The sequence below is a fragment of the Miscanthus floridulus genome, chromosome 6, assembly GCF_019320115.1.
Source record: "Miscanthus floridulus cultivar M001 chromosome 6, ASM1932011v1, whole genome shotgun sequence".
In the NCBI taxonomy this organism is placed as follows: domain Eukaryota; kingdom Viridiplantae; phylum Streptophyta; class Magnoliopsida; order Poales; family Poaceae; genus Miscanthus; species Miscanthus floridulus.
Window position 1 is genome coordinate 15,258,896 of NC_089585.1, and position 70,732 is coordinate 15,329,627.

The 70,732-nt window shown below is 47.1% G+C and overlaps 6 protein-coding genes and 3 pseudogenes across 6 annotated transcripts; 3 read left to right on the top strand and 6 right to left on the bottom strand.

The window, feature by feature from the left end:
- Positions 1–15,173: 15,173 nt before the first annotated feature.
- Positions 15,174–18,108, bottom strand: LOC136461731 (cell number regulator 8-like). The gene is made up of 3 exons (XM_066461037.1): positions 17,689–18,108; positions 15,915–16,117; positions 15,174–15,672 (listed from the first exon to the last, which is right to left on the bottom strand). The coding sequence occupies exons 1-3, from the start codon at positions 17,948–17,950 to the stop codon at positions 15,430–15,432; spliced, it is 708 nt and encodes a 235-aa protein (XP_066317134.1). The 5' UTR covers positions 17,951–18,108; the 3' UTR covers positions 15,174–15,429.
- Positions 18,109–21,658: 3,550 nt separating this feature from the next.
- On the bottom strand, positions 21,659–23,336 carry LOC136461730 (probable glucuronosyltransferase Os01g0157700). Its single transcript, XM_066461036.1, has 3 exons — positions 22,699–23,336; positions 22,222–22,519; positions 21,659–22,114 (listed from the first exon to the last, which is right to left on the bottom strand). The coding sequence occupies exons 1-3, from the start codon at positions 23,256–23,258 to the stop codon at positions 21,884–21,886; spliced, it is 1,089 nt and encodes a 362-aa protein (XP_066317133.1). The 5' UTR covers positions 23,259–23,336; the 3' UTR covers positions 21,659–21,883.
- A 689-nt stretch (positions 23,337–24,025) lies between these two features.
- On the bottom strand, positions 24,026–24,976 carry LOC136457727 (uncharacterized). The gene has a single exon (XM_066457744.1). It carries the CDS (start codon positions 24,968–24,970, stop codon positions 24,146–24,148), a length of 825 nt encoding a protein of 274 aa, XP_066313841.1. The 5' UTR covers positions 24,971–24,976; the 3' UTR covers positions 24,026–24,145.
- Positions 24,977–25,322: 346 nt separating this feature from the next.
- LOC136457728 (uncharacterized) lies at positions 25,323–25,975 on the top strand. The gene has a single exon (XM_066457745.1). It carries the CDS (start codon positions 25,329–25,331, stop codon positions 25,935–25,937), a length of 609 nt encoding a protein of 202 aa, XP_066313842.1. The 5' UTR covers positions 25,323–25,328; the 3' UTR covers positions 25,938–25,975.
- Positions 25,976–27,988: 2,013 nt separating this feature from the next.
- LOC136460257 (protein FAR1-RELATED SEQUENCE 5-like) lies at positions 27,989–32,106 on the bottom strand (annotated as a pseudogene).
- A 2,129-nt stretch (positions 32,107–34,235) lies between these two features.
- On the bottom strand, positions 34,236–35,724 carry LOC136457729 (uncharacterized; annotated as a pseudogene).
- A 20,176-nt stretch (positions 35,725–55,900) lies between these two features.
- On the top strand, positions 55,901–56,830 carry LOC136460258 (uncharacterized). Its single transcript, XM_066460032.1, has one exon. The coding sequence runs from the start codon at positions 55,901–55,903 to the stop codon at positions 56,828–56,830; it is 930 nt and encodes a 309-aa protein (XP_066316129.1).
- Positions 56,831–62,930: 6,100 nt separating this feature from the next.
- On the top strand, positions 62,931–63,965 carry LOC136460259 (uncharacterized). Its single transcript, XM_066460033.1, has one exon. It carries the CDS (start codon positions 62,931–62,933, stop codon positions 63,963–63,965), a length of 1,035 nt encoding a protein of 344 aa, XP_066316130.1.
- A 3,671-nt stretch (positions 63,966–67,636) lies between these two features.
- On the bottom strand, positions 67,637–69,266 carry LOC136460260 (U-box domain-containing protein 40-like; annotated as a pseudogene).
- Between the last annotated feature and the right edge of the window lie 1,466 nt (positions 69,267–70,732).

Below are 70,732 nucleotides of genomic sequence, written 5' to 3' on the forward strand. Positions count from 1 at the left end.
TGTCCTAAGGGAATCCATGCTCCCACAAGACACTTCCTTTGCCTCTAGTTCGGCCACTGTGTTCAATAGTCCCGATGGCGTATGTCAATTCATCATTCTCTCTGTTGGGCCTGAACACACCACTAGCAGTAGCTCTCTGAGCATTAAACAATCTTTCTACTACTTCTTGTAGTCTTGCGCCATAAACGCACTTCCTTGTCTCCTGGTCTAGTATTCCCCCATGAGCGAAAAACCAATTCTTTGCACGCTCTCCCCACTCGAGTGATTCTAGTGTGATACCCTTGGCAAGAAGGTCTGCTTCCATTTTGTTCCACTTCTTAATGGTAGTCGGGTAGCCACCTGATCCTAAGTTATGGTGGTATGTCTTCTGTTGGGCATTACGTTGGTTCTTTATCACCCGACTCACACCCTCTTCGGATGTTTTGTACTGTACAAACTCATCCCAATAGAGCCTTTGCTTTGAGATCAGGCCTGGGATAGTGAAATCTGGTGCTATGTTCTTCTTGACATACGTCATGTATAGGTGTTTCTTCCAAGTCTAAAACTAGGTGGCCATCTTCTTCATTGCCCAATCCCTAACTCGCTCCTTCAATTCATCACCATCTATTATATCATCATAACCATCTGTTTGGAGCGTGAAATGTTCCAAGACATCATTCCAAATTAACATCTTGTCACGATCAGAGACAAAACTGATATGAGGAGCATTGGTCTTCTTCTTCCATTTGCGGGTACTGATCGGGGGCCGGTCCCTTACAAGGTAACCATAGTGGTGCACGAATTTCGTTTTATTTGCCCCCCCCCCTCGGTTCGCCTGTATCCACATTAAACTCCGAGATGATGAAGCGGCCCTCCAATGGCTTTTTGGGACCTCGAACATTTTTACTCTTCGTTGTAGTTGTTGATGTCGATCCAGAGGGCTACAAAACATAAACATTATTTTTAATGTCATGAGCACACATAAGACATATGATAATATATATAGCTAATAATAAAAAATATATACTTGGCCAATATGTTGTTGCTCATTTTGTTCAAGAGCTAAGTACTGACTCCCGTTATCTGCATCCTCTTGCATGTTATTTTTAGCACCATCATCGCCGGCAACTTGAGTGCTAGTGTTGATCAAATTCATCATCAACTCCTCCTCATCTATGTTTCTCGGGTCGGCCATCTAGCTTCAAAAAACAAAACCAATATATAGTACGTTAAATCTTTGCTTACATGCATAAAATCTACGAACAATATGCATTATTAAATCTTGCCCCACGGTCATGGACGTAATTCGCCACACTAGGGTGAACTGCGTCGGTACTAGGGCGAATTAGGGATATACATAAACGATCGAGGGCGAATTGCGTCGGTGACTAGGGCAAACCACGTGGGTGACATCAACAACGCGGTTCGCCCTAGTCACCGACCCAATTCGCCCTAGTGTGATTGTTTAGCGTTAACGATAACGATAATACAAATGTTGATCGACTAGGCCGCGAGAGAGGGCGGTGTGACGAGAGTGGCGGTGCACCGCTCCGCTGTATATATGTTTGTACACATGGGTGAACGAGGGCGGCGGTGCTCCACCATATAAACCCTAAACCCTAGGGCGAACGAGGGCGGCGGTGCTCCACCATATAAACCCTAAACCCTAGGGCGAACAAGGGCGGTGGTGCTCCGCCGTATAAACCCTAAACCCTAGGGCAAACAAGGGCAGCGGTGCTCCGCCATATAAACCCTAAACCCTAGGGCGAACGAGGACGGCGGTGCTCCGCCGTATACATAGAAACGCATGGGCGAACGAGGGCGGCAGTGCTCCGTGACGTATATATACATGCATATGAATACAAATGACGAAAACATGGATCGCGATCGAGGACAAGGATGTATGGCAAGACGAGCGATGTGGTCTCGACGTCGGCGCAGAGTGGGCCAGGGCGGTGGTCGGAAACGGCGCACCACCTATGCCAGTGCCGTATAAACACCCCTTTACTCCCGGTGCCGTAGGTGGTGCGCCGTATAAACACCGGCATAGCGTCCCTTTACGAGGGGTTTGGGCACTGGCATAGGTGGTGCGCCGTATAAACACCCCTTTACGAGGGGTTTGGGCACGGGCATAGGTGGTGCGCTGTATAAACACCCCTTTACTCTCGGTGCCAGCCCCCCACCATCGAGGAAGACCGATGGCGTAGCGTCGGTGGCCGCGTGCGCTAGGCGACTGAGGTGAGGCGGCCAGCTAGCCGGGGTACTAGGCGAGGCGAGGTGGGCTCCGGTGTCGTGAGCTGGTAGGCTCTCCGGTGTTGGGGGCGGCCGGAGAGGCGTCGGAGGCCGCACGAGGTGAGGCGTGGGCTCCGGTGTCACAGTGGCGGGCTGATGCACGGGGGTTGGGCGGGGTGGCGATCGGTGTGCGGCAGCGTCGGTGTTTGAGGTGGGGTGGCAACTGGCGTGCGGCAGCGATAGGCGTGCGACAGCGCCGGCAGGGGAAGACAAATCGGCGGCGGTGCGAGGAAGAAGAGAGAAAGGGCGGCGGTGTTCGACAAGGAAGAAGAGGAGGGGATCGATCTGCGCCAGGCACTGGAGCTTATATACCAGGGAGATTTACTCCCGGTGCCAGCCACCAGCCGAGAGTAAAGGTCCTTTACTCCCGGTGTGTGTTACCAACCGGGAGTACCAGGAGCAAAGTTTTTTTTTGGCGGGCCACAAAACTGTAGCCCACCTTTACTCCCGGGTGGGCTTCCCACCCGGGAGTAAAGGTGGGCTGCAGTTTCGTTTCTCGCATGTTTTGAGCAAATTTTTTTAATAGAAATGCAATAGTCTTGTTAAATACATAGTAAATTAAATAAAAGGCATAAAATTATTTTGTTAAAAATATAAATTTTCTTTTTCTTTATTGCACATAGGAAAAATCTATAACCTAACTTTTTTATTTTTTGTTATAATTATTAAACATAATGTAACTAATATTTATTATTTCGTTAATGCAAAAAATGTAGTGTTTAATTAAAATTATTAAAACTATTAGTTTTGGACAGAAAATTTGTTTTCACATCATTTTAACGTTAATATTTTAATTTTTCATCACTCAATATTCTAATTTAACTTTTCGAGAGAGAAATTCCACCAAATCAAACATTGATTTAATTTGAAACACGACATAATAAACATCTGAATTCACAATTATTACATAATATCTCAAACACACACTACATTAAATCACTATATTATCAAGTGGGCACATCAGTGAACTTCTTCTTTACGTATGTCCCTTGGTTATGATCACATCGTAACCATGGAGTGTCATCATCATTTACCAAGATGCTAGGGTCTTTGTTCATTTTGAAGGGCGGAATTCGGTCATCCTTTTCATAATCTTCTGACATATCTGACTTGTCCTCAATTCCCACAATGACTCTTTTTCCTAAAAGAACTATATGGTGCTTTGGCTCTTTGGTTGAGTCATTATCGTTTTCCCTCTTTTTGGTTTGGTAGACATATCATTGACATAGAACACCTGATTCATATCCTTGGCAAGGACGAATGGTTCGTCTTTGTACCAAATATTACTAAGGTCTACTATTGTCATTCCATACTCGTTGTCTACTGTTACCCCACCTCCGGTCACCTTGATCCATTGGCACTTGAACAATGGGATCTTCAAAGTAGGTGCATATTCTAGTTCCCATATTTCATCTATGCGGTCATAATATGTCTGCTTATTCCCATTCGGGTCTGTGGCATCTATGCGGACACCACTATTTTGGTTGGTACTCTTTTTATCTTGAGCTACTATGTAGAATATGTTCCCATTTATCTCGTACCCTTTGTATGTGACGATATGCCATGATGGTTGCATAGCCAATAAATACAGTTGCTCATGGATGCTCTCATCACCTTGACATTTTTTTTTGCAACCAACCGCCGGAAGTTTCCATGTGCTTACGTGTAATCCAAGCTTCAGTTTTCCCTAGAAACTCGGATCGTAAGAGATCCTTATGTGTCTCAATATACGGATCTACCAAAGAGGAATTCTATAGAACTGTGTAGTGCGCTTTATTGAAATAATCATCCTCTATACCAATATATGTTTTCCTCCCTAGTGTCCCCTTTCCGCTTAGTCTCCCCTCATGTCTCGATTCAGGAACACCAATCGAGTCAAGGTTGGGAATAAAGTCAACACAGAACTCAATGACCTCTTCTCTTCCATAGCCCTTGGCGATGCTTTCTTCTGGGCGAGCACGGTTGTGAACATATTTCTTTAGGACTCTCATGAATCTCTCTAAGGGGAACATGTTGTGTAGGAACATAGGACCGAGAATGAAAATCTCCTTAACTAGGTGAACTAGAAGGTGTGTCATGATATCAAAGAAGAAAGGAGAGAACACCAACTCAAAGCTGACGAGACATTGAACCACATTATTCTGTAGTTTAGCTAGATCAGTTGGATCAATTGCCTTCTGAGAAATTGCATTGAGGAATGCACATAGCTTCACGGTGGCTAGACATACATTTGGAGGTAGAATTCCTCTTAATGCAACTGGAAGTAATTGCGTCATAAGAACGTGACAGTCATAGGACTTTAAGTTACATAATTTCTTCTCTGGCATATTTATAATACCCTTTATATTCGAGGAGAATCCAGATGGTACCTTGATGTTGTTTAAGCATTCAAACATGATTTCCTTCTCCTCTTTGCTTAGAGTGTAGCTGGCAGGACATAAGTAATGGCATTCATCATCTGTCTTCTCTGGATGCAGGTTGTCTCTTTCTCTCAAACAACGTAGGTCTTGTCGTGCTTCAAATGTGTCCTTAGGCTTTTCATACACACCCATGAAGCCTAGCAGGTTCACACAAAGATTCTTCGTCAAGTGCATCACGTCGATCGAGCTGTGGACCTCTAGGACTTGCTAATAGGGTAGCTCCCAAAATATGGACTTCTTCTTCCACATGGGTGCGTGACCGTTAGCGTCGTTCAGAACAGGTTGGCTGCCATGTCCTTTTCCAAAGATGACTTTCACATCATTGACCATATCGAGTACATGCTCACCGGTTCAGTTGCGAGGCTTGGTCAGGTGGTCTGCCTTCCCTTTAAAATACTTGCCTTTCTTTCTTACGGGGTGATTTGCAGGAAGAAATCGACGATGGCTAAGGTACACGCCCTTTCGATATTTTTTTAAGAATACACCTCTAATATCACCGAAGCAGTATGTGCATGCATTAGATCTCTTATTTGACTGTCTTGAAAGATTACTTAGAGCAGGCCAATCATTGATTGTTACGAACAACAATGCTCGTAGATCAAAGTGTTTCTATTTGTACTCATCCCACACGTACACCTTCTTTATTCCATAAAATGAGAAGTTCGTCAATAAGTGGTCTTAGGTACACATCGATGTCATTGCCAGGTTGCTTCGGGCCTTAGATGAGCATAGGCATCATAATAAACTTTCACTTCATGCATAACCAAGGAGGAAGGATTGTAGATACTTAGAGTAACAGGCCAAGTGCTATGACTACTTGTTCTGCTCTCCAAAAGGATTGATACCATCTGTACTTAAAGCAAACCTTAAGTTTCTTGCGTCATTTGCAAACTCCGGGAATTCTCTGTCGATTGCTCTCCACTGGGACCCAACAGCAGGGTGTCTCAACATATTGTCTACCTTACGGTCTTCTTTGTGCCATCGCAATAATTTTGCATGTTCTTTGTTTCTGAACAGACGTTTCAAGCGTGGTATTATAGGAGCATACCACATAACCTTGGCAGGGATTTTCTTCTACGGACGTTCACCCTCAACATCACCAGGGTCATCTCGTCTGATCTTATACCGCGATGCATGGCATTTCGGGCATGCATCCAATTTCTCATACTCTTTGCCACGGTAGAGGATGCAGTCATTAGGACATGCATGTATCTTCTTGATTTCTAGCCCTATAGGACAGACAACTTATTTTGCTTCGTAGGTAGTGGCGGGCAATTCATTGTTCTTCGGAAGCATTTTTTTTGGATTTTTAGTAACTCTCCAAATCCTTTGTCAGATACACTATTTTTTGCCTTCCATTGCAACAATTCTAGTGTGGTTCTCAACTTTTTTTGCCCCGCATCACAAGTTGGGTACAACAGTTTCTTGTGATCTTCTAGCATCCGCTCGAACTTGATCTTCTCCTTTTCACTTTCACATTCTCTTTGTGCGTCACGAATGACCTGACAAAGATCATCAGCAGGCTCATCTTCTATGGCTACCTCTTCTTCATCTTCTTCCATTGCAGTATCATTGAAGCGCGCACCATCGGGAATAATATCATTGTCGTCCCATTGTTCTTCTTCATCTTCTTCCATTACAACACCAGTTTCTCCGTACTTCATCCAACAAATATAGTTTAGCATGAAACCCGACTTGAACAAGTGTGAATGAAGAGTCCTTGAGCAAGGATATTTCACTGTATTCTTATATATGGCACATGGGCAGCACATGAAACCGTCGCGTTTGTTTGCCTCGGCCGCACGTAACAAAGAATGCACGTCGTCAATGAACTCTTGGGAGCGACGATCAGCATTGTACATCCAATGCTGGCTCATCTGCATTACATGACATAAATACTATATTAAAACCTAGATCATAATTAATTATTTATACAACATGCGTGCCACCATAAAAGGTACAAATTTATGAAACCGTCGCTACAGTATAGACAATCTCAACTATCACTAAAAGAACTAAAGCTAAAATACATTTCAGGAGCACAAGAATTTCGCGACCAATCTCAACTAAAACAGACAGATCCCTCGATTGTGCAACATCTTTGGGCTTATTCGGCTGGATCACTGCCTCATTAGCCGTCGTATCTGCCTGTTGTGCAAGATATTTTTGTACGAGTTCAACATACTCTTCCTCCCAGTAGAAGCCTGAACATCGTCCACTGCCATCCCACTAAAATTAAAATAAAAAATTAGAACTTTAATCACAACCATCATGAAAATAGGTATAAACTAACCATAATTATAAAATACGATAAAATAACTTACATTGCGATCCGGACACTTGTAGAAGATACGATCATTGTTGGGACCCTCCTTCTTCACTCGGTACTCCATCACAATCTTCGTCTCATCACGACACTTGTCGCATGGAATGAGAGGGAGGCCCGGCCTAAGTTGCTTTAGAAACCCATGAGAGGCCGATGACCCGGAAGCAGTTGCCATCTACTCTCTATACTCATTTTTTAGTACACTATAAATTTCTCATTTTATAAACAAATAAAATTAAGAAACTATAAAATTATCTATATCTCTAAACAATAAAGTGTGCTATGCATGCTAGAAATAAAAAGTGAATACTAATTTTAAATACCTACTTTAACATTTCTTCATCCAAATATGCAAACTATAAGTTATTTTGAGCTCAAATTATTTACAAATAAAAAAAACACCATAAAAACAATATATATATAGTGAACAATATGAGATAAGCCAATGATAAAAAATGAGAGTATGAGATTGGTAACCTTTACAACTGAAGAATCGAAGAAATCGACGGAGGAATCGAAGAATGGATGGAGGAACAATGGAGGAGATGAAACTAAGAACACTAGTGTAGTGAGCTTCAAAATGTGCTGAGCTCGGGCTCGGGGAGGAAGAAGGAGACGGCCGGGATATAAAGGAGGACCTTTAGTCTCGGTTGGTGGCTCCAACCGGGACTAAAGGTAACTTTTCAACCCCCGGCGCAGCCACGGTCCGGGAGTAGACCTTTACTCCCGGTTGAAGCCACCAACCAGGAGTAAAAGTCTACCTTTAGTCCCGATTGGTGGCTCCAACCGGGACTAAAGGTCCCTACCACCTTTGTCTAGCGCAGTAGCCGTTGGGCAGGGATCTTTAGTTCCGGTTGGATCCACCAACCGGGACTAAAGGTCTCTCTACTCTCGGACACAAAAAATGCCGGGACTAGAGCCTATTTTAGCCGAGGATCAAAGGATCTGTTCTCTACTAGTGCGGACATGAATAATACCACAAACAGTGTATTGAATATTTGTTTCTTCTACAAAACATAATCATTTCTTATGTTAAAACTACATGTCGAAAAAAATTAAACCATGATAAACTTGAATTATTTGTTTTTTACATTGACTTGAAAAGTAGATGTCACGAAAGCACTCGGGCGACTCCCGTATCTCGTTGGAATCCTCCAGGAATCGAAGCGCGGATTGTTCCAGCATTTGTGTCGGCACCGGTTCGGAGCGGGACAATTGAAAAAATGGGACTCGAAACATTGATCGTTTGTAGATTTGATATTGGACCTACATTTATAGATATAGATGGATCCATTTGTCATCCACCTGAGTGTCAACGTGAATCAAAAGAGTCAATGTTTTGGAGTCCCATTTTTGCAATTTTTTCGTTCGGAGCAGAGCACCTCGGATCGGCCGCCGTGCGTTGTCCGAATCCCAACTAGATCCGCACTTCCAAAGCAAGTTCCAAGTGATTTATTGAATCCATCGCACGAAAAAGGCTCCCGTCGTCCTCTACAAAAGGTATTGGAATCATCAGCATTCGTCTATAAAAGGCAGGCATCATCTATGTAGATTGTAGAGAAGGCAGACCCATCTTGCTGAGAACCCGGAAAATAAAACAAGCAGCATCATGCAGGTCTCCAAATTGCTAGTCATTGCTCTCGTGTGCGTGGTCCTCATCTCCGGCGCCGAGATGAGCGCCGGCGCAGCGGCCGTGCCAGCGTCCTCCCGGCGGCTCGGCCACACGGCGGCGGCTGCCGTGGGAGCGGACCGCCGGGACCCTCCCGGATGCTGCCATCCGCTGCCGAACTGCTGCGTCCACGTCGTCGACGACGACGCTGCCCCGGCGGCATCCGACGACTCCCCGTAGTAGCAGCACGGCAACGGCACTACTTGCCAAACCGTCGTGAATCGCTGTAACCACTAGGTACCTTGCTAGCTACTAGAATGCTAGCTAGTGAGCCTATATATTAGTATTAGATCAATGAATAATAACGGGACGTGATGACGTCGCTGCTGGAACGTACGTAGTGCTACTAGGTAGCTATACGTACGTGTTGTCATGCAGACATGCTCACATGCATGCTTGTACGTGTGACGAGTGCGTAGCTGGTTCATGTTCTGTGAGGTACCTGCGTACGTTTTCTTTGGTTGCTTTTGTTACTTTTATTACCTACGTGATCCATATTTCGGGTGAAACTTCTGTCTGATGGTTTATATATATATCCCTTATTCCAAACAGCATTTCTAGTTTTGCTTAATCGCTCTGTTTTTCAGCACTACTTCAGCAGAACTTTTCAGCGAAGGAACACTAATGTTTTTCTTTCGCAACGAATCAGCATCAGCAACAACCAAATTTCAGAAAACGAACGGGTTCAATAATGTTATTATCCGACACAAATACACTGCTAAAATTGAGGTACAGTTGACTAGTCATATCAGTTCCGATTCTAGCTGGAAACCGGAGAGATTCCATTTCTAGTTTCTCCTGTACACCAGTGATCCAATCTAGTTTCTCCTGTACACCGGTGACTATTTTTTCTACTTATCTTTTTAAGTGCAACAAATTAAAATGGATTATATTTAGATTATTCTTCATCCACAAAAAAATTCTTAGGTTTATTTGAAGCATTTTTATTTATATATTTTTTTATGTATTTTTAAAATCAGAATCCCTACCAACCAAATGGTCCTGTAAAAGTGATTTTGATTCATCACCTAAAATGGCTACGAAAGAATCTGAATCTAAAATATTTCTACAAGAATCTGCATCCTTACCAAATGGGAGTTCAAAGTCCACATTTCATGATTAATGAAGCTCCGGTTTCCTAAAAAAAAGTCCACATTTCATGGGTCACACACATAATTCACGGGAGATACTAGCGCCCGGACGTCTAACGCCGGCGCCGCGCTCGCCGCTCAGGAGAGCATTATCGTTGCCCAGCGCGTGCTCACCCGTGTGGCCCACGCGGCGCACTCTCCCCAGCACACCTGCGGACGTGCGGACGAACAACTAGTGAAGTGTACTTCCCTCGCTATCAGCTAGGCCCGCTGGCTGCCAAAATGGATTGGCAGAAAATGGCAATGCTCCAGCGCTGAAAGGTCCTAATGGCTAGAGGGAGGTGAATAGCCTATAAAAATTTTCTACAACAACACTTAGCAAATCGGTTAGACAAATATGAGACGAAGCGAGTGTTGCGCTAGCCTACCAAAAATGTAAGCCACCTACCATAATTTTACTTTATATAGTTTCTATCCACACAATGACTATGTCACTACACTAAATTAGTGTGCTCTCAAAGGCTAACTAAAGAGCCACACTAACCAAACTAACAAACTCTCACAACTAACTATACTAAAGAGCTTGACAACTAGTTTGCGGTAATATAAAGAGAGAGTGAGCAAAATGGTTATACCGCTGAGTCGAGGAATGAACCAATCAATCACAAGAATGAATACCAATGAAGACCAATCACATCAGAATCAAATGATGACACAATGATTTTTACCGAGGTTCGCTTGCTTGCCGGCAAGCTAGTCCTCGTTGTGGTGATTCACTCACTTGAAGGTTCACACGCTAATTGGCATCACACGCTAAACCCTCTATAGGGTGCCGCACAACCAACACAAGATGAGGATCACACAAGCCATGAGCAATTTACTAGAGTACATTTTGGCTCTCCGCCGGGAAAGGTCAAAACCCCTCACAATCATCACGATCGGAGCCGGAGACAATCATCAACCTCCGCTTGACGATCCTCGCTGCTCCAAGCCATCTAGGTGGCAGCAACCACCAAGAGTAACAAGCGAATCCCGCAGCAAAACACGAACACCAAGTACCTCTATATGCAAACACTCAAGCAAACTCTCAATCTCACAAAGATGATGAATCTATGATGGAGATAAGTGTGAGGGCTTTGGCTAAGCTCACAAGGTTGCTATATCAATATAAATGGCCAAGCGAGTGAGCTAGAGCCGGCCAAACGGTATTTATAGACATCCCCAAACAATAGAGATGTTGGCTCAATTATTGGGTTGACTGCGCGCTGATCGGACGCGCAGGTCGTGTGCACCGGACGCACCGGTCGTGTATACCGGACGCGTCCGATCACTACCTGACCGCCACGTGTCCAATTTCAAAATGAAGTAGCCGTTGCTGCCCACGTTCTCCTGCGACCGGACGCGCTGTTAGAAACGACCGGACGTGGAGCCGTAGCATCCGATCGATTCTAGAGAGCTCCTAGGGCCGACTGGACTCGTCCAGTCACTCCGGACCGGACGCAGGAGATGCAGCGTTCGGTCGAGTCCAGAGAGCTCGCAGAGCCGCTCTGGGCCAACCAGACGCGTCCGGTCACTCCGGATCGGACGCTCCCAGCGTTCGATCAACTGTTATGCTGAACACCGACACTCATTGATTCACACTGGTAATCGGACGCGTCCGGTCGCTCTCTGCAATTTAGTACCGAGCCACATTACTTTGACCGGACGCGTCCGGTCGCTATACCGAACGCGTCTGGTCCCTCTGTGATCAGTGCGACTAACTCCTTTTCAACTCTATCTTCTTCACCCTTGCTCAAATATGTCAACCACCAAGTATATCACCTTGTGCACATGTGTTAGCATATTTTCACAAACATTTTCAAGGGTGTTAGCACTCCACTAGATCCTAAATGCAAATGCAATGAGTTAGACCATCTAGTGGCACTTTGATAACCGTATTTCGATATGAGTTTCACTCCTCTTAATAGTACGGCTATGGAACCTAAATATGATCACACTCGCTAAGTGTCTTGATCACCGAAACAAAAAGGCTCCTACCATTTATATCTTTGCCTTGAGCCTTTTGTTTTTCTTTCTTCTTTTCTAAGTCCAAGCACTTGATCATCACCATGGAATTACCATCATCATGTCATGATCTTCATTTGCTTCACCACTTGGAGTAGTGCTACCTATCTCATAATCGCTTTGATAAACTAGGTTAGCATTTAGGGTTTCATCAATTCACCAAAACCAAACTAGAGCTTTCAAGTGCCCCTGCCTCTTTGACGAGCCCCACGTCGGGTGGCTGTCTCCCACACGCTCCCTCTGGTCCCCCACTCGCGGACGTGCATGCAAGCTCACCCTGCTGCTCGCCGCGCCCTGCTCGCCATGCTGCGTGCCCAAACCTACTCGCCCGCCCGCGCTCACCTGCCTCACGGGAGCGCCTACACCCTCCTTCCCGCGCCTGCTCATGAAACACTTCCAACATGAAGGACTTACTGCAACATATGTATAAAAACAGATGAAACATTTGAAACATACACTTGCAGTATATGTTTGTAGCCACTGCAACATATGCAATATTCAGATAAACATCCGCAATATACGTTTAAAACAGATGAAACATTGTAAACATACACTTGCAACATGGTTATGAAAACAACTGAAATATTTGAAACATACACTTGCAACATATGTGTGTAGCCACTTGCAACATATGCAACATTCAGATAAAACACTTGCAACATACATTTGAAACAAATATTTTAAACATACACTTGCAACATAGTTCTGAAAACAGCTGAAACATTTGGAACATTGACTTGCAACATATGTGTATAGCCATTGCAACATGTGCAATATCCCGATATACTTTTGCAATGTCCAGATGAAACACATGCAACCCCAGATGAAACATCTGAAACACTTGTAACACACGCTTGCAACATGTGCTTTCAGCGCGATGTCACCTTGTTGCTTGGATGAATGGACGCTCGTCATCGAGGAGCTCGACGCCTGCGCGGAGGTTGGCGCGGCGCATGCAGCTCGTCGGTGCGCCAACAAAGTGGTGAGCACTGCGTAGCCCTAGGCGAGCACCTGCTCGGCGACCTAAGCGAGCACCTACATGAGGCCGCAGCACCCCTGATCGAGCACCTGATCGCCGGCTTGGGGAGCACCTGCGGGAGGCCGCGAGCACACCTGGCGAGCAGGAGGCCAGGGGCGAGCACCTACAGCCGGGGAAGCATTGGCCTACGCGTGGACCCCATGAGAAAGGCGAGCACGCACTGTGCAAGGGTGAGCACCGTACCTGCATGGCTGTATGCATTGGCGCGCATGGGGCCGCCCGGTGGCAGGTCAGCATAGGGCCCGCATGGCTACGCGGCAGGGGCGCGCATGCGCGTGTAGCGTGCTTCCCGCGCCGTTCTTTCATGTGGTGAAGAGGGAGCTCTGGCCATTGAGGAGGCACGCACGTGTGGACATTGACCCGCATGGGCTAGTGGGAAGTGGCGTCAAGTGGTATGATGCTCTCGTGAGGACATCCGGACGGATGATCCGGATGTCCTCACGAGAGCATCATGGTCAGTCATTTCCTGGCAGCGCTTTAGTTGAACTTAAGGTGGCCCATAGTAGAATGACGTTCATGAACATTCATGAACAGTCCTCTCGCCCATCATTCACGAGCAGATCTAAATTGTTTTTATTTCCATATTTCCACGGAAGGGATATCGAAAATGATATTGCCAGAACGAATACACACTAGTATTACGCTTGTCTTATGAGTCGTACTTTTTCAGCAAATGAGTATTGTTTTTCTCTCACGATAAATCAGCGAACAATACTTTTCAACTTGTCTTTTCAGCGAAGCGAACAGGGCGGTAATAGATAATGCACAGTAAAAAGGTTATATACTGTACATAGAAATGATAAGTCAAGTCTTCAAATATGTTTCGTTCATTTTTAACTAACAAACATATGTTACTATTCATATACAAGTTCACATACACATGTAAACTGTCAGGTTCAAATTGTACAAGTATGCAGGAGTGTGGATATAGAAAAAAAACTGTATAATAATATCATCGGGAATTAGAAAAAAAAAACGGTATAATAATATCATCAGGAATTTTCGGCCAGAAACGATAAATCACAAAAAGAGTAGGAACGGTTATCACTTCCATATTTGCAGTTCTGTTCCCATTTTCATTTTTCACCAAAACACAAAAAAAACCTATAAAAAAATAACCCCCACTAACAATATGTTCCATTTCCTCATTCATCCCTAATCTTAGTTTCTACTCATGGACACATGTAGATACCATAACTAAAGACCTAAAGTATGAGGCCGCGCTGTCTAGGCGGCCTCCCTGTGTATCCACCTAGGCTTTATTTTGTTGGACGTCCGATGAGCGTGGTAGTGGTTCCATGTTTGTGGCTTTCTGGGCATCCATACCACCATATGCCATTTATGTTGCGAGACCGACCATTGTCATCGATGCCAGCAGCTTGCACTCCAACAACATGTTCGTTGGTTGTGTTGGTTTGGGCTGACTGGTGCTGGTTTTTTTTAGAGAAAAACATTATTAGTTGGTTGAATAAGCCTGGCTAAAACCAACGAGCGAACGGGGTGCAAGACTCTTGAAGCTGACATACCATGGTTGCAAGTTGCAAATTGCTAAACAGTCCCTCTTGCCCATTGTGGTTGCAAGTTGTTGACATACCGCCCTGTTCATTTCGTTGAAATTTAGCTGCTGATTTGTTGTGAACTCACGATAAATCAGCATCAGCTAATTTCAACGAAATGAATATGGTTGCAAGTTGCTTACCTGTGCAGGTTGCGTGTGGCACGAGGACATGCTGCCACTTATCCTTCATGTCCCATTCCTTCGTATAGGTGGTGTTTGGTTGCCCCTCCTAAATTTTAGTCGATGTCCCATCGAATGTTTGGACACATGCATGGAGTATTAAATATAGATTAATTACGAAACTAATTGCATAGTTTACGACTAATTTGCAAGACGAATCTTTTAAGCCTAATTAGTCTATGATTTGACAATGTGGTGCTACAGTAAACATATGATAATAATGGATTAATTAGGCTCAAAAATTCGTCTCGTGAAGTACTGACGGATTATGTAATTTATTTTTTATTAGTATCCAAACACCCTATGCAATATCCTCCCAACACACCTCCTAAATTTTAGTCACTGGATCCCAACACCACCTTACTACGGATGTACTAGTAACCATCGGCAATCCAGCAGCTATATGTAGTTAATGAGATGGGACTTGATATACAGTGCTGTTAAGCCTGTGCGCCCGGCTTATCGGCTAGTGTTTTTCTCTCACAACAAAACAGTATCAGCCGACTTATTAAGCATCGTTTAGACCTGAGAAAAAAAACAGAATAAGAATTGAGGTACGATGGTATGGACTTCACATTCCTTTTTTTGACAACACCACATCCCAAGGACCACGAACAAACACTGTGACACAAGTGACAATACAGTTTAGAATCCAAACACCAGTTGAGAGCAAACAGACCCATTTGTCCCAATCCCAAGTTCCCAACTCGTATTTACGGACAAACAAACAACACATCAAAGTCCAACAGCAGCTGACAAGAAATCACAGGAAGCACAGATCGAACTAGGGTAGGGCAGGAACTGTAATAGCTCACATGCCACGCCCCATGGTCTGCTCCATGGGTGGCATCATGACAAAGACGGAGTGTCCATTGTTGAATCCAGGGTGGGGAACCCTGCGGCGCAGCTCACGTCCCTCCTGGCAGAGGGCGCAAGGGTGGCAGAGGTAGTGGGTAGCAAGGTCACAGACAGCCTCTAGGTGCTCACGCCTCTCCTCGTCCTCGACCAGACTGCCGCAGCACCCACATTGCCTGGTGAAAGCCTCAAAGTTACCCTGAACAGGGAAGGATTCAAAGAACCGTGTCATAATATTACTTTGAGACAGAGCTAGAGTAAGTCCTACATGCAAACAGAGATAAAGGATGAAAATCCATATAAACTCAAGATCAATACAAACCGTTTCAAAATATGATAGTCTCAATTCAAGTACTACTACAAACAAATTTCAAATGGAGATGGATACACACACTGACAAATGGAAAACCATACAGAATCTGGGCAGACAGAAACACTTGCCTCAAGATTGTAGCGTCGTCGAATAGCAGTACGAGTGGGATGAGAGAACCATGGGGCAAGGCAGTTCCACCCAAAGAGAGAGTTCCCAAGCATATACAGGCCAGTGTAAGGCAAGCAGCTGTTTGCAAATGTGCCTTGTCCAGCAGCAAGCCTCTCAACATTACTACCATAGAGCACACATGGTGCTACTGTTCCAAGAAGACCTGATACATCCAAATAATATGTAATCAGTTCTTGGTTCAACACCCAAATTAACAAAAAGAAGTAATTCAAGATCCACCGTGAAATTGGAAGTACAAGGAAAAAGCATAATCCGCACTCCCAGAATTTCACAGGCTGGCATTTTGTGAAGTGTGTATACTATATAGTATAAGCAAGTACAAGGTTCAACTGATAATTTCAGTGAATAACTTCAGAAATCATCAATTCACGGCAACGGTTTGCAATAATGCTATGGTTAAAAAGACACCTGCTCCATCCTATTCCCAGATCATGCACTTTTAGCCTTTTATGGAGCAGAATATGAGCATCATGTGCTGTTGTACATATAGTACAATTGCGATCAATAAAATGGGTGTTGGATCTCAGCTAATTCATTGTATCAGGGCACAGCATTTAGTAAGACATGGTACCAAAATCTGGAAGTGAACAATTTAGTGGATAACCTTCAGGGAATAGTCCACATACAAAAATGACTATTATTCACCAAATCTACAGCAATAAGAAAACAAAGTAACAAACTAAATGGGAGGTAGATGAAGGGGAAACTGTCAATCCTAGAGTATGAAACAGAGCTAATTCCTAGAGTATGAAACAGAGCTAGAAGAAACAAAGTAACAAACTAAATGGTAGGTAGATGAAGGGGAAACTGTCAATCCTTCAACATCGATCAAACAAGAGTAGTCACGATCAATCAACTATTACATCAACTTTTAGAGGAGCAAACCAGCTGTTGTTGGCTGGTTAGAATAGCACTTTCAAGCGACCCTTTAATTGCACAAGCCATTTAAGACAGCAATGTCTAAATATAAAATTTAGTTCATCCCATAATTGGTACATGTTAAATACGATAGCTCTGTACAAAGTTCAGCTCACCCTGAACAAATCAATAATTAGAGCTAAGATGTGAAATTTGTCTAGACCGCTTTTGGGCTATTACTTTTATGATAATAATGAATTTCAGGTTAGAGATATCATGCAGTTTTTTACAAGTTCCTAAAAGACTGTACAAGAGGGAATACCAAAATGAATCATAGAGTCTAGTAGTCATAGCACCTTTACATAAACAATTTGCCAGCTAGAAAGGATAATTTCAACAAGAAAAGGCTTCAGATCTGTCTGTTATCATGGAATTTATATGTAAGCAAATTCATATTATGAGGCCTTGTTGTGCCATGATTTCATACTTGACATTAATAAGCGAGACACTTCAAACTGACAGAAATTCACGGTAACCCAATTCGATTAAGCGCACCATCCTAAATTCAATTTAGCTACGGAATCTGGCCAAAAATTCAGACAAAGCTGATCAGAAGTTCTAACAATTGTCGGTCGCACACCAAATCTAACACCGACTAAGCCTCTCATAGTGAAAACTACCGAAAAATTCCAGAACAATCAGCCATTTCCGATCAAATCGAGCTCAAAATCGTGGTAATACAACCACCTATTCCTCCTCGAGATCCCCAAATGCGAAACCACGCACATCTCTACCGCAAAGATTACGCACGATTCGAACAAAGAGTATCCGATTCCGAGGACAAGGGCCACGTACACACTTCGACGTCGCTGCTGCAGAACTCGTCGTTGCGGCCGAGGCAGGAGAGGATCCCGGAGTTCCAGCTCTCCCGCGGGAGGCCGCCAAAGGGGTGGGCCGACACGGGCTCGCCCATGACGACCGGGACCCCGTCGGCATAGCACTTGGCGGCCTCCGGCGCCGGAGCCTGCGGGGGCTTCTCGTCCGCGGGGGCGGCGGCGACGGCGGCTGGGATGAGGGCGTTCGACTCCTCCTCGTGGTTGTTGGCGGCGGCGCCCATGGCGAGAGCCGGAGGGAGGTGTGGGGGTCGGATCGGAAGCAAGCTACCTAACGCGAGGCGAGGGAGGGGATGGACAAAGGGGACTTGGCGAGGTGGGATGTCGGTGGCCGGTGGCGTGGCGAGCAGCCTAAAATAGGGCGGAGGAAGCGCGTGGGAGGATGGAGGTGACGGATGATCGCGTCGACTTCTTCTTCCTTCGCTGTTAAGAGAGACGCGAGAAGGACGACGAGATGGGGAAGACAGCGAATTCGTCTTCTTCTAAGGAAAGCGGTTTTTCGTCTAGCGATTTGGGGCAGTCGGGCAGCTGGCTAATGGGCCCATGCCATTTGTTCTTTGTGGGAGAGGACTAGCCGCTTTGGCAGGAGGCCCAGCCCAACTAGGGTTCTCTCAATCTCTCCGGTCTCCATCTTCCAGGTCCTTCGAGGCATTCATACTTCCTACTCCCTCGCCGTCACGCCGATTTCTTCCTCGCGGCGATCACCGGAACCCTAGCTCCGGCGCCTCTAGGCTCTAGAGATCCCCGGAACCCTAGTTCGTCGCAATTCTACCCACTTCGCCGGAGTAGTTGGTGATTGAGATGGTACGTTGCACTCTACACGCTCTTCCTCTCCCTTACATTACTCGCGCCCCTCTTTTCCCTCGTCTTTTTTTTTTGTTCCTTGCCTCATCTGCCGACGACCTTGCCCGCATGTTCGTCCCCGTATAACCAATGGGTTACGCGACCAACGGCGGGGAGTACGGGGTCCTTCCCACCGGCAGGTTTTTCAGTCGAGACCTCTAAATGTTTCTTAGAAGCACGGTGATGCTGTACGGAAGTAGTGTCGCTGGAGAACTCCAGCATGACCTCTACTCTAATCATCTCCTTAGGGTTGTTTGTGGCTTCATACTTTAAGATTTCGTGAAATTATGGTGGAATAATGTTCCATCCTTGGGAGGAGTAAGGAATGAGGCATCTCTGGGATTTCATGGCCTATTAGACTCGAAATTTCCTCCCTGTTTTAGTATAAGGGGTTGAAATAGTGTTTGACATATGGTAGGACAACTTTGTTTAATAAAAAATTGGAACTGCGTCCATAAGTTTGTGTGATTTTCACACCATTTGTGCTCATTTTTGGATGCTCTGCAGATTTGATTATTTTCGAATACGCAAAATTTCGGTGCGTCATTTTTTATATAATAAGTACATAGTGTGTAATGCTAAGCGTCATAGACCGTTATTTCGATCATGAGCATAACAACATATTGCATGAAGGTTTGGTTATCCTGATCCAATAAGAATAGAACTGAAGAGGGAAATAATAGTTTGCACGTTTTTTGTATTTTGGACTCAAGTGTTTGGTAACCCCAATGTGCTGTTTGCTGGACAGTTGTACTACTAATGGGATCAAGCAAGTAAAACTCTCAGAATTTCAATTGCTTACAGGCTAAAGAAAGTTTTTTTTTTTTTTTTTTTTTTTGCTTATCTTTCTACTGAATTTTGGATGATATGTGCTTCAGTTCGTTGGCTGTGCAATATTGCTAAAAAGGCTTGGATATGTAATAAGACAAAGTTGTAGATATTGGTATTTATTTGTATTAATTTCTGCAGGCTGCTCCACTTATGGCAGGACTTGCAGTTGCAGCAACTGCTCTTGCTGGTAGATATGGCATCCAAGCTTGGCAAGCTTATAAGGCAAGGCCTATTGTTCCAAGGATGCGCAAATTCTATGAAGGTGGTTTTCAACCTACGATGAACCGAAGGGAAGCTGCATTAATCCTTGGTGTCAGGTATACATAATATATGTGCCATAGTCGATCATTGTTTATGTCTCTGTTTACATAAAACTTCCATAATTGATATCTTGCCTATGAATGCTCAATTATACAGTTTCTTTTGAATTATGTTAAGCTGTCTGCAGCTAATTGTTTGGGGTTTAGAACTAGCAAGTGATGTGTATAAGGAAAATAAACACAAGGATCTTTCCTGGAACCTGTCTGGCATCTTGCTATCTGCTATCTCTGACTTGTTGCCCAAATCATGGGTAAAATGCACGTAATAGGTCATTTGACATAAGTACTTCAGTGTAAATTGACAGCATATATTATAAATGTGTGAACCACAGTACACGGAATCTTTAGCTGCAAGTTACCATTGCACACATAAAAAATATGTTTCAGTTGTTTTGGTGTGCTTCAACAATTTCCAACTAGACAGCTTACAAAAATGGCAAAGGGAATTTCACTCCTATATAACAGGGCTTTATAAAAACAAATGCAACAGCTATCATTTGAAGGCTATGAATTGAGATGCTAGATTCAGCCACTTAGATTATGTGATGGAGTAGAGGGCTTGATCAGCCACTGCAGCATTAACTCCCGCTGTTTCAAATTATAAGGCGTTTTGGCTTTTCTAGATACATTGCTTTAACTATGTATCAAGCCAAAACGTCTTATAATTTGGAATGTAGGGAGTGCTGTATAATGAGAGGAGCAGGAGTAAAGTGACGGAACAAACTTGCAGAGTGAGACAGGATAGGTAACACCTCAGTGGTATGTGGATGAGAATATATCTAAGGTTAAGGTCTTTCTCTTAACTCTTAATCTAATGCCATATGAGGATAAAACAATGCCCCCACATTTTAGAGACCAAATCACATAAATCTTATGACCCCACGGGTACACTGGGATGGAATATATGTAACACCCCTATATCACCTCAGCTGCCACCCCTAATCCCATAGTCACATTTTAGAGATCAAATAGATCCAAGATTGGACATTCGTGTTGTACCAGGTAATTGTCTGAGTATCAAACAGTAGACCTGCTCGGGCCTGGTGCGAGCGGTAGAGTCTTACCGCCTGTGACCGGAAGGTCCCGGGTTCGAGTCGCGGTCTCCTCGCATTGCACAGGCGAGGGTAAGGCTTGCCACTGACACCCTTCCTCAGACCCCGCACAGAGCAGGAGCTCTCTGCACTGGGTACACCCTTTATCAAACAGTAGACCTGCTCCTCTTTTCCCCTTGTTTATCACATTTTACTATTTTAGAGACCAGATAACACAGATCCAAGATTGGACATTCGTGTCATACCAGGTAACTGTCTGAGTATCAAATAGTAGAACTGCCCCTCTTGTCGTCGGTTGGAATGCAAACAAGTGTGCAGTGTTGGTAATACATAGCTTTAGAGTAACTACATTGTTGTTATTCCATAAGTTCCCATTTCTAAAATGATTAAATGTGGCTCTGAGTCAAATACTCTCCAGAAAATTCAGTCTCTCCCTGCAATATTTTCTTTGTCCATTTTTTACTTTTTCCAAAAAATAAATGCTATGCCTTTATTTTTCAAATATGTATGAAAGATTTCAGATGTTCAATCAGCTGTCCTTCATACCAACATACTGAATGAAATCTTCAAAATTGCATCTGTCCTAGTCTGGTCAGTCACTCTTGAATTTTTAGAAGTGTCACTGCCTTGTGATTCAACAATTTTTCATGCTTAGCTTATAATTTAGTGATGTTCTCTGCCTCCATTAAGCGACCTTCTGTTTTCGTTGATGTTTCCAGGGAAACTGCCAATGCAGAGAAGGTAAAAGAGGCGCGCAAGAGGGTCATGGTTGCCAACCATCCAGATGCGGGTGGAAGTCATTACCTTGCTTCAAAGATTAACGAGGCGAAGGATGTGTTGTCAGGGAAAACAAAAGGAGGTGGGTCGGCCTTTTGATTGGAGAATGAAGAATGTATTCTCCACTAGAAGGAAAATTTTGTACCTCCAGATTTAGCATTGGAATATAGACAGCAATCTTGGTGTTATGAAAATTTCTGGACAAAGAATATTGGATCTTCTGTGAAGTAGTTATTCCGTGTTTAATAATGCTCTCAACTGTGCCTGCTTCTATAAAGTAACTGATGTACATGATGGAGGTTACATCGCAACATGTTTCTTCCACAACTAAGTCTCATGTCGTGGGATCTTCGTCACTCTTCATTAGATTCTGCTGCTGTTCAATCTCCTTTTCTTCTTTAGGATTCTGCTGCTGTTCAATCTCCTTTTCTTCTTCAGTGTTTAGAGTACATGTTGGCATGTCCATGTGCCACAACATTACCTGGGACTCCAAGCAATCAGAGGGGACGCCCTTAAGCTTGTTTCCGTCTAGGATCACTATTTCTCGTACTAACTGGATGAAATCCTGAAATCGCCAAAACCATCATCAGGTTGATTATTTTTGGTATATGTTGGCTTTGAGTTGCAATTGCAACCAGTGTAATCCTATTATATTGGGTTCAAATGACAAACCTGTGTTGCTCCAGCTGATGAGTTTCCCCTGATGAGTGATCTTTCTGAATTCCAAAGCAGTGAGCTCCTGAAGCCAATTCCAGAGATGTTTATTATGGGACGGTCAGAGCTGGAGTTCTTGTTTGCGGTGGTATTGGTATCTGCTGCAACCATGGAGTTGGAGACTCCCTGTGTTCTATTAGTGCTTGAATCCTTTGAGTACCAGCCTGTGATTTGTGATGAGTTGCATGTTGGTCCTTCTAATGTCACCTTCTGGTCCGCTGGTGAGATAGTTGCTACTGGCCAAGCTGAAATACCCCTGGATCAAGAATTCAGACAACCAGTGTTATTTTGCTTGCTGCATTCTGAAAAAATTGTATAGCCAGTACTGCTATAAGAACTACTCCATTCTTTTCGAAAAATTTCATAAGAAACTAGCACGAATAAGGGAGGCAGGTTGCAAACGCAAAACTGCAAGAGAGGCGTGATAAGACATACCGAGTTTGCCTGAGCATTTGAAAGAAGCGGAGGTCATAGACGCCGGAAGCGCCGGCGAAATGGACGACGCCGTTCAGCCGATGGCGCTCGATGTGGCTGAGAGCCACGTTCCTCTGGTGGTCCGCCTCATCGCCGGCATCGCCGCCGGTGAAGTTCGTGGCATTGTAGGTGAGGTGCCGGAACATGAGTCCGGTGCCACGCAGCAACTGTACCGTCCTCGCCGTCGCGGTTCTGTTCCTGGCCCCGACCACGATCCACAGCAGTGGCGGCGCCACGTGCCGCAGCGTGTGCGCGAGCCTCGCCACCGACGCGTCCTGCGCCATGCCGTCGTCGGGCTGCGTGACGGTGACGATCAGGAGGAGGCCGAGGTCGGGGGCCGCAGGCGGCGGCGCGGCCACAGCTCGGTTAGCGTCGCCGAACGGGCCGAGAAACGGGGAACGGATGCTGGCGGCCAGCGGCGCGAGTGCAACGAGAGCACCAACTGCGAAGCAGAGCAGGAAGTGCACGCTGGCGTTGATCCATGGATGCGCCCTCTTCTTGGACCTCCCTGCTGGCTCCATCCCCAGCAGCTAGCAAGCTAGTTTGTCCACAGAGATGGTGCAGGAGGAACAGAAGGTCGAAGCAAGGAGGAACAGAAGGTCGAAGCAGGAATTCGGATTAAATTTGTCTTAGTGGAGATGAAATGCTTGTGGTTTATATATGTCTCAAGGTGAGGAACCTTGGTACTGAAACGGTTGACTACAGACGGGTTTGTGGCTGACACGACTGCTTTTAACAAATACTAGTAGAATGTCAACTATCAGAAGTCAACATATTGTCGGTGAACAACATGTTGCATCTTATGAAAAAAAAGAGGGATCACCTACGATTAATGTACAGAACAGTATAAACACATCTCCAACAAGAGCAAAGTTGGCATACGAGGCAGGGGTAAACTGTGGCAGTTTCCAAGCAAAACTAACAAGCTATAGAATGCCTGATGTTTATAATTTGATGATGGATCATGCATGTCTTCAGTTCAGGCACTCTGTTGTTACTTTTACCATTGCTAGGAGACTAGAACAACTAACAACTTGTTCGGCTGGGATTATTCCCTCGTAAACGATCATAAATTTCCAGTCGGAATAGTATTTTTCTCTCACACCAAACCAGTTAACAGTACTTCTTCACAATCCAGCAACGAAGAAGCCCAGCCAAACGAACAGGCTGAGGTGATGTAGCGAATGAAATTGTGGCAGTTTCCATTGCAGGTTGTGGCAGTTTCCACACGGACCATTACAAATCTTATCGACATAGGCAGTTCTAGCCATTTTCATTTGTTCCAGCAATGAACCACATATTCATATATACACACACAAAAATCGAATGAAATTGGAGCAAAGTATTGGAGTAATAAGAAACAAAAGGAGGCAGGGGCGACGCCATTAGCAATCCATGCGCCTTCAGTTTAAGCGCGTGTCAGAATCATCCAGGTGACGAAGAACTCGCAGAGCACGGCGTCGCGCATCAGCCTCGCCGCGTCCTTGGCGTCGCCGAGGCTGCGCCTGGCGTCTTTCACGAGCTGCCGCGCCGCCGACCGCCACCCTTCCCGGCGCGGGGACTCGGCGGACCGCCACCGGAGGAAGTCCTCGGCCGCCGTGGCTGCCGCCGCGGCGGAGCTCAGCGCCAGAAGCGCGTCGTGGGCGTGGCAGACGGCCGCCTCCCGGAGGTCCATCCACCGCTTCCACGGCGCGGCGCGGTGGGGCTGGAGGCCGGTGCGCGCGCCGCCACCGCCGCCGTTGTCTTCGTCGTCGTCGGGCTGGAGGCCGAGGCGCGCGGCGCAGTTGACGAAGACGTGGCCGGCCTCGGCGTGTAGCGAGACGAGGCGCGTGATCTCACGGTAGGCGACGGGCAGGTGGCCCTCTCCGGGGGCCAGCGCGCTGGCGAGGACGTCGGCCCAGTAGCCGCCGCTGTCCACGGAGACCCCACATGGGAGGATCGCCTGGGCCTGGCTGCCGCAGGTGGTCTTCGAGGGTACGCCGCTGCCGCCGTGATCGCCTCCTCCGGTGGTCGTCTCCACGGGTTCGCCGCCGCCGCTGCCGTTCCCGCCTCGGTTGGCGTTCGGGGGCGGAGACTCGGGGTCGTCGGAGTCATCGAACCCCCACTTCTTCCCGGCGAACAGCTCGCGGGCGCACTTGATGCTCGCGACGGCCTTTCCCGAGGTGCCGACGAGCAGGAGGATCGCTGGCACCGTCCGTGCCAGATCCATCAACCGCCGCTCCTCCGTTGCCATTGAGCGCGTGCGTGTGCAATGGACAGACAAGAGAATGCGGCGGCGGCGGCGGCGGCGGGCTATATATGCCAGGTGGAATGGAAACTACACCACCGGCATTTTAACTGCTCCTTGGTCCTTGCGTCGGAATGCGGGACCCACGGTTTGGACAGCCTTCCCATGGGAATGAGGGACCGACGGTTTTGGTCCCACTTGTCATTGAGGGCCATAGAGATCTCAGGTGTGGAAGGAACCCAACAAGGCGGTGGCCTCGCCATTACCGGCGTGAGGTGGTGCGTGTTGCGGCTATTTAAACCGCTCCCGGGAGGCCGGGACCTTCCAGAAACGAGCACCGACCACCGAGAGCAAGAGATAGGAGATGGAAATGGAAGAAGTGGAGTCCACTTGGAAGGCCCTGTTCCAGCGGCGGGTGGTGATGGCGGCCAAGCACTGCCACAGCGTCCACGAGCAGCTCCTCGGGGTGCTCGAGGCTGAGTACGCCGACGTGCAGAACAGGCGCCGCCACCAGGGGCAGCGCGCGCTCGAGGGCGCCTCGATGGATCTCGGCCTCGCCGTCGCCAGCATGGGCGCGGCCCGCCACCTGGCGCTCCGCGGCGGCGCGCCGTGCCCGAGCGCGCCGCTCGACTCCGTTGACGACCTCGCGGGGGAAGACCCCGGCGTGTGGTGCGCGCTGGAGAAGCTCGGGAACGCCGCCGCGCTCGCCACCCGCGTGCACGACGGCGTGGAGCGCGCCCGCGGCCACCTGCGCGCTGCCGAGCTCCTGGGGTTCCTGGACGAGGCCAGCGACGGTGGCGGCGACGGCGACGGCGACGGCAACACCGCGCCGTGGGAGCAGAGCCCGTGCTTCTGCGAGCAGTTCAGTGGTGCCATGGCGCTCGCCGAAGCGCTGCCGAAGGCGATGGACCTCGCCACGGAGACCGACGACGCGCGCGAGGCGGCGTTCGGCTTCATCGGCGGCGTCAAGTGAGGTCTCCGGTCTCCCGAATTCGCAGGGTTTGGTTGTTCGATTCATCACCCGATAGGCTGCTTGAGTTTAGTAATTCTTGGGATTCTTGGAATGATGAAACGAACGTGCCTGTTTTGTTGCGATTTGGTAATTCTTGAATGATGAATGAATGGTCCATCATGTCCATTGCGTGTTCCGTTGATCTGTTTTGAGTTTAGTTCTACTTCTACTGTTGCGATGCACAATGGCATGTAATTTTCAGGTGATCTAGGGTGAATGTTATTTACCAGTTGCCAGGGCTGCTGTGTATGAAGAATTGCAGGAACGGGAGGCTATTTAGTTGCCAGCTAGGATCAATGCCTATATGTCGTGTGTGCACAGCATAGCAACAATTGAATCCTTGTTAAGTTGTTCACTAACCAGTAACCAATGGACAGTTAAATGGAACTTGTCGATGATGCTTAGTTCTGCAATAATGCTTGGCCACGGGTCCGGACACCAAACGCCTCACTCCGCCTCACCACTTCCGCCCACGCTGCTGCTCGCTCCCGCCTGCAACGCGCACCTCGCCCAAAACACTTGCTCCTCCCATCGCGCACCCGGCCCATGCGGATTCGACCCGCGCATCATGCCGCCCGGCCCCCCGCGGCCATCCCTTGCCACACCCCCATCTCCTACACGCTGCCTCTGCTTTCTCCACCTATCGCTCTCTATCTCGCATCTACTGACAGCATGGCGTCTCCTCGGCCTCTTCCCCAACCCCCAACGCCGGCGGGATGCCTCGCCACAGCCGCCTTGCCGATGGCCGCTGGGCGCACGTGCTGGGGCGTCTCAGGTCATTCCCGGCCAAGCGAAGGGCACCCACGAGCGTTGTCGCTCGTTGTCGGCTCCCATCCCAACGACCGGTATCGACCTGCTCAGGTCTCCCCTCTCATATGTTGCAAATATATGTTTCAAGTGTTTCAGACATTTCAGAGGTACGTTGCAATTGTTTCGTATGGGTGTTGCAAAAGTAGATCAGGGATGTTACACATGCTGCATATGTTGCAAGTGTTTCAGAGGCATGTTGCAAGCGTTTGTTCAAAATGTTTTATTTGTTCTAGACATATGTTGCAACCATTTTGATCTGGATGTTGCATATGTTTCACACATGTGTTCCAGTAGTATGTACCAAATATTTCATCCGTTTCAGTCTTATGTTGCAGCATGTGCTTTTATGTTGCAAGTGTTTATCTGAGTGTTGCATATGTTTCCCACATATGTTGCAAGTGTATGTTCTAGATGTTTCATTTGTTTTAGACGTATGTCACACTCAAGTGTTTCATGTTGCACGTGTTTCATATTGTTCGAAGAGTCAAGGGCGTAGGGAGTGAAGGTGGCATGGCACGGGCACCGAGGAATGGGGCATGGCTAGTCGGGGGGCCGGTGGACGTGGTGTGCGGCGCCGCTGGGGGCTGGCGGTTGGGGCGAACGACCAACAAACGGATAGGGGCGGGTCGAATTGAGGCGGAAAGGGCGGATTGAACGTGCGAGGTGAGTCGTTTGGACACGCGAGCGCAACGGCGGGGGCAAGGGTGCACGTGCAGGGCGAGATGAATCAGCAAATAGGATCAGATTGCGCGGGGCATCAGGATGCGCGTGTCCATCCAGACGTCCGGGCGATAGCCATGCAGTTAGTTCAAAGATGCTTACGGCGGACAGACCGGCGTGTGGTGCTGACAGATATTTACTTTTTCCAACTTACCTTGTCTCGGTACAGGTGAAATTGTAAAACGACCTACCGGTCGTGGTTGAAACAGGGGAGCGAGACAAACAAAAGGGACGGTGAATTCCTTCCGGAGGCTTCCCGTGCAAGGAACCCGATTACTATACTACTGCTAGTCAGCCTGTTCGGTTGGCTGGTTCGTATCGTTGCTAGTTCGTGAAGAAATACTGCTGGCTGGTTTGTGTGAGAGAAAAATATTATTCCGGCTGAAAATTTACGATCATTTACGATAAGCCACAGCCAAACGAACACGCTGTACTCCCGCCATCGTCCGACCTCCACACCCCCGTTCCATGCCACCACAAGCTTACTGCACGAGAGGGAGGGAGAGCTCGGAGCTGTGGGCGCAGCTGGCGTGGATGGCGCTGGGCATCCTCCTGCAGTCCTGCGCGTGGCCACCTCGGACTCGGAGTGAGAACTGGAAGGAGTCCGCAAATGGCTGAGATCCACTCACGGCGGGCGCGCACGGCCTCCAGCCCTCCACGTGGTCTCCAGCAAGGCTGCTGGGGTCCTGGCCCAGGAAGGCGTGGGCGTCGGGTCGGAGACCGACCGCGACCGGCTCGTGCGCCGCACTAGCACCACGGACGAGGTGGTCGCGGCCCGGCGCGCGGTGCGGCCAGTGGATAGACTTTTACTTTGAAGGTGTAAATATAGTAAAAATTTAATTATAATCACTGTTTTTTTGTTTTTGTATGGGTGCGGCCACTCCCACTAATGACTATATACATCCGCCCATGGGTGCTGCCGATGCGTCGCGCCATCTTACACGCTGGAGTTCTTCGACGCCTGGGGCGGTTCTGAGGAGCCGCTAGGCGAGAACGCGACTGCTCGCGCACCGTGCAGTGCCTCGCCTGCCGTCCGACAACAATGTCAATTAGTCTCTGTTCATCCTGTGGATCATGCATGTATGTTCTTTCGATCAAATAATAATGTTTCTGTGATCGCCGTGAGTATCCTTGTCTCTGTGAACAGATTAACTGCATTCGGCTGACCTCAAATCCGGCTTGATCTGTTTTTTTTTTCAGCCGGAAGAGGGTTTCCCCTCACAAAATATCAACTGCTACAGTGAATTTCAGTCGCTACAGTGCAATTTTAGGTCATCCGAACGCATCCGCTACAGTAGTTGTTGGCCAGCCGAACGTAGTCGCTACAGTGCAGAACCTAGCTAGCTAGCTCGGTTGCTCCACTGCAATATCAGCAAGTGCAATTGCTTTGCAACCGTGATCACTGTGTTCAACACCCTGATGATTGAGACGCCTGTCAATGTCATCAGATCGATGCTGCATCGATGACAAATTCGTTGACAAGGGCCCGATCGAGCTGAAGCATGTACTTAGCTTGTCCAAGTCAGTGAGTCACAACGTAACTTACCTCTGGTACCTGTCGTCCAGCATAAATCTAAGAGTGACAATGGTTGCAGGTGACCCAGGGCTAAAACTTAGCCTTTTTTCTCAACTGTGAAGACAAACCTCCACAACAACAATAGTAGAAATTAATCAATCACGAATTAATCAATCAGTGATATACTTCCCAGCTGCCGCTAGTACTAACAAATATAGCACAAGAAAAAAAGAGCACGTGCATAACACTAAATCATTCAAATATATTAGGCTTCAATTGACAAGCAAGTCACTGAGTACTGATTATCCAAATATTAGCCTTGGGCTGACAAACAAGTCACTGGAGCAATTCAATTATGCTATTGCTTGGTGCTTCCTAACAGTAGCAACAAGAACATAGCTAATCAAGTGCTTAAAAGCAACCATGAACTACTTACATTTGTATTGATTGGCATTGTGACATACTACACAAAATGCTACAGTTATCCCGCAAAATACTATAGTCAATTATGTCCAAAATACTATCTAACTAGCTTTAGAAGCTAGAACAGATCTGGAAGCTCCACATTTGCCAAAGTTGGAGCTGTTATGAGCTGGGTAAAATTCCCGATAACAGCGTACTCTTGAGCTCAACTTCTTTGTTGTTGCCATCATGTTCCCGTTCTACTTCTCTATACCACCTTTTTTCTTTTGCTGCTGCCAATGAAGCACATATAATTAGTTTAGGATAACAACAACATATAGAGATTGATCTAAAAAAAGCAACATATAGAGATGTCAACTACTTAGTTTACAGATTGCAGTACATATAGAAATGTTAAAATTGTAGCTGCAACACACCTTTGCTGTCTTCTTTGTTGCCACAGAAGATTTAGTCGACTTGCGCCTCACTTTGTGTAACTTATCGATCTAAGTTCTCTTTCGCCTTGAGTTTTTGGACTGAATGTCCTTTTTCTTTAATTGTGCAGCACTAAGCAAGTCATCTCTTTGTTGCACATTTGGCTCAACATTTTCTTGGTCATTACATGATTTTTCATTCATGACACTAGAAGAAACATTTAGTTTTTCCTCTAGCTGTGTACCAAGGCAATCCAATGCATTGTGTAATAGCAAACAACATTCTGGAGAGCTAGCTGCTTTGTATGCCAAGTTCGGAAATTTATAAGACAAACACTTGTAATTGAGTTGAGCTTCATGTCTTGGATTTTCTAAAATTTTTCTTCCTTGCCTATCTTGTATACTTCCATTGCGTGCTTCTCTAGTCCATCTCTTTAAAACATAATGTGTTTGGCAATATTTTTACATTCATTAAATCAAGAACTTTCAAGCCATGTGCGCACAATATTCCTGTCCTATTGAACATTCCACAACTACATGAAGCTGTTTGGTTGAAAGGATCACCTGTCACTATCCGCTCTTCCTCAAAACTTATATCACCACTTAAATTAACAATAGAAACACCATATATGTTATCTCCATCCAACAGCCTAGAGCATGCAGCCATGGATCTTTCATATTCACTCTGGAAAGCTTCAAATATAACAGGAGTGTACACTTTGCTTGCTTGCACCAACATAGGTGTGCATATTCGCATTCTTGGTATCTTTTTCCTTGCTTCAAATTCATATTCCAATTCCTTATCTCTTTTTTCTTCCACTGTTCTCTCAAAGTGCTTAAAAAATCTAACAATATGAAAATCTGATTTCAAATAGTTCTTCAATGAATTATTGAAGCTCTCACTTAGTTGTGTACTTCTCACCCCCCAAACTAAAGACATCTCTCATGTAACATTTAGCCCACTTTTCTCTCACCTTGTAGATACTGTCTAACCAAGTTTGCTTACGCACTTTAGATCGTATATTGTCAAATGCTTCTTGAAATTCTGCCTTGTCCTCATAGCCATACATACAAGCACTAAAATCAGAGAGAATATGAGATTCTCCATCTTCCTCTTCACCCTTATCTTCATCCTCATCTTCGCCCTTTGCTGCAGACAAATGTTTGACATCATTCTGCATTATGTGAAAGGTGCACAAACCATGGTATGACTCTGTGAACACATTTTTATAGCCTTTTCCATAGCTGCATCTTGATCTGTATAAATAGTTCTAGGCTATTTTCCATTATGTGCAGCTACAAAAGTCTCAAAGAGCCATGTAAAAGAGTCTTCTGTTCATCAAAGAGTATTGCAGCACCAAAAATAGTGGTTTCTCTGAATTGGTTGAGCCCAAGAAAAACACCAAATGGCCTATACTCTTTGTTTGTGCCAAATGTAGTGTCAAATGTCACTCATCACCAAAATGTGCATAGTCAAGGATCATTTTTGCATCAGCCCAGAATATGTTGGTTATATGCTCCTCACAATCAAGCTGCAAAGCATATTGGAATGATGGGTTCTCGGAGATTTTGTTATGAAAATACTTCAGCATACTACCAGCCTGCCCAAAAGCCAACTCCCTCTGTCGTTTGCTTTGCAAATAATTTTTTGCGATCACGACAAGTGTAGCTGAGGTTAAGCTGTCCACCAACTTGACGACTAGCCAACTCATGTGCAGCTTTTGGTCTAATTCCAGAATCATCAGTAGTTTCAATTTCAAATGCTTGTAAGTCTGAAATTTTTCTTTGCGATGCCATCAAGTGGCAAGTTTCTGGCAAGTGAAGGAGGTGATTGTGTTCAAGCACAACATCAGTGACTTCATAATTATCTTCCCCCTCGATCTAATGTGAGAGTCATTCCGAGCTTTGCAATCAGTTCTTGTTTCAGCTCTAAAACTACTTTATCACATGGTCTGTTAGTCCTTTCCTTCGATGGCCCTCATTGGAACAAACATATCTGCATGAAGTCATCTTACGATCATAGCTACTCACATTTGTATACCTTTTTCCTTACATCAAAGCCCATACGACCACCATATGCCACCCAGTATTGCCAAGCCTCCTCTGGATTTCTAAACCTAAAATCAACTTTTGGTGTCTCCTGGATGAATTCTGCCATTCCTTTCCACGGCACTCGCAATTGCACAAAAGTTATGTTCTGGAATTCAAACATTAACTAATTTTGTAACTCAAACAATACCATAACAGTGTGTATGAAAATGTTAACTGCATATAAAACTATAGCAGATGATAATCCTATCACTAAATCGAACAATTTAACCTAAAATTGGTTCCCCGAATCTAAAATTCATAAGCATTGTTCGACTGAAATTTAATTTGTGAAAGTCATCGAAATAAGAGAAGCTTACTGAAAAGGCCGACCTTTGAACCCTCCTCCACGATGGCGCCCAAGCAGCAGCACGAGTTCGACCTTCTCCTCAGCGGGGGCGGCGCGGCACTGGAGAGCTCCTCCACAAGTGTCGACCTGCTCGGGCTCGGGGCAGCACGACGCGGGAGGGCAACGAGGCGTGTCGCGATGGCTGGGCTAGGGTGGCGCCTGAGGTCCGGCGCGGCGTGGCACAGCACGCGAGAGCTACGGCGGCAGGAGATCGGAGCGGCACGGCGTGGAAGAGCTGTGACGGCGGGAGAGCACAAGGGCGCGGCGCGGAAGGGCCGCCATAAAGCCCCAACGGCGGGAGAGCGGAGCCGCGTGGCCGCGGGAAAACGCGTCCGTCCGCGCGCTTTGCCGAGGAGGCTCCCGCGTGCTCCTGAAAAAGTAGTCACCTGTGTCAGCCCTTGGATTCACATTGAAAGGTATGTTACGTTGTGACTTGGAGAAGCTAAGTCACTGAATCCGTCCCCGATAGGCGCAGAGAGCCAAAGCAGAGGGGCTGTGGAGGGAGCAGACTGGTGGAGGGCCGCCGTCGGGGGCGCACTAGCTGTACTCTCTGAGGTGGACCGGTACTCCGTATATGAGTGTGAGGTGAGCCATTAATTAATTATATTGGCTGTACCATGCATGCATCCGTTCTAGAGTAGCTGCTAGTACGACGTGATCATGTATATATGTGCCTGCTAATACGTCCGCACGCACTATAACACTGATCAGTTGTGAAGACCAAGCGACCAGCTGATCTTGACAAAACTCCAAAGATGATCCACTAGTGAATAGTGACCCTATGCTATACGCAGTAATGCATGTGTAATGTAGCTACCTGAATGGATCAAACATTCTTTCAGAGCGGTGGGTGCCGTAAATGAATCGAACGTACATACGGCCGGGTGCACGTACACACAGCTAGCTGCGTGCCATTTATTCACTGCGTCGTGCAGACGTGCATGCATTTTCGTTTCCCGTCTCCGATGGAAAGTGTGTTGCTGCTCAGACTCTCTGGCGCGCGCGCGGCCGGTCGACACGTCGTCGCAGGTGTTGGGGCCCGCCCGCCCCACGCGGCATCATCGCCTTTGCTTGCCCGTCAGCCCTAGTAGTCCATGTGAGCGAGAGCGAGGTGACGAGCTCCATCTCTTTCACTCTGTGCTCTGTTGTACTCCTGCTTAGTAGCACGTACGTGTTTCTTCCACTTTCAACAGACTACGTAGTAGTGTTGGTCTTTTGTTGCTTAGACTCTCGCCTAGCTAGCTCTTACTGCGTGGATGCATATAGGATAGGATCTCAATATATTTGCGACGACACAGAAGAGAAAAGAGGACTAGTAAATTTATAAACTAAACGTGTGTTCGTTGTAATAAACATGATGATCTCTCCTAGTCCATCGTAGCAAGGCTTGGACGACCCATGGCTGAGGAAGGTGGACAAGACGACGACAGCATCTCTTCCGCTGTCCATGGTGGAGGAGGAGGAGAAGAAGAAAACAAAGAAGAATTACACAGGAGCGCGCGGCTCCTCCGTTCCCTAGCGTCACGGATGCCATTCAATTCTGTGGACGATCCTCCACGCCGGCAACGTTTTTTCCACGATCGGGCCATTCACCCGTATTTCGTTAAGAGGGAATCCACGCCGGCAACGTCACCTTCGCCCTCGCCGCCTACTACATGCATGCTCATCAACACCACCAACAGCCACCCGGCCGTATACACATGTACTCCTAGTCTTATATATTATAGTCCTAGGATGCATGCAAGGCCCTGTTCTTGTTCTTGGTGCACCAGCCCATGTGAACGGCTAGCCTCTCACAGTCTCACATTAGCAAAAGAGGAAAGCAATTGTGCATCAACGCATGTTAACCCTCAATCTCTAAATCATGAATCACAGTCACCAACAATAACATGACTCGCATGGAAGCAAGGATAAACAAGAAGACCGTTTGTGAGACCAAATTAAAGGCAATCTTGTTCATGCATCTCTCTGTTCCATTCCAAACATTGGTTCCATACTCTGCACACTCATCTTATAAACCACTACTACAGGGTACTAGAAACAACAAGACCAGATAGCTCCTTGAGAAAGATCCACAGAAATTAACATTGGTTCCATACTCTGCATACTCATCTTATACTAAACTACGTACTACAGGGTACTAGAAACAACAAGACCAGATAGCTCCTTGTAAACCATATAGCTCCTTGAAGCTACTACTACAGGGTACTTGAAACACCACCACCAGATAGCTCCTTGTAAACCATGCATACTCATTTTTGAGAAAGATCCACAGAAATTAAAACATGGAGCAATGATCGAGGTGAGCAGCTTACCCTTGTCATCCAATCTCAAAGGTTCTCCATCTGGATATTGCTCTTGAGTGGCACGTACTCCCCAAGGTACCCTCCAAGGTGCTCATACAATGCAGTCCGGTCAATCTTCTGGTTGTGGAAAGCCCACAAGCAGCACGGCACAAGAACGCACACCAGCACGGCGCCCACAAGCAGCCGCCCGGGCAAGGCCAGGCCGAAGCTCCCCTCCTCCGCACGCCCCTTAACGACGGCGGCACGGAACAGCAGCGAGGTGACGCCGCAGACGGTGAAGTAGGAGGCGACGAGCGTGGCTGCGGTGCCGGTGCGGCCCTGGAGCAGCCGCTTGCTCCTGGCCAGGGCCGCGAGGCCGCAGAGCGGCTCGAGCACGGAGATGACGCTGGCGAGGTGCCACAGCGCGGAGATGTAGACGTGGATCCCGAGGAAGACGAAGACGACGGCGATGAGGCATAGGAGAAAGGAGAGGGGGAGCGGTGCGGACTCGGACGCGTCCTTGGGGATGAAGACGTTGATGAGCCCGAAGGACGGTGAGCCCGAAGACGAGGTGGGAGCCGCCCATGAGGAGGGCGACCCATGCGAAAGTGTCGAGGAGTTCAGGCAGGATGAGGGGCAGCGCGGTGAGCGAGGAGGAGATGGACGCGGGCTTGTTGGCGTAGAGCGAGGCGACGGTGAAGACGGCGGCGGCGGTGGAGAGGATGGAGAAGGTGCAGAGGACCATGAGGTAGAGGAACTGGTAGGCGAAGAGCCTGAGCCACTGCGAGTCCGAGTAGGTGACGCCCTGGATGCGCAGCAGGAAGGCCGTGGGGTCAGTGAAGAGGGTGTGCGCGAGCACGGCGAAGGCGAGCGGGAAGACGAGGCAGGCGGTGAGCAGCGCGAAGGTGCGGGGAGCCGCGCGCGGGATCGACGCCGAGACGCGGACCAGCTCCGCCGCGCCCATCGCCGCGAGGTCGCTCGACGCCAGCTCCATCGCCGCTTGATTTGGGGGTGATTTGGGTGTGCCTGTTGGGTGGGGGATCCGGCGTGGAATGGCCGTGGCGGACCGCGTGTCGAGTGAGTGAGTGCGGCCAGCCGGCGGGCGCGCAAGCAGCGGTGATATAGCCACAGATCAGGACCGGGCTTAGTGCGTGCGTCAGTCACGCGGGATTTTCGTCGCTATGCGATGCGTTATCCATGTGGCCCGGTGAGAAGTGGAGAACTGGTGTTTGCGTGACAAGGATAGGGCAATGCTGCCAACTGGGGATGTGGAGCAAGCTAGGTCGATCATGTGATGATCGATCAAGACGCGAGCGAGTTGACCACGTACGTTTTTTTTTAAGCTGTGCCGCTCAATTAAGATGAAAGAATTTATATACAAGTGACTGACCACGTTTTTGCGTAACAAGGATAGGGCGATACGCTCTGCACATGCATACATGTGTACTAAGACCCTCCACGGTGTGAAGTGATGCCTACAAATAATTGAGCCCCATAGAGAAGATTTTAGCTTCACTCTTTAAATGCCGCAGCGTGTGAGGCACTGCAGTATCGCTAGAGGCCCACTTAGATACATGTTAAAATAGTAGAGTTGGTGTACGTCTCTCTCGTCCTTGCTAAGTGATAGTTGGAACATGTTGCGTAGAAAATATTTTTTAATGAAGATATAGCACCGGTGCAAGTAGATATATCGCTTCTAGTTTTTCAAGCGCAGGCATCGATAGCGCACTGCAGTGGTTCGAGTGATGCCTCAGCTCTCTCTTTTCTTTTTGTTTCAGGCATCACTTTAGCTTCACCCTGCGGATGGCCTAAGCTAGCTAGCGAACAATTGTGCGATGCATGGTGGTAAAATGACCACCTTGCTCCGCATGTATATATGCCGCCTGAGTAGCAAATAAATGATCAGATCATATATAAGGATCCATCGACCTCGCACCAGAGCTAGCTTGTTGAATCATCCAAGCTTCATCTCTGGATCGATCATGTAATAATCATCGTGATTGGTTACTTTATATTGGAGTATGCGACCTTTTCCCATATTATCAGTTACGTTCATCCTCCATATATATCTTCTTGATTTCGTTGCGAACATGCCTCGACACATGCATGTTTCATTAAGAGGAAGCTTACTATTTTTTTTTCTTGATAAAATTACAAACCTACATATACGTCTGATGTTTCTGAGCATTGCACGTTGAGAATTGAGATGCATTAAAGTGCAAGGAGCTGATACAGCACAGCAGGCACCTATATACATACAACGCGTCATTTGGTAAAGATATATAGAATGAGACGTACCGTGTGAATATATACGGTCCAACTTACAACTTACATAGCCAGCTAGCTAGCTAGCTACTTTATTTATGTTGTCATCGTTCTGGTCGATCAGTGACGTGCAACGAATATACATCATGTTCGCTTTGAAGCTAGTCTGTGCAACTGATGCCGTGATGGAAAAAAAAATCGGTGAGGATCATCCCTACCGGGACACGTAGTGAGCCAGTGAGGTCTGTGCAACTAAAATGCATGTGGGCCACAATATTATTTTAAACATACGCATGGTGATTTAGTTATTTCATGAGCCACGTGTCAGCCATACATCTGCACAGTGTTGTGGTAGGGATAAGTCCTCACCGAATTTTTTTCCGCCGTGATCGCCACCCGGATTCACCGCAAGGCCCAGTATTCATATGATTGATCAATCGAGATCGACAACGCAAAATAAAAGCGTCGTCGCTGGCTCGCCGCGTCGGGAAACGGAACGGCGGGCTGGTGAACAACAGATTTCTCATAGTGTACGTATACATAAAACACTTTTCGAAAGAAATTGTGAGAATAGAAATATGGAATCCCAGAAAGCACGAAGCTTCATGGAAACTCATCCACCGCCGGCTGGCCAACCCTGTTTCGGTAAATGCGTGCAATGTACGTACAGTCACAATATTCACGGCAACGTCATATACAGACACTGACCGGCCAGAATGATGACAACAGACAACAGAAGCTAGCAGCTGGCTGTGGGGCTAGGTATATCACGGCACACGTCACATCCCATATATCTTACCAAATGACGCCTTGTTTATGCATAGGTTTTCCTGCTGTCTCCTTACGCTTTAGTGCGTCTCTCAATTCTCAACGTACAAAATATGTACGTATCAAGAACATATATCAAGCTTGCTTCTTCTTAGTGAAACAAGTGCCGCGGCACATTCTCGAGAAAAAAAAATCAAGAGTATATCAACGATGGATGGATGATGAACGTAACTGATCATATGGTAAAAGGTCGCATACACATACTTCCAAACTAAAGGCTCCTCACTGGTGTAGCTGTTCGCTTGAGCTACTTTTCAGCCATGAAGTAATATTTTTCTTTCACAACATTTCAGCATAAGCATCAGCGTAAGCCAAATTTTAGCATAAGCGAACAGGGCTGAGCCAGGCAGCTGGCACATGGTAGAGGGTGTACAATCATTGTATCTTGCATTCGAATTTGAGCCTCCCTTACTGAATAGCCCTCTGTATTTGTTGCCGAAAAATTCTGCACTCATTAGTAGAATGAGAAGTGGCGTTATGAAATTTGCAGAACTTCTTATTCTTCAACTGATCAGAAGGCAACATAACATGATTGGCAGGCAACTTGATCTATCCCTTCTCAAGCAAGAAATCGAAGAGCTTGTCCGATTTTGTGACGTCGAAATCATAGCTCTCTTCAACTCCTTTTCCCCAAGGATTTGGCACCATATCTGTCTTGTTGTCCCAATTCCATTCGGCCACAACAATCTCTTCTTCTTCATCATCTTCATCATTGTCACTAACTTGACATAGATTATAAGCCTCAGCGATTGCGGCACTCTTCTAGAATCGGGTATCTCTGCGCATACTCTGGAATTAGCTATTGAGTGCTGCCACTCGTTGAGCCAACTGGCCTAAATTGTCAAACTCTTACCCAAGCAGCTTCTCTCTTCATGTTGGCAACATTCCTTGGACGCCCAAAGTAGCCAGCTGATCGTCAGTCAGGTTCAATGAAAAGCACAAATTTCTGGTCTCTCAAAACCTCTGAAGAAACTCGACACCCGATTCATTAGTTCTTTGCCTTATGGTCATCAAATCTATAATTTTCTTTTCTCCTGTCCCAATATAAAAATATGTATAAAACTTCTTCTCTAGGTCAGCCCAATTAGCAATAGAATTAACTAGCAGCGATGAAAACCAAGTGAAGGCTGGTTCTGATAGGGACAAGGAGAAGAAACAAACTCGATGAACCTCTTCAATGTATGCTTCGTCCAACTGTGTAAGATACCGATTGACATGTTCTATAGTGCTCGTGCTATCTTGGCCAGTGAACTTAGCAAACTCTGGGAGTCTGTAATTTATAGGAAGAGCGACCAAATCATACCACTCAGGATATGGACGTCTGTATAAATAGGTTTGCCCTTTTGGCCTCAAACCGAACTAATTCTTCATCATCTCGATCATTCTGAGCAACAATTCATCAGCATTTGAATATGGATTTCTCTATAATTGTTGACCCATCTACGGATTAAAATTTCGGGTACCTTAAAACCCCGGATTTGGAATCATATAAAGGGTATTGTAATCTGTGCCATAATGATACCCTTGTTGAATCTCCATCTGTTGGGTTGCTGCTTGAAGTCTCTGGTTGTAGATGCTGGGATTTGTATCTCTATGAATTCTTTGAATTGATGGCGCTATTTTTTGAGCTAGCGATGGTATTTGGCCTGCTGTGCCAAAATTAACAATTTGATTTTGAACTTACCCCGTCGGCTGTTGCATATGTTGCACTGACGATCCAGGATTATACTGCATTTGATTGGTAGTGGTACCTTGAACTTGCTCAAATGAGCTCTGAACTACCTGGACATCATCATTACCAGTTAGTGCTGCTTCTTGACGGCTAGTGCCGGTGTGATTAGTCCCCTAAGTCGATGGATGTGGAATGTTGTAATAAGCTGGCCCAATCTGTTCAATTGGATATCCATGAAACACATCCTTCATGGTATTGTGGAATGTGTTCAAGAAAGTTGTATTGTGGTTCAACATGGCATCATGAATAGATTTGTTTACAGCATCTACGAAGAAACGTCTATCTTCAGCTTCGTCTGTATCTGACTACCCATGCAACAAAACTCTTGGTAGTGGATATTTCTGAACAACTTTATTATCGCGTGTCTTGGTGTAGAACAATAAACACTTGTTCTAAAATTCTTCTATAGCTTTGCTGATGACATCTTTATCCTCATCAGGTAGGTCTTTATAAGGCACCATAAGGATGCCACTATTGTTGTGAGTTGCCATGATGATTGTGGTGTCCCACCGAGCGTGCCAAAATGTGTGTCGGCGCAAAAAAAATGTGTCCATGCGCCTGGCACACAGCAAGCCGGAAGGATCTGCTTAGGATGAGTCCGGAGATCTGCTTGGCTTCAACGCAGGACCAGCCAATCCTGTGAATTTCCCGAAGGCAGTGCCAGTCAATTTGACCTGCAATTGATAAGGAAAGAAAGTTTATCAGTAATTTAAGGTGGAACATGCTGGTTTTGCCTAGACAGTTCTAAGTGTGCCGCTTTGGGAGCAGCTAGACAGGAAAATCGACTAAATAGCCGATACACAAAGAAATCGGTTGTTAAAGACTATAAGGCTCATGGGTTGCGATTGACTTTATGATGACAAGTACAATGCACGTAGATATAAGCAAAATCATCGGCTAGGTGGATATTAACAGTGTAAAGCATTGAGCCAACGAATCTAATGAGAAAGAATATAAAATGCGAACAAATCGACTGTCTAGTACAAATGGATCTACAAACGCTCTGAATCTAATCTGTAATCATCAACAGTGAGGTTCGACTAGATCAATGGCAGCTATGATGATAATAATAAACTAAAACCGAAGAATCCATAAAGCCGTCTATACATTGATAGGTTTTCTGAAAGACATGCTATATGTATGAAAGCACAAGCGAATCGGTTGAAATAGCCGATTTAGGTGAAAAAGGTACTACAAGCACGTGAACAATCGACTATTTAACACGGACAGATCTATGAACTCATTAGACCTAACCTGCTATCTTTAACAGTGGGGTTTGACCAGGATTGATGGCAGCCATGATAAAAACAACAAATCAAACCTTTAAAATAAACAGATCTATTCACATTTAACAGAATCTTAGAAACACACTGTAGGTGTTAAAGCGCCGACAATCGGCTATTTAGCCGATGTAGGCATAGCAAATAGCTAGGGTCATGCCTGGTCGAAAGCAAATCTACCATCTCGCATCCTTTGATCTAAAGTACTAACAGTGGGGGTCGACCAGATTGATACATCCATAATAGCGAGCTATAGACCAGATTCAACTAGCTAGTAAACCTTCTCAAGATCAGATATGCCTTGACCACGTACTATGCACGACCAAGATCGAAGTAGAATGACCGATGAAACATAATCCGTCATTTAAAGTAAGAATCGTCGCAATGTAATAAAATAAACGATGGATTAAAAGGATATGAGGCCGATCTAGATCGATCTCGATCGGGCAGGTTGATATTGCTAAAAACTAATGACAATGAGAACATCAGCAAGATCAATAACTTAATTAATCCATCCAAAGGATGCCACCCTCAGGTAGAGCCGGGAACTTGACCTTAATCTAATTCGGGCAATGGAGGTCGAACTTAACCGATGCAACTATACTTGAACTAGATAAGGATCGATAACTAGCTTATACTAGAGCTCGCAAGAGTTTAGCCAGACCGATGCAGCCTTACGAATAGAAGTATAAACCATGACGGTACTTACAGACAAGCTGGAGGTTGGCTGGACCGATGTAGCCCTGCTTGTTGAAGAACTCACCGAGATCTACACTACTCCTACTCCTAAGGAGTTGGTGTGAAGCCGAAAAAAAGTAATTGGTATTGATTGATTGGATGCCTTTTACAATAGCTGGGGTCCAATATTTATATCCGGAACCTAAACATGAATCATATTCAAACATGACTCATTACGATCTTTGGAATAAAAGAAAACATTCCTAACTTAAGATAACTTGGACCCTAATCTTTCCCTTTTTTAGAGTCCGACATGTTTTTCCCGACGCCAACCGTAGCTCATTAGCGTTATCTGCTAACGTCATCCGAAGAGAGCCGATCCCAGTACCACATCCGAACTAGCTGATATCGATCCTTACGCAATCAATTTCTTGATGACACAATCTTGAAAGCTTCGAGTTTCCACGTTCTTCTTCCCAAATTTCAGTGTAAACAGGATGAAAGGGAAGAAATCATTTTTGTAGTAAACTGGTATGAATCTTTTCCTTGCTTTCCACATTTTTGTCAAGTACTTGTTGTTCTCTAGGCCTCTTTCCTTGATCATCTCCCCCCACAAGAACTCAAACTCTTCTTCTGTGACATAGTTGTTCACTATGTCTTCGAATTCCTCATATAGTCCATCTTTAGCTGCAAAAACTTTGATGTTCTTTGAGTAGCATTTGGTCTTGATGTGGAAAAGGCAATTTATGTGCCTTGTGTTTTTCATCACTTCTTCAATTGTTGTTTTCATAGCTTTGTCTTGGTCTAGTTATTATAGTTTGAGGGTGTTTGCCACCCATTGACTCTAGGAATGTCTCAAGCACCCATTTGAATGTTGCTGTTGTCTCATCTTGTAGGAAAGCACATCCAAAGATACATGCCTACGCATGTCCAGTGATTCCCACAAAAGGTGCGAATGGCAGCCGATATTTGTTTGTCATATATGTTGTGTCAAAGCTGACACAGTCTCCAAAGTCTGCATAGTATTTCAGGGAGGATCCATCTCTCCAAAATATATTCTTGACTTTGTTCTCATCATCTAACTCAAATTTGTAAAAGAAGGTAGGATCTTTACTCTTCTTCATTCTAAAGTTGTCTAATACTTTGGTCATATCTGTTCCTCTAACTTCTCTATTTATCTTTGTTCTGAAGTTGCTTACATCCTTCTTCTTCACTGGTAATGTTGTAGGTCCTCCTCTAAGGTATGACAATATAGAAATCATCTTCCTTGTAGGATTGTTGTTGTCATTCAAAGTCCTTATAAGTGCCTTCTCCATTTCTATCATATATTTATGTCCACTGAACTGTTGGTTACTCTGTCCAAGGCAGAGATCAGTGGTTGTGATCCAAATCTAGTCTAATGACTCTCCATATGTCATTTTCTTCTCTAACAACCATAACACATTGGCAAGTCTATTTTGATTGCTACATTTGTCTTCCTTTTTGGACCTTTCTTTTTTCCAATATGTTTATCCACTTCTCCCTCCTACTGCTCTATAGTTTTTTTTGGTTTCTCATATCTATGACACTTTATTGTGACTTTGGTTATCTCATTGTTCCTTTTCTTGCTTGAAGTTCTGGCGACATGTGCTACTACAGGTTTGGAACCCAGCGAGGAATGCATAGAAGTACTAAGCTTGATCTTTGTCCTCAAATTGCATTCCTAACTATGGGGTATACTTGCTATCAATTTTTGCATTGTTCCCTTCAGAAGCTGCTATCTGTTCTCTTCTGATAAATTCTTCTATCTCTTCTTCAGTTAGTTCCTGGCTGCCATTGGACTTCTATACTGTCTACCTCATTAGTTAGTACATGTTCATTATTTGTTGACTCTGTAATTGTCTTTGCCAGGTCTGATGTTGTATTTGACATATCTTCTTACACAACCTCTGTAGGTTCTTGGATCTAGTTGAAGTTGCATGTCTTGAAGAGTCCATTTTGCCATCGTGCTTCTTCATCCTCAGCTAAGTAGTCTTGATCCCAGTTCCTGATCTCATTATCCTGAATATGTAATTATAAGAATTCATTGTTTGTTTTTTACTCAATGTCGCTATAGTAAATTGATATTTACTGTGAGTTGAGGTCTAAATAGTCTTACCTGATACTCTGAAAGTGAGTAATTGAAATCATTGTTGCCTTCAGGATTGTTGTTCATATTCTCTAGGGGCATCTGCAAAATGGATTTATATATCAATCAGGCAAGTTATTTGTTTTTTTTGTACTCAGTCTATTATGTGTTTTATGTGTACCTCTTGTCCTTCTGGTGCATTAGATATTTCATAGTCATTTCCTGTATAAAAATCTGGTATTGGTTTGTGGAGATGCATATTTTCCTGCATTAATTTGCATTCATAAATAAACAGGAGTTACTTTTATTTTAGTAGAGTTATTGAATTTTGCATCTATATAATTGACATTTTTTACCGGAAAGATATCTGGACCCAGCAGCATACTTGTATATGATCCCTGTATTTCTTGAGAAAACTGGAACATGAAACAAAATTATTTATATTAACCATGCATTAAATTTACACTTGTAAACTAGATGTAAGTTAAAGAATTTGGAAATGTAAATTTGCTTACTGAGAATATTTCTTCTTGGGAGTTCCTGATTTGCTCCATTAGAAGTCCTGTTAAGCTTTCCTATGTAAATTGAAATAGATTTATTTTTGTTTTTACTATGTTTTTTCTGGTAGTAATATATATGTGTATGTTTTTTTTGCCTAGGAGAAGTTTTTTGGTTTTACCTTGCTTCTGCTATGTAATTAAGAAAGGTATGTATTGCTTTCAGCCATTCTTGATCTTTCATCTTCTGTAATTGTGCTTGCTTTTGATGTTTCATCTTCTCTCTGTAAATCAATATCTGATATGTTATAGAACCTGTTGTTAGCTTTTGTAACTTTTTCTTTCTATTTCGTACCTGCAAGTTGTACATCAGCCTGAAGTGGCCCTCCCATTCGTTAATTGGATGTCTTGAAGTTGATGCTCCAAATGGATTTGTTGCAAGGTAGGCAAATTGTACCTGTTAATTGGAGTAGGCAGTAAGTTATTGCAATCTACATGTTATAATTCTTATCCTACAAAATATGAGTGTTTATGTAGAATTGGAAGAGAAGTTGTTTTGAATTTGTTTGTAATGTACCTGTAGAATCATTAGGTCTAGAAGTTTTGATTGGATGCGGTGGTTACCTCTGTTTTATCTCCATCTTTATGCAGTTGAAGCTGTCTAGATCGATCTGGAGGTTCCATTGTTCTTCCTTTGCTTCAATCCTGTGCTCAGATCTGAATTTTGGGTGTATATGTTTCTCGTCTCGACTGGATGGTGTTCACGTACAGGTAAGTTTTATTCTTTCATTTTTGCCCTTCTTATTTTTTAACTATATGTTTTTTGACCTTCTTGGTGGGCAAGTCTGTCTTTTTATGTTATGCCCCTTGTTGTTGTTGTCTCTGTTATATCTCTTTCTTTTGGCCCTTTGTTATGCATGTTCCCTCAGTTGGGCTTTTTTGTGAGCTGATGCGCAAGGTGTGAAGTCATGTGTAGGGTTTTTTCTTTTGGGCTTTTTTAGTTCTATAAGACCTGTTAGGTCCATTCTTTGTCAGTAACTGTTTTCGGGTTCCTAGAATTAATTGGGCTTTGTTTTGGGCTTATTGATTAGTATATGGCATGTTAGGTCCATTTATTTTGTGAGTAATTGGTTGGTGGTTGCCATTTACTCCACCGCGTGATTTTTTGACCGGTCTCACCCTCCCTACGTTTTTCACTCCTCCATTTACTCCATCATGTGACTTTTTCTCTTCTTTCCTTTGTATCTGAACAACCATTTGTATCTGCCTTTTCAAGTCCCCTTCCTTTATTTATAAAGCGCTGGGTTTTCTCTGAGAGTTTGTGTTCTTGTGCTCTCTAGTCGTCTTCTTTTGTTTGGTTCTCCGACCTTGTTTTGGATCGTGCATGTAAGTTTTCCATTCTCTTCAATATGATCTTGTATCTTTTTTATGTCGACAGTGTGTTTTTTGGTTGTTTTTGTTATCTGATCCTGATTCCTATTCATGTGTTATTCTTGATATGTATTTTGTTCATGTTTATTTCCTCTATTCTTTGATTTATCGTTTCTTCTTTTTTTGTGTGTCTCATTGTATTAATGTTTGATATTGGTTGAAGCAGCCTATTAGGTAGTGTTTAGATCTCTAGTGTTTTTTAGATCTCACTTGTATTTCTTCAGATCTAACATTTTTAAATCTTTGATGCAGTTCTATTGCCTCAAGTCTGAATCTGTTATTGGATATCATCTAGTGGTTGTGGAAGGTATGTTCTAATGTTCTTTCTTATTTATTTGGCATGTTATAATTGATAGTAATTCTTGGAATTTTGTATATCGCTCATTATTATTTATTTATTTTAGATGGCAACAAGTATCTATGAAAACAGGGTAGTTTCTGATTATGTCCTTGAGGTTCTTGGCTTGACTCCTGATGAGCAGTCTCGTCTGTTGGCAGTTAAGTTGAATAGTCCTATTGCTGATCGTGTGTCTACTGTCGCTCGTGCTTTCGAATATATTGAGCACAAGCCGATAACGATGCGGACGATGGTGAATGATAGCAAATTCATGATGGTGTTGTTTATGTTCTAGCTCATTTGGATCATCTTCCTTTTAAACTTCGCAAGTGGATTAGAGGAGTTGGTGATAGTGTTGTTCAAGCTTTTCAAGTTAAAAGTACTGTTCAAAGGACTGGCTCTTCCTAAGCTTTCATGGATATTCCCATAAGGATCAAGGTATGTTTCTTTGAGTCTTTTTACAATTTTTATTTCTTATTTCTATCTCTTAATTTTGAAGAGTTTGTTTTTTGTCACTGTTTGATTGTTTTGTTAATCAATTTTTGACTTTATGGTGTTGATTTTTATTTTTCCTATGTTGTTTCTCGAATAAATTCAATTGCTCCTGAAGCTGCAGTACCATTTACTTTACAAGATGAAGTAGTGTCTTTGTTTGTTGTGGATAATCTGGATTTAGTTGTTGGAGAGCAATCTCAGCTTATTACAGCTAAAGGTTTGACCAGTAATAATATGTTTAAATTAGTTGCTCATATGGTGAAGGAGAATCGTGGTGGTCAGTTTATTTCTATCTATAAGTTTGCTTATGATTCGAAGAATGGCACTGTGTATGTCAAGGTGACTGGAGAAGAGGATGCAAATCTAATGGCTGGTAGATCATTTGAGGTTGTAGGTGAAAGGATGTCGTTCTATCGTGTTCTGAGTATCAGCGTTTGTCCAGTAGAAGAAGACTTATACCAGAGTGTTAAATGCAATAATATTTTTCCTTTTTAGCCTTTCTTGAGTAGGATTGCTTCTTCATATTTTGAAGAAATGCTTCAAGTTATGTTTCTGGATCTTTTGTTTTATTTGTGTAGTTATGTTTGTAATAATTGGAACAAGTTATATATCTGGAACTAGTTTTTTGTATGCCACTTTATTATATTGGTGTTTGTAATCATTATTAGTTCTATATGTTTTTTTCTCTTTTTTTATTTCTATATATATTTGTTTGCCCATGCTGTCAATGACTGAGACAGAGCTAGTTCAAATTTAAGGTTCTAATCTACTCCTTCATTAGGTTGATCAGCTTACTAGGTAATTTTTTTTGTATAAATTGTTTGTTTTTATGTTATATAGTTTGTGTGAGTCTGACCCAGCTTATGTAGGCCATGCCCATACTACTGATGGATGGCCATGGTCATTGTGTGGATGAAAGAGTAAGTTGATTGCTGTCTGAGTATATGTTCTTGGATCTACATTGTCTTCTATCTATACTTACAATTTCATATTTCTGTATTTACACTAAACTACTTAGTGTAATTTTTTTGACAGGTTGATGTAAGCTGGGTATAGGTCACCTTTTAGCCAGGTCACCATCTGTTGATTGAGAATTTGCTCCTCATGTGTATCAGGTCACCATCTCTGGCATCAAGTCCTTATTTTTTCATGGTTGTGCTCATATTGTTTTCAAGCTTTTAGATAATGTTTCAACTCTGGCTATTCTGCAGGGACCCTATGGAGATCCTGTTGATTGAGGTTGGAGCTAGTATGTTGTGGAGTCCTCTGGTGTCATTACTGACCAGGTTAGCTGCCTTCCATATAAATTATTTAGTATTTTTTGTTTCTTTAGGATTTTGGCATATGTCCTTCTGTTTTGCTTAATATATCTCAAAAAAAATTCATTGATTTGTGCTCTAGTTGTTTTTTTTAACTTGTTCATGTACTTAGTAGGCACAATGAGTGACATATGCTTGGTTTACATTGTTTAGTAACTATTTTTACAATTTCTTTTTTTTGTATTTACAGTAAACTGTTTAGTGTAATTTCTATGACAGGTTGATGTAAGCTGGGTATAAGATAGATTATATTCAGCTGTTCTCAATTTGTGTAAGTTTCCTTTTTTATTTTTTTGAAGAAATTTGTTTTGCTTTTGTGAAGTATTTGTCATATTTATCTTTGCTCTTTGGCTTCGATAGAAAATTTTTGGAAATTTGTGAATTTGTGAAGTATTTGTCTTATTTATCTTTGCTATTTGGCTTCCATAGAAAAAATTTGGAAATTTGTGTTTTTGAAGTATTTGCCATGTCTTTCTGATTTCATCCATATATGTGTGAAAGTTTTCAGAGAATTGTGCTGTACATGTGTTTTTTAACATGTTCATGTACTTAGCAGGCTCAATTAGTGACATTTCCTTCGTTTACATTGTTTAGTAATTGTTTTTGCAATTATTTTTTTGTATTTACACTAAACTTTTTAGTGTAATTTCTATGACAGGTTGATGTAAGCTGGGTATAAGGTAGCTTCTATTCAGTTGGTGTCAATATGTGTAAGTTTCTTGTGTAAGCTTCTATTCCTTTTGTAAGTCAGAATTCTTGTATAGTTTTTTTTCTGCTTCCTAGTTGATTCTCATGTTAGTTTCTACATGTCTAGTTTAATATGATATGTGCTTTGAATTAATCTTTTTGTTTCTATTATTTCTGGTATGCTGAGACGGAGGCGGTGTTTGATCCAGAATTGTTGTCATTGTCGATTTTGTTTTGTGGGTAAGTATTTCTTTCAGTTATTGATTACATGTTATATATTTGCCTGCTTTTGGTTAGATTGTAATTTTTGTCACTTTCTTTTTTCCCTTGTGTGGCCCTCTATTTTGTGAATGTTGAGGCAGAGGTCAAGACAAGGCACTCGCTGATGGCCTTTCTGTGTTCTTGGTGAGTATTGCCTTACAGCTTTGTGCTCTGGATGATTTCTTCGCTCTATTCATGTAGTTAATAGGTCATATTAGTGGCATGTGATTTTCTATATTCGTGATGGTCTTTCTCCATTGTTGGTGAGTATTCTTTGCTGTTATTCTTGACATTGTGATTTTCTATATTTATGATGGTCTTTCTCCGTTGTTAGTGAGTATTCTTTGCTGTTATTCTTGACATTGTGTACATGTGTTCTTTTTCCTTATTTCTGTGCTCCTCTTTCTCTTGTTTGTGGCCAATGATGCAAAATATGAGATGTATGTTGCCCCACATTCGTTCATTGTTGCAGCTGTTTTTCATGATTGTCATCAAATCCTTCTGAACCTATCCATTCTCCAGCAACTCCAGTTTCATACTAGGTTGATGGCAGAGAATGGATGGGCAGAAGGGCTCCATGGCAGGCATGATCTTTTGGTTTGTACTGCTTTGCAATCTTATGATTAAAATTGAATCTATCTAACTATCATTCGGTTGACATGTAGCAATTCTGTTAAACTTATATGAATTGTAGCACAAAATTCAAAAGCTGAGGCCAAAATTTTCCTTATTCTAAAGTTTAGTTGCTTTGTTTTTTTTTTGCATCCGTAGATAAAATTTGGTAATTTTGGTTTTTGAAGAGTTTGGTATATGTCTATTTTATTTCCTATATATATCTCATATTTTTTAGAGTTTTGTGCTCTGGATTTTTTTAATCTTTTCATTTAGTTAGTATGCAGAATGAGTGACATGTACTTCGATTTTAGTTTTTTTGTTACTGTACTTAGAATTTCCTTTTTCTGTTTTTACACTAAACTATGCAGTTTAATTTCATTGGTAGGTTGATGTAAGTTTTTAATTTGGCAGCTTCTATTGACTTGGTCAGTTGTTGTCCAAATTATATGCAGTTTCAAATAGTTGTAAGTTTCCTTGTCCAAATGTCTTTCTTATTGTATTCCTTTATCTTATTTAGTTTGGAGAGGTTTCTGCTCTTCGACTTATGATCAGGTTATGTAGTTACTAGAGAAAATCATTGACATCTGTTTGGATTTATAATGTCTTTTAATAGTTCTTATAATTTCATATTTTCCTTTTTAGTAGAAAAAATCGTTGACATATGCTTGGATTTACATTGTCTTCTAACTATACTTACATTTTTCTATTTTTGTATTTACACTGAACTATTTAGTGTAATTTTTTTGACCTGTTTATGTAAGCTGGGTATGGGGCACCTTGTATTGTGTTTGTCAAATTTCTGAAGTATCTCACTATTTTATATTTGCTATCTAGCTTCAATTGAAAACATTTGTAGTTTGTTTTTGAATAATTTGGCATTTCTTTCTATTTGCCTTCATGGTTCATGTACTCCCTATCTTCTGTAGATGTACATATTGAAGTATGACAGCATGCACGGCCACTGGAATCTTAGTGACATCACCTTGAAGGATTTTGAAGACCCTCCTCTTTGGTCAGAGCCTGGTTCCGTCTTTGGCATTAGGTCCTGCTTCTTTTCATGGTTTTTTTGAGTTTGTGTCTTAGCTAACAGGTAATGTTTGAAATGTTTGCTATTCTTCAGGAATCCTGTTTGCTCACTTTTGTAGTGGAGTCCTCTGGTGTTATCACTGACAGGGAGTAACTGTTGCTGACTTGAAGGTACAGCTGTTGCTTCATGTTCCTATATGTTTTTCTGAATTTTTTTTGCATTTTTGTTTGATCATTTGCATGCAGTGGTCAAATTGATTGATGGCTAACTAGTCTTTGGATTCACATTTTTATTGAATTGTATTTACAATTTCATATTCGCATATTTACACTAAACTATGCAGTATAATTTTGGTGTCTGGGTGATGTAAATTTGGTGCAAGATCCCTTATGGTTTAGTTAGTTTTTTGTATTAGGCCAAAGGGCCTCTAGTCCAACTGGTTAGAGCGTCTCAGCGGCACTCCTCAGGTCCTGGGTTCGACTCCCCATGGGAGCGAATTTCAGGCTGGGGTTAAAAAAATCCCCTCGTCTGTCCCACGCCAAAGCACAGGTATAAGGAACGGCCCCCTCGTCTGTCCCATGCCAAAGCACAGGTCTAAGGAACGGCCCCGTTCTCACAGGGCGCCAAAGCACAGGTCTAAGGAACGGCTCCGTTCTCACAGGGCTACGGTGCCGCTGTGTATGGGTGGGGCAGGGGTTCGGGAGTTTTCTGGACCTGCGTGAGAATGTCTTCTTCTTCTTAATGCAATACCCGGGTGGTCATACCCCCGCAGGTCCTAGTTTTTTGTATTAGAAGTTTTTATATTAATTTGACCATATTTTTTAAGTGTCAGATTTAATTGTTAATTTGTATTTGTTTATTTGGTTGCTTTGTATGAGTCATCGTTGAATATAGATAAGAGGGTCTTAAATTCATATGTTTTTTTGTGTTTGATCATTTCATTATGGCACCTTGTAGAATTCAGTTGATTTGGCCTCATCCATCAATCGAATGATAGGATAGGCCAAATCAACCGAATGAGAGCTAGACAGATCCTTTTTTTCTTGAAACAAATGCAAGAGAGCTGCGTCTGCGCTTGACCATACATCCAAGCTAACAAGTAGCCAACAAGTATGCAGATGAGTAGCAGTTAATATCTGAGAATCTCCAAAGTAATAGATCATGTAAGAACAAGTAGCAAACAAGTATGGAGATGAGTAGCAATTAATATCTGAGAATCTCCAAAGTAATAGACCATGTAAGAAACAGAGATGTTGTGTCCCAAACTCTCAATGATCAGATTCGGGCATGATGTACTATTGATCAATGAACGAGATCACTCATATCTACGGATGGACAGATACTAATAGAGCTGGGAGGTCTCGCCGTTGTGGTCATCCGTCATGCTCTTCAACTGAATCCTCCTCCTCCAACTTCTCCTCCACTTGTTGTAAAGTCTTAATCCAGTCAATAATGAACTCGTGCTCTCGTTCAAGTTTTTTGACTGCCCCCTTGTTAGCTATCTCCATCTTATAACTGATGTTCCTGCGAGCCTTGTCAGAAATTGTTTCCTCGTCAGAGCTCGATGAGGATTCCGCCTCCTGACGTGGTGTAGGGTGTGGGAATAGGTTCGGCTAATCTGTGATTTGCACTTGCTTCGCTGCCAACACTCACCTATTGCACATAACAGTTTGATTAATGTAACTAACCAGAGAATTACGTAGAGACAGTAGTGTAGTGCAATTAACCCGACAACAAGAGAACAGAGCAAGAATAACAGTTTGATTAATGTAACTAACTGGAGAATCACGTAGAGACAGTAGTGTAGTGCGATTAACCCGACAACAAGAGAACAGAGTAAGAAGCAGTAATGTTACAACGTTACTGTAGATTAACCCGACAATAAGAGAACAGAGAAAGAAGAAGTAATGTTACAACGTTATTGTAGCATGAGCATTCAATCTCATAGTACCAAACAACATGCGATGCAAGCCAATAGCTGTGCAAAGTTACAATGTATGTCCGCTGACCTTCTTGGCGCCGTGGCCACTGCTCCCACGCATCGATGATGGGGTCAGTCCCGGTCATAAGTTTTGTAAGACCTAGAGCGACACTATGAAATCGAGGACCTTAATATAAGTATCATATCAATAATACTCATATTTATATAATAATGTTACCAATAAATACATGAAATATATACAAAAGCATTTTTATAAACTAATTTATTATGCATATTAGATTGAATAAAGTTGCTTCTCAATGCATAAAGTTGTCAACCATTTAATTTCTCTTGAGACAAATTTCTTGATTACATGAGGAATTGAACAATTATTAACTAAAACTAACATAGTTAAAACTGATAGTATTTGTTGGAAACTTGCGTTCTGAACCTATTAAGCGGGCAGAGAGAGGAGAGTTTGTGATTAGGATTTGCAAATGGGTGAGATGGGAGAGTTCCTTGCCCTCTTGCTCTTGGCATTATATATAGGCAACGACATTTTACAACCGCCCCCTTGGTGAGGATGGAATTCATAAGACACTACATCAACCCCTATTGGACCTGTTAAGGGGGAGTTGACCCATATGAACATGGGCTCCCCCAACGGTAGCCCCTTAGCTACTAGGTTATGGCCGGTACTACATGACTTAGTAGATGCTTATACAAGAAGAGACACAACACAACTCAAACCTTGGTTGCAAGGATCGCCCTTCGCAACTTGCACGTGTGCGGCTCACTAAAAACTCCATCCTAAAATCCCTATGGGAAAAAGGGCACGGAGAAAAGAGCATGCGCGCGACTCTAACCTATACATGTTCTAATTTTCGAGGCTTCGATTCTAGCTCCAAGCGCTTTAATCTTTCAGACATCTTCATCTTTGGGCTTTGGCTCCTTCTGCTGCATCTGTAACATGGTTCATCGACTTCGTTCGATGCGCAGGTCTTCATCTCTAGGACCTTCTCGATGCGCGGGCCTTCGTTTTCGAGGCCTTCACCTTTCTTCTTGCATACCAAATTGCCCACATAGTTACCAACACCCGAATAAAGATCGGCATGGGACATTGTTTGAAACAAGTTCGCCAACCAACCTCTTGAGTTTTCCTCCTCCATCTTGCTGAGGTGTTCGACGATTTCCTCGCTCTCCAACACCCATACACATCTAACCATATTACATTCAAACAAGGAATGTTTCCAAGAATTAGGGGCTCCACATAAAGCACATTGGACATGCTCAGCCATAATCTGCGGTGAAGAACATTTGCCGATGGCAATGAGTGCTCTGCGAGCCGCCAAATAAAAATTCGTACCTTTGAAGGCACCATGACCTGCCACAAGGACGACCACTACTTCTCTTCCTCTCTCCTATTAGATCTTGCTGCATTCTCCGACAAAAGCAAGCTGCATAATAAGCATTCTATATGCGGATCTCACTTTGAAAACTCCCGTCTTGTCATGATGCTAGGCCCGAAAATCCGGTTGGCTCTGATGACACAGAGGGATATCAAGAATCACATCAATATCAATTAATGTGAATAATTCCTGAAGCTTTATTCGATCCTAAGCTGTCGATGTGCTGTCAATTAGCTCGCTCACAAGCTGTGGGGGGTGTGGGCGAGCGCTGGGTACTGGCCGCCACATACTATCAGTCGGTAGCCAGTCCATATTCCAAACTGACATAGCCAAACCTGTGCCGATTCTCCTTATCAAGCCGCACTTCCCTGCCATCCAAAATTGACCAGTAGATTCTAGAGGGAGCAGAGCCAAGATTGGCCTCCAAAAAACCACCTCGTGGAAAATAAACCGCCTTTAAAATCCGGGCACTCAAAGATGTCGGTTCCCGAAGGTTCCGCCAAGCCTGCTTCGCAAGCAAAGCAAGATTGAATAGCTCAATATCTCGGAAGCCCATTTCACCAAAAAAAAAAAACTTTGGCATAATCATATCATCCCATACCACCTAACATGTCTTCCTCTCTCACGCCTATGCACCTCTACATGTAACGTGGAGCCGTGGAAGGCCTCGAGCAGCCGCCCCGCTCGCCCTGCCCCAGGGCCGGGCCTGGATGGGGCGGGAGGTTCGGAGCAGAATTTCGCGTCGCCGATGGTCTTCGGGCAAGAAGGATTCCTCGCAGGAGAGAACCCGCCTGGCGCGTACGTCCAAGCCGAAGAGGTTGGTACCCTGGAAGAAGAACACGACGCCGTGGTCGTTGGGGTCGACGAGGGCGACGTGCGGCACCACCCCATGCGGCAGGCCAGCGGCGACGTAGGAACAGTGGTCCCACACCTCGGCGAAGGGCGCCTCATACTCGAACCTCCAGGGCTCCGCAGCCACCGGGTTGACTAGCGTCCACATCCAGATGCTGGGGTTCGCTGGCGGGGGCGCAGCGTCGCTGTCGGCCTCCACCTCGTAGGAGAGCCCCCGGACCTCCACGTAGCGGAGCTGGCCCTCGCTGCGGGCCACGAGGCGGCGCTGGGCGACGGAGACGCGGTGGAAGACCTCCTCCCGCATCTCGCAGTCGTCGGGCAGCGGGACGAAGCGCAGCGCAGGATCTGGCAGGGGAGGAAGGGGTCGCAATAGAAGACACCGTAGCCGAGCGCGAGCCACCATAGGCTTCCGTCGTGGGCGAGCACCGCGGCCTCAGAGCAGAGGTTGAGGGCGCGGTCGATGATAGAGACGTGCCGATTGAGCGGCTTGACGAACCACTTGAGCGTGGTGGTGGAGTAGCAGAGGAGCCTGTCGCCGCGGAGGGGCGAGGAGGAAGGATGGAGCTGCGCGAGGAGGTAGCTTCCGTCAACCTCCTTGTTTCCGATGAGACCGATGCTGCGGTCGGGGTGTACTTCGATGCGTAGCGTGAACGACGGGACCGCAGGCAGCCGGAATTTTGTGCCGTCGTGGTTGTCGCAGAAGAATAGGTCCGAGGCAGCGGGGTCGTTTCTGCCGGGGTCGACAACCTGGACGAGGAGGAGGCCGGAGCGGTTGGCGGCGAGGATGTAGGCGGATGCCTGCTGGTGTTGGGTGACGTAGCTGACCGGGGCGGTGGGGGCGGCGCGGTGGCACAACAGCAGGTACGACGGGCGTGGAGGGTCCTCGCAGTCGAGGCGGAAGTCCGTGCCGCGGGGTGTTAGTTAAATTGATGCACGGCATTCATGTAATCGTAGTCCTAAAGGAGTCTAGGCAGGTCAGGTAGGGGAGAGCATGGTCGTAGGCGTGCACGACCATGACTCGACCGTGGAGTCCGTCAGGTTCACGCCACATTGTTCAGAGCGCGCGTAGCGCACGCCGCAGCGAAACGGCGTTGCGATCTTTGCGCAATGTGGCGTGGGGGGTTTGGAGTCTGTAAACCTCGAGTATACCTATAAATATAAGGAACAAAGAGCCAAATAAGCTGCGGTTGCTGGCAGCGTCCAATCTTCATAGTTTCCTCTGAGTTTTGCATCTGTTCGCGCACTCGCCGTAGTCACCACGTCGCTGGCGTCGCTCACGATCCGATCTCGTTCATCGTTCGAGTTCTAACAACGTGGTATCAGAGCCGAAGGTAGACGAAGGAGGAGGTGTCTGGTGACAGGGAGTCGTCGGAGAGATAGCCGAGTGATCGAGTTCGTCGATCGCGAGCAGGAGGAGACGTGAATCCGAAGAACCGTCGACATGGGCTCGACCGGAGAGAAGGAGAAGGAAACCATGGAACGTGCGTGGAATCAGGCGTCGGGAAACCTAGTTTGGCCGATGTTATCTCGCACCAACTATCAAGAGTGGTCCGCTCATGTCCAATGTAACCTCGAAGCGATGTATCTGTGGGACGCGATCGAGAGTGACAAGGTCGAGCGGCGACGTGATCGACTTGCGCTCGGCGCCATGATTCGTGGCGTGCCCGGCGAGATGCACTCTATGTTGCTGAACAAGAAATCGGCGAAGGAGGCATGGGAAGCTATTAAATCGATGCGTCTGGGGGCAGAACGCGTGAAAGAGGTGAATGCGCAGAAGTTACTTGCGGAATTTGAATCAATCTCGTTCAAGACGGGAGAATCAATTGATGACTTCGCAGTTCGGATCGGCAAGCTGGCTACCGATCTGAAGGGCCTTGGTGATGAAAGCGTGGATGATACAAGAGTGGTGAAGAAGTTCCTGAGAGTTGTTCCCCCGCGCTACAATCAAGTAGCGGTCACGATCGAGATGTTCTGCGACTTGAAGACTTTGTCTGTCGAAGAACTCGTCGGTCGGCTCAGGGCGGCTGAAGACCGATTCGAGCCTACGCCAGATCAAGTCACCGATAAGGCGAAGCCCTCTCTTCTCCTCACGGAGGAGGAGTGGATGGCGAAGAACAGGAGTCGCATGATTCACACCGACTCGTCCTCATCTGGAGGTAAGGGCGGTGGAAATTATGCAAAGAAGGACAAACAAGGAGTGCGCGGCGGCGGCGGCGGGAAGCATGATCGCGAGAGGCGTGACTCAGGTTGTCATCCTTCGACGGGGACACCGCGTCGGAAGGGAAGATGCAAGAAGTGTGGTGTGTTTGGCCACTGGGCAAGGGAGTGCCTGAACAAGAAATCCGGGAAGGAAGACCATGATGATGCCGCTCACCATGTCAGTGGTGACACAGACAAGAACCCGGCGCTCCTGGTGGCCCAGGTGTGCGACGTCGTGCACACTCCAAGGACAGGCGGCCAAGGCCTGTTCCTGAAACCAGGAACGTGTGTTCCCGGCCAAGTACGATGAGGGCGCTTGGGTGTTGGACACAGGCGCAACAAATCATATGACAGGTTGCCGATCCTCGTTGGTAGACTTAGATGAATCGGTGCGCGGCGCGGTGAAATTTGGCGATGGCTCCACCGTAGAAATCTGCGGTGTCGGTGCAGTGACAATGGCCGGCAAGAACAAGGAGCATCGTGTGCTCACCGAGGTGTATTTCATTCCATCACTGAGGTGTAACATTGTGAGCCTCGGACAGTTGGAAGAAGCAGGATGTCGAGTTGAGATTGACAAGGGTGTTCTGGAAGTGTTCGAGAGAGAACAGCAAGGCAATGCTCGAGGTGTTCTGATCCGAGCAGAAAGAAGGAACCGCCTGTATGTCATGAAGGTCAACCTGACAGCACCGATCTGTTTACTGACCAAGATGGAGGAGGAAGCCTGGCGGTGGCATGCTCGCTTTGGCCATTTAAATTTCAGGGCGCTATATGATCTTAGTGCCAAGGAGATGGTGGAGGGGCTACCACTGATCAAGAAGATAGAACAGGTGTGCGATGGCTGCGCACTTGGCAAGCAGCACCGCACTCCTTTTCCTCGAGCTTCGGCATGGCGAGCATCATCAGTACTTGAGCTTGTACACATGGACTTGTGTGGGCAAATAACGCCACCCACACCCGGAGGCAAGTCTTACTTTTTGCTTATTGTAGATGATTTTAGTCGTTACATGTGGCTTGAGGTATTGGCTGCGAAGTCAGAGGCGTTGGAATGCTTCAAGAGATTCAGAGCGGCGGCAGAGCTTGAGTCAGGGCGCCGTCTGAAGGCATTCAGAACTGACAGGGGAGGCGAGTTCAACTCAGGAGCGTTTGTGGTGTTTTGCAGTGATCATGGGATTAAGCACAACACCACCACACCGTATACTCCTCAACAGAACGGTGTTGTGGAGAGAAGAAATCAGACGGTGGTAGAGATGGCGAGGTGCTTGCTGAAAAGCATGGGCGTGCCGTCCAAGTTCTGGGGTGAAGCCGTCAGAACGGCTGTTTATATTTTGAATCGCTCTCCCACTAAGAGTTTGAATGGCAAGACTCCATATGAAGCATGGTTGGTCGAAAACCCGGGGTCAAGCATCTGAAGACTTTTGGATGCGTTGCATATGCGAAGACAGTTGGACCCGGGGTGAGCAAGCTAACTGACAGAGCAGTTTCAGGTGTGTTCCTTGGGTACGAACCAGGAACGAAGGGCTATCGCATCTATGATCCGGTGAAGGACAAATTATTGGTGACTCGGGATGTAGTGTTTGACGAGAAGAAGCTGTGGAATTGGGAAGGGAAGGACAGCAGGGTGATCGGAGGTGCAACAGCAACAGAAGCGCCTGACATCTTTCAGGTTCAGTGGGACGACACAGTAGCCGGTCCGACAACAGGGCTCGCGGAGCCTGAATTTTCTGAACCTGAACCTGATGCCGGTGATCCCGGATCGCCTGCTGTGTCAGCGTCAATTCCACAAGTCTAGGGGGTGGATCAAACTCACCTCCACACACTCCCAACTCCAACTCAATCCCAGGAGTGCCGATGACCCAATGGGCAACACCGCCCACCAGGGCAGTCTGCAGATTCAGAAGGTGCCCCACTGCGTTACCGTACAATCCCAAATTTGCTTGATACTACTGAAGAAGTGCAGGATTTTGAGTATAGCGGTCTTTGTCTTGTTGCGGCTGAGGAACCAAGATCAGTCCAAGAGGCATTAACCGAGCAGTGTTGGAGGCAGGCCATGCAGGCCGAGATGCAAGCCATAGAAGCAAATCGCACCTGGGAAGTCAGTGTGTTGCCACCAAAACACAAGGCCATCGGCCTGAAGTGGGTTTTCAAGGTCAAAAAGGACCCGGAAGGGAATGTGATCAAGCATAAAGCTCGTCTGGTGGCTAAAGGATATGCTCAACAGTTTGGAGTCGATTTCGATGAGGTGTATGCTCCGGTTGCTAGGATTGAAACTGTACGAGTTCTGTTAGCACTTGCAGCACAAGGTGGTTGGGAAGTTCACCATATGGACGTCAAATCTGCATTTTTGAATGGTGATCTGTCTGAGACCGTATACGTGCAACAGCCTCCAGGTTTTGTGGTCGGCAAAGGAGACAAGGTCCTCAGATTGAGAAAGGCTCTTTACGGGTTGAAGCAAGCACCGAGGGCGTGGAATGCAAAACTCGATAAGGAGTTGTTGGCTCTGGGTTTTGTGAGAAGCAAGCTTGATCATGCTGTTTACAGGAGAAGCAGCAAAAGTTCATTCTTACTTGTGGGAGTATATGTCGACTGATTTGATCATCTCTGGACCAGATGTGCAAGACATCAAGATGTTTAAGTCTAAGATGAAAAAGAAGTTTAGCATGAGTGATTTGGGATTCTTGAGCTATTACCTTGGCATAGAGGTCAAGCAAGATGGCAATGGGATTACATTGTGTCAGAGTTCCTATGCTGCAAAGATTCTAGAAGGTGCAGGGATGAGGAACTGTAACTCATGTGAAACACCAATGGAATGTCGACTGAAACTTAGCAAGCTGAAGAGTGGAGATCCAATAAATCCAACAGAGTATAGAAGCATCATAGGGAGACTCAGGTACATTGTCAACACCAGGCTAGACTTAGCTTTTGCTGTTGGTGTTGTAAGCAGATACATGGAGGCACCCGGGAAAGAACATTGGGCTGCTGTGAAACACATCCTGAGGTACCTGAAGGGTACTATGGGATATGGCTGCAAATATGAGAGAGGTGCTGAACTAAAACCGATCCTAGTTGGCTATAGCGATAGCGACTATGCAGGAGATCTAGAAGACAGAAAGAGCACGACGGGTATTGGCTACTTTCTGGGGAGCAGTTTGGTGACCTGGACATCACAGAAACAAAGAATTGTTGCTTTGTCTTCGTGTGAAGCTGAGTACGTGGCAGCAGGCGGCGGCGGCTTGTCAGGGCATTTGGCTAAACCGACTGATTGCAGACATGTTGGGGACTAAGGAGATGACAGGGAAGCTTCTCATGGATAATATGTCCACGATCGCGCTCAGCAAGAATCCAGTGCATCACGATCGTAGCAAGCATATTGATACAAGGTATCATTTTCTTCGTGAATGCATAGAAGAAGGTAAGGTGGAAGTTGATCATGTTGGGACTGCAGAACAGCTCGCCGATCTCTTCACCAAATCGCTGGGGCGAGTCAAGTTCGTGGAGTTGAGGAGTGCTTTAGGTGTCGTCGAGGTGCATCAAGTTTAGGGGGTGTCTTGCTCGGCGATGCTCACCAAACGGTGCCGCCGCCGCCGCCTGCAGCCCCCTGACCACGGCCTCCTCCTGATCGTCACCGTCACGTGGCCCGACGATGGCATGGCGCAGGACGCGTCGGTGGCGAGGCTCGCGCACACGCTGCAGCAGGTGGCGCCGCCGCTGCTATGGATCGTGGTCGGGACCAAGAACAGAACCGCGACGGCTAGGCCTATATATGCCAGGTGGAATGGGAACGGTCATGCCAGTGAGACAGCTTCAGTACCGAGGACCTCATCACTTCCAAAGTTCCAAGTCCACCCTATAGAGCAATGGGCATGTATGGAACTTCCAGGTTTGGTACAAATCAGTCAATACTGAACCATGTTGGCAAAGGAAATGTGGACAAGTGGCTCCATATGCTCATGGATAGCCAACAAGAAGATCATGCTGTATACCATTCTTCAGATGAACACGATAATGACGAGAAGAATGCTTCAGAGGAGCAGCAAATGCAGAGCAGAACTGACGAAGAGAGCTGCAGGAATGGGATAACTGAATGTTCTGATGAGATCGTCGAGGTCGAGGACGAGATTGTTTCTGACCAGGGAGCAGAAAGAGGCAGGAACAGCTTTGGCATTAAAGAGAGAGAGAGAGGAAAAGAAGATGCGGTTCCCATCCCTAGGTCTGACAGCACCAGGGGTTCCCGGTCACTGCCATCATCACTCTCCAAGATCCTGGGATTGAGAAGAGGTGTGGAATGCGTGGGAAGGAAGCCTAAGGTGGCTGTCGACCATGACTGCAGATATGGCTGTGAGGATTCAGTGTCCACAAGCAGCAGCAAGTTCCTCAACAGATTGAAGCAGGCAATCAAGAAAGCAGTAAACAAATATAGGTCATTGCACCATACATCTGAAACTGTTTATTCTTCTTTCAGTGTGTTCAAAATCGATGCCATTTGTTATAGTCTCTGTAGCTGAATAAGTGAGTGAGCATAGCTTGCAGAGAGAAGACTTCTGTCTGATGCTTTGGCTGTTAGCTGTGTGATATTTCTTGTGGTCACCCTGACGAGATCAGATTAGTGTGTGTACAACATTTTTTTTTTAGAAAAGATGAAAACTATTCCTCTTCCTGAGCTGTAGAAGTCTGGGATTTATATCTGCATTTCACAACATCGATTTTTTACATTTTCCCTGTTGATCTGTTCGTGGCTTCTGCCTGTCAGCAGTTGGTGCTTTCAGGCTGCGTCATTCAGTTTAGTCAGATAATTTCACCATGAACAGAAACTCGAGATGACACATGACAGTGACACAATAGGGCATTCAAACTCAAAGGGATTACAACTATAACCCCAACCAAAAGCAGAAAACGCAATTAAACAACCATCGATCACCATCCCTTCAACAGCCTTGTTCGTTCCATCCCCATCTCAGGACGTTGGCTTGCGCCACTTTGCGTTCGGCGTCGCCGTGGCGGTGCTGCACTTCTTCCCCTTGGGCGGCGTCGGCGTTCTATGCGTCGACCCTCGCAACATCAGCGCCCATGCCGCCGCCGAAACAGCCGCATCCGGGACGGACCTTCTTCCAGAAACGAGCACCGACAGGCGAGAGCAAGAGATGGGGATGGAAATGGAAGAAGTGCACTGCCACAGCGTCCACGAGCTGTCCAAGCACTGCCACATCGTCCACGAGCTGTGCAAGCACTGCCATCACCGGGGGCCCGGCGCGAAGGCGGCACAGCGCGCGCTCGAGGGCGCCTCGATGGAGCACAGCCTCGCCGTCGCCAGCATATGGGCGAGGCCGCCACCTGACGCACCGGGGCGGCGTGACATGCCCGAGCGAGCCGCTGGACTCCGTAGACGACCTCGCCGTGGACCCCGGCGTGTGGTGTGCGCTGGAGAAGGTCGGGACGGAACGTCGCCGAGCACGCCACCCGCGTGCACGACGGCGTGGAGCGCGCCCGCGGCCACCTGCGGGCTGCCGAGCTCCTTGTGGTCCTGGACGAGGCCAGCGACAGCGACGCCGCCGACACCGCCCCGTGGGAGCGCAGAGCCCCTGCCTCTCCGAGCAGTTCAGCGGCGCCATGGACCATAGGCCAAGGCGCGGGCCAGATATCGATGGACGCGTCCTCGAGCGTGATCACCCTGACCCTGCCCTCGGTATTGCACACGACGGCGACTAGAGTCTAGAGGCACTGCAGCGCGGCGACCAGTGAAGATTGCCCTGCCACACCCGCCCACGGCCCACCAGGGCTATCAGTGTCAGCTCCCACCTCCGCGCCGTGACCCTGACACCTGGAAAGACGCAAGAACGCACGATCCCACACCGCCGTCGGCCCGTCGCCCTCGGCCACCACCTGCAGCGCGGCCTCGAACCCCGAGGCAAGCGCGAGCCCGCGGAACCTCATGCTACCCCGGCTCATCCCTGTTAGTAGTAATCCTAGCGCATTGGCTGGCTCAGTTACGCATTGGCTGGCTCAGTTAGTTAGGACTGCATGTTTCTTATTCAGTTTTGCATGCGGATGAGCACTGATCTGTGTGGTTGCCATCTCGCGTAGAAGTAGCAGTGGGAGTAGCTCGCACGTCCTGAGGATGACCGGTGTTTGAGCGGCATCGTGGGCACGGGGATGGACGTGCTCGCCGCACGGTGCGCGCCTGACCACTACGTGGTCCTGATAGTCTGTAACTCTGAATAAATAGAGAAGAGAAAGAACAGAAAACGCTGCTTGCAGTTCGCAGCACCAAAACCCAGTGTCCCAAGTGTTCACGTTGTGTTTGAGTGCTTCTGTGATTTGCATTTGACGATTGCAGGCTCACCGGCTGCCAAGAACACCGGTTTAGAGCTGACAATTGGCATCAGAGCCGTAAGAGGAGGACCTAGCGCGTCGCGATGGTGTCGCCGAAGGGCCGAGGCCGCACGCCGCCGTCGGCCACGAAGGAGAAGGGCAGCGGTTCCGGCAGCAAGACTCCAACGCGCTCGCCGTCTCCAAGTCGATCACCACCGCGTCGTTCGCGGACTCGCCGCGGTGGCCGCTCGCGAACGCGGCGCCCACGGGAGGTCGTCGTCGAGCGCGTGTTCCGGGAGACGAGCGGCTCAGGCAACTGGCCGCAGCTCACGAAGACGAACTACGACTCCTGGTCGCTGTTGATGAAGCTGAAGATGCAGGCCCGTCATCTCTGGGAAGCAATCGAGGACGAAGATGTCGACTTCCACGACGACCGAAGCGCACTGGAGGCGATCTGCTCCGGCGTTCCCCAGGAGATGGTGCCCACCCTGGCGACCAAGCCGTCGGCCAAGGAGGCGTGGGAGGCGATCCGGGCGATGCGCATCGGCGACGACCGGGTGCGGAAGTCGACTGCGCAGAGCCTGCGCGCGGAATACGAGCAAATTGCGTTCCGCGACGGGGAGTCCGTCGAGGACTTCGCCTTGCGACTGTCCAACATTGTGCAGCGCCTGGCGATCCTCGGGGACCCGGAGCCGGAACCGAAGGTAGTGGCGAAGTATCTCCGCGTCACGCGTCCGCGGTACAAGCAGCTCGTCGTCTCAATTGAGACCCTCCTCGACATCGACACGCTCTCTGTTGAGGAGGTCACCGGGCGGCTCAAGGCGGCAACCGACGACGAGCCGTCACTGGCGAAAGACATCTCCGGCAAGCTCCTGCTCACGGAGGAGCAATGGCTGGAGCGGTACAAGAAGAAAGACGGCGAGGCTGGCCGGGGCGGCTCGAGCTCCAGCGGTCGTGGACGAGGACGCGGTCGCGGCAGGGGCCGTGGACGCAGCGGTGGCGGCGGCTACGAGCAGCGGGCCAGGACGAACTCGGCCCAAGGCGTCGGCGATGATGCCTGCAAGGCCTGTGGCAAGAAAGGCCACTGGGCCAAAGATTGCAGGAGCAAGAAGAAGCTGGAGCAGGCCTACATGGCCTAGGATGACGAGTCCACTCTGCTCCTTGCGGTGGACTGTGAGCAGGGGAGGGGATTTTTCCCCAAATCGAGCAGCTGTCGCCGTCGGAGCCAAGACCGGCGACTCCACCACCGATCCGTGCCGACAGCCAGCTCCATCTCACAGAGGGCAAGGTGTTCGCCGTCTTCGATGAAGCCGGCGACCGGGATCCCAGGAGATGGGTCCTGGACACGGGCGCATCAAACCACATGTCCGGGGCAAGGTCCGCGTTCTCCAACATCGACTCCGACGTCACTGGTTCCGTGAGGTTCGGCGACGGCTCCGTAGCGCGCATCGAGGGAGTCGGCACCATCCTTTTCTCCTGCAAGACGGGGGAACATCGCGCCATCGACAATGTCTACTACCTTCCCCGCCTCACCGCGAATATTATCTCCGTCGGTCAGCTGGACGAGTCCGGCTACCAGGTGTTGGTTGAGAGCGGGGTTATGCGAGTGCGCGACGAGGAGCGCCGACTGCTGGCCAAGATCCACCGCAGCCCAGGACGCTTGTATGTTCTCAACGTCAACATAGCACAACCGGTGTGCCTGGCGGTGCGCGGAGAGGAAGAAGCCTGGGTATGGCACGCCAGGTTCGGCCATCTGCATTTCGCGGCGCTGCGGAAGATGGCCAAGGACGGGCTCGTCCGTGGCATGCCCCTGATGTCACAGGTGGAGCAGGTGTGCGACGCCTGCCTCGTCGGCAAGCAGCGCCGTGCGCCGTTCCCTCAGCAAGCTCTGGGACGGTCGACGGAGCCACTGCAGCTTCTTCACGACGACATCTGCGGCCCAATCACGCCGCCTACCCCAAGCGGGAACCGGTACTTCCTGTTGCTTGTTGACGATTACTCACGGTATGTGTGGATCTGCCTGCTGCCAACCAAGGATGCCGCGGCTGCCGCAATCAAGCGCGTTCAAGCAACAGCTGAGCGCAAGAGCGGCAAGAAACTGCTGGCCCTGCGCACTGACCGCGGCGGTGAGTTCACCGCCACCGACTTCATCGAGTACTGCGCCAAGCTGGGTGTTCTTCGTCAACTCACGGCGCCGTACACGCCACAACAAAATGGCGTCGTGGAGCGGCGGAACCAATCCGTCGTTGGAACCGCGCGCAGCATGCTCAAGGCGAAAGGGCTCCCCGGCAAGTTCTGGGGGAAGCGGTCACCACGGCCGTCTACTTGCTCAACCGTTCCTCGTCCAAGAGCGTGGGTGGCAAGACCCCCTACGAGCTCTGGACGGGTAGCGTTCCCGGCATCCAGCACCTGCGGACATTCGGCTGCGTCGCGCATATGAAGGTGACAACGCCTAACCTGAAGAAACTTGATGATCGAAGCAGGCGTACAATCTTCGTTGGCTACGAACCCAGCTCCAAGGCGTACAGGGTCTATGACCCTGTGTCTCAGCGCGTGCACGTGAGCCGGGACTTGGTGTTCGAGGAGGCGGCGCAGTGGTCCTGGACCCAGGGGCAACGCAGCGAGGTGAGTGACTTCACGGTCGAACACCTGCCATTGCCCGGGTCAGCCACCACGACGGCATCGACGAGTTCGACTACGTCAAGTGGAGCTGCTACCACATCTCCGACACCACCAGCGTCTCCAGCCCAGGCTTCACCAGCACATGGTGCTGGGAGCTCCTCATCACCTGCCTCGCTAGTTCACGCCTCGCCAGTGTTCAGCGTTGGGAGCGTGACGCCGGGCACGCCTCCTCAGCCTGAGCCGGACCCAGTGGAGTTCGTGTCCCCACCAAGCACCGGCGCGTCGCAGCTGCTGGACGCGGACCACGACGACGACGCCCCACTGCGATACCGCAACGTCGACAACGTGCTCGGTCCGGCCACGCCGCCGGGTCACGCTGCACGTGAACTGGAGGAGCAGCTGCTGCTTGCAAGTGAAGCTGAGCCGACGACGTTCCAGGAGGCGCTGCAACATGAGAACTGGCGCCATGCCATGCTCGACGAGTTCACTTCCATTGAGGTGAACGACACTTGGGAGCTCGTGGATCCTCCACCAGGCGTGCGCCCGATCGGCCTCAAGTGGGTCTTCAAGACGAAGCGGGATGAAGCCAGGCTCGTCACCAAGTTCAAGGCCCGGCTCGTCGCCAAGGGATACGTGCAGCACCAAGGCATTGACTTTGATGAAGTGTTCGCACCTGTGGCTCGCCTGGAGTCAGTAAGGCTGCTGCTCGCGCTCGCTGCAAGTGAAGGGTGGGCAGTCCATCATATGGATGTCAAGTCCGCCTTCCTGAACGGTGAGCTTCTGGAGGATATCTACGTCGAGCAGCCGCCGGGGTTCGTGGTGAAGAATCAAGAGAAGAAGGTGCTGCACCTGATCAAGGCTCTCTATGGACTTCGTCAAGCCCCGCGCGCCTGGTACTCCAAGCTCGATGAGTCCCTGATCAAACTTGGGTTCACGCGAAGCACATCAGAGCATGCTGTCTACCTCCGCGGTGCGGGCGCACGGCGTCTCATCGTGGGCGTTTACGTTGATGATCTGGTGATCACCGGTGGCAATCCAGGCGACATCAGCATCTTCAAGGAGGAGATGAAGGCGACTTTCAGGATGAGCGACCTTGGCCTTCTCCGGTATTATCTCGGACTGGAAGTGATTCAGTCTGAAGAAGGAATTTCAGTCTGTCAGAGTGCCTATGCTGCGAAGATACTCCAGACTGCTGGGCTGGAAGGGTGCAATCCAAGCCATACCCCCATGGAACCTCGACTGAAACTCAGTAAGTCCAGCTCTGCTCCTTCTATTGATGCCACAAAATACAGGAGCATTGTGGGCTCTCTCAGGTATTTGGTGAATTCAAGGCCAGATTTGGCTTACTCTGTGGGGTACATTAGTCAGTTCATGGAGAACCCAACTACAGAGCACATGGTGGCTGTCAAAAGGGTGCTGAGATATGTTGCTGGAACTTTGCACTTTGGCTGCCATTATCAGAGGAAGAAGGGAGCTCATCTCATTGGCTATAGTGACAATGACTTAGCCGGTGACATTGATACAAGGAAGAGCACCACAGGAGTCATCTTCTTCCTCGGCTCCAGCATCATCACATGGCAGTCTCAGAAGCAGAAGGTGGTGGCTTTATCTTCCTGTGAAGCCGAGTATATAGCTGCCACCACTGCAGCCTGCCAGGGTGTTTGGTTGGCCCGTCTGCTTGCCGAGTTCAGAGGTGAGAAGAGCAGGGCCTTCAGTCTGAAAATTGACAGTGAGTCTGCACTTCAACTGAGCAGGAACCCAGTTTTCCATGACCGCAGTAAACACATCGACGTAAGATATCATTACATCAGAGAATGCATTGAGGAGAACCGGGTGATGCTTGAGTCCATTGGGACTGTTGAGGAACTAGCAGACATCCTGACGAAGGCTTTGGGGCGTGTTCGTTTCTGCGAGCTGCGGTCCAAGATCGGCATCATCAACATTCAGGCCATGCGCAAGAATTAGGAGGAGAAATGTTAGTAGTAATCCTAGCGCATTGGCTGGCTCAGTTAGTTAGGACTGCATGTTTCTTATTCAGTTTTGCATGCGGATGAGCACTGATCTGTGGTTGCCATCTCGCGTAGAAGTAGCAGCGGGAGTAGCTCGCACGTCCTGAGGATGACCGGTGTTTGAGCAGCATCGTGGGCACGGGGATGGACGTGCTCGCCGCACGGTGCGCGCCTGACCACTACGTGGTCCTGATAGTCTGTAACTCTGAATAAATAGAGAAGAGAAAGAACAGAAAACGCTGCTTGCAGTTCGCAGCACCAAAACCCAGTGTCCCAAGTGTTCACGTTGTGTTTGAGTGCTTCTGTGATTTGCATTTGACGATTGCAGGCTCACCGGCTGCCAAGAACACCGGTTTAGAGCTGACAATCCCAGCTCCAGCAGCGGTGGGATCGCGCCGAGCACGCCGAAGGTGGCACGGTTCTCGTCCTCCACGGCGAGGCTACAATCTACATGGTGCCTGCGGCATGGTACCGCGCCTCCGTCTGGCCCCGCGGAGCATGTCCACGAGCGGCGCGACACCGCCCCGGACCGCACGATCCGCGCCTTGTTATCGGGCTCCAGCGACAGGTTGACCAATGCCGCCGCCGCGTTAACCTGCACGTCGGCGTCGGTAGTCGGCTGACAACAGCAAGGGATGCAATGCAACGCGAGGGGGCGTAGCGTGCAGAGCTGCCTCCTTATTACCTCCATGTTCTCTTGCGTGGCCTGCCGCAACAAGGCCATCGCCGCCGCCTGCTCCGTGGGAGTGGCGCCCTCCATTCCGAGCACGGGCATGATCTCCTCCAGAGCGTCCCCCCTCTGACTGGAGCTCGGCTCCTGCTGTCCTGCACGAATTTGTCGAAGCTGAGTTTCCTCACTCGAACCGACGAGGCGACTTGCTGTTGCTGGCGCTGCACAAGCGAGCTCCGTCACAAGCGAGCCTCCGTGCTGCTCCTGACGATGCGGCGGCATGAGGCGGCGCACGATGTCGTGGGCGATTTCCAGAGACAGCGGGGCCGGGTGAGGCAGCGGAGGCAGTCGCACCGGTTGAGGATGGTGGTGCGGAGCGCGACATTGGGGACGAGCACGAGTGCGGAGGAGTGTGACTCATATAGAGATCGGCGGTCACGGTGGGCGGGGACAAGGCGAACGCGGCGCAGGCCTGGATGCAGGCGCGCTCGCCTCTTTGAGACGCCGAGCGCCTAGGGACACCTATGCAAAATGAACAGAACCATCCAGGCGTCCTCCTCCTCCACCGTAAGAGCGTGGCGCATCCAGCGCACCCCAGGCATTGCCAAGGCCGACTCCCACACATGCAATGGCTGCGCGCAAGAGGTTCCGTGCCGCCAACATCCACTCGGTCCTTCTGGCCGAGAGGCCAGGAAACGACTGGGACATGAGGACGGCATCCCTGCTAGCCCGGACACGCGCGGTGGCGGAGCCCAGGCTCTCCAGCACAAACCAGTTGCCGGGAGTTCTCGACGCTGTGGTCAACCCAGCGCTTCCACCGCGGCACGTCCTCGTCCTCGAGGCCCCAAGACGTGCCGAGGTCCCAGGACGTGCCTGGCCGTCTTGTGAAGCTCGCGGAAGCGAATGACCTCTCGGCGGGCGTCCTCGAGGAACGCCATGACTGAAGTTGCGTCCAGGACGTCGTCGGCGTTGATCGCACTGCCCCTCACGAGGCTATGCGCCACGCGGACGCACGCAGCTAGCTTCCGGTAGGCGGTGACCACGGTGTGGAGCAGTCTGGTTGTGCCATCGGCGATGATCCTGAGGGTGTCCAGCGCCGGCCGTCGTCGCCAGCTCCTTCCACCCCTGGTCCACTCCATGTCTCCATTCCCGCCGCCCGAGGTCTGGTTCGCTGTCCCGGGTTGCAGGCGTGGCGTGTAGCGGTGTCCCGGGTAGGAGGAGGGGGGTTTATAGCCAGGACCCAGGTGCTATACCTAAAACATGATATCTAGGTATAAATCTAACATGTCTACTTGCACTTTGAATAAACCGTGAGTCCTAAAATATCTACTAGTACATGATAAGAGATAGAGTGAGAGAGAGAGGGGTGAAGAGGTGCAAACCATCGGCCACCTTGGAGGAAGATGGGCTCGCCATCGCAGTGCTTGGCGATAACCCGGTGGCGGTGCAGTAGCGGTGTCGTCCGGGGTCGGTGTAGAGGTCGCAGGGCAGCCCGGCGTCGTAGCAGTCCTATGATGTGATGCAGAGGCGGTGGCGGCAATTCCCGTCGCTGGCAGCGCCCCCTCTGTGATCGGTTAGGGTTTAGGACTGTAGGTGGGGTGCTCGGCGGCTCAGGCGAACCTCGTGACTCGAGCGCCTCGGCTCCCACCTTCTATTTATGGCGCTGTGCGATGGGGACCCACTAACCGTATTAGGGTTGGGCGCCTCCGATCAGGGCGTAGATCCAAGGGCTCAATTGGTCGTTGGGTCAATTGGTGGAGATCAACTAACATTCTCCTCATTAATCTCACTTATAACTTAAACTTAACTTACTTACTTTCTCTTGTTCCCATTCCATCACAGATCGGTGCATAGAGCGTGCCTTATCGTCACGATTAGTTACCATTAGATTAAACAGCTATAATACACATCTCTGTTTTGAAATAGATTCTTAACTAGACCCTTATTGTCCAGAAATCATAGGCTTTCCCTTAAACCCATACCGGCTACGTGCTCTCTGAACACACTGGGTGGTAAGCCTTTTGTAAGCGGATCCGCGAGCATCTTTTCTGTTCTTATATGCTCAAGACTAATTATATGATCCCGGGCTTTATCTTTCACAACATAATACTTTATGTCAATGTGTTTGGCAGCACCACTTGACTTATTGTTGTGAGCATAACATATTGCTGGATTATTATCGCAGTATAACTTAAGTGGTTTATGTATGTCGTCTACCACTTTCAACCCGAGCATGAATTTCTTTAGCCAATTCACCTGCCCTGTGGCCTCATAACATGCTACAAACTCGGCATACATTGTGGACGATGTAGTGACGGTTTGCTTTGAGCTTTTCCACGATATAGCTCCCCCTGCGAGAGTGAATATGTACCCCGACGTGGACTTTCTTTCATCTCCCGTATAATCAGAATCTGTATACCCCTTTATATGCAGGGAATCAGATCTTCTGTATGTTAGCATGAGACCCTTTGTACCTTACAGGTAACGTAAAACTTTCTATACTAATTTCCATTGTTCTATTCACTCTGATATCTGCCAAGCAACCCGGTAACAAATGCTAAGTCAGGGCGAGTACACACTTGAGCATACTGTAAACTTCCGACAG

Excerpts from the sequence above, each read along its gene's own strand:
- LOC136457727 (XM_066457744.1), bottom strand. The coding sequence starts at position 24,970 with ATGGCAACGGAGGAGCGGCGGTTGATGGATCTGGCACGGACGGTGCCA.
- LOC136461730 (XM_066461036.1), bottom strand. The coding sequence starts at position 23,258 with ATGGAGCCAGCAGGGAGGTCCAAGAAGAGGGCGCATCCATGGATCAAC. Across the intron at positions 22,520-22,698 it reads CAAATGCTCAGGCAAACTCG|GGGTATTTCAGCTTGGCCAG; the intron begins GTATGTCTTATC and ends TTCTTGATCCAG. Across the intron at positions 22,115-22,221 it reads CATCAGCTGGAGCAACACAG|GATTTCATCCAGTTAGTACG; the intron begins GTTTGTCATTTG and ends TGGCGATTTCAG.
- LOC136460259 (XM_066460033.1), top strand. The coding sequence starts at position 62,931 with ATGGTGTCGCCGAAGGGCCGAGGCCGCACGCCGCCGTCGGCCACGAAG.
- LOC136460258 (XM_066460032.1), top strand. The coding sequence starts at position 55,901 with ATGTATCTGTGGGACGCGATCGAGAGTGACAAGGTCGAGCGGCGACGT.
- LOC136461731 (XM_066461037.1), bottom strand. The coding sequence starts at position 17,950 with ATGGGCGCCGCCGCCAACAACCACGAGGAGGAGTCGAACGCCCTCATC. Across the intron at positions 16,118-17,688 it reads CAGCAGCGACGTCGAAGTGT|GTCTTCTTGGAACAGTAGCA; the intron begins GTACGTGGCCCT and ends TGGATGTATCAG. Across the intron at positions 15,673-15,914 it reads GACGACGCTACAATCTTGAG|GGTAACTTTGAGGCTTTCAC; the intron begins GCAAGTGTTTCT and ends TTCCCTGTTCAG.
- LOC136457728 (XM_066457745.1), top strand. The coding sequence starts at position 25,329 with ATGGAAATGGAAGAAGTGGAGTCCACTTGGAAGGCCCTGTTCCAGCGG.